At 36.5% G+C, this 72,089-nt stretch overlaps 1 protein-coding gene and 4 non-coding genes across 5 annotated transcripts; 1 reads left to right on the top strand and 4 right to left on the bottom strand.

The window, feature by feature from the left end:
- The first annotated feature begins 26,155 nt into the window (after window positions 1-26,155).
- On the top strand, window positions 26,156-32,291 carry LOC145134487 (uncharacterized). Its single transcript, XM_079069324.1, has 14 exons — window positions 26,156-26,329; window positions 26,609-26,751; window positions 26,868-26,953; window positions 27,230-27,268; window positions 27,471-27,563; window positions 27,663-27,779; window positions 28,643-28,738; window positions 29,177-29,290; window positions 29,381-29,434; window positions 29,542-29,589; window positions 30,313-30,463; window positions 31,429-31,594; window positions 31,704-31,773; window positions 31,864-32,291. Exons 2-14 carry the CDS (start codon window positions 26,670-26,672, stop codon window positions 32,116-32,118), a joined length of 1,371 nt encoding a protein of 456 aa, XP_078925450.1. The 5' UTR covers window positions 26,156-26,329; window positions 26,609-26,669; the 3' UTR covers window positions 32,119-32,291.
- A 1,796-nt stretch (window positions 32,292-34,087) lies between these two features.
- Window positions 34,088-34,212, bottom strand: LOC145135149 (small nucleolar RNA snoR80). The gene has a single exon (XR_013719628.1). It is a non-coding gene; the product is annotated as a small nucleolar RNA snoR80 (small nucleolar RNA).
- Window positions 34,213-34,392: 180 nt separating this feature from the next.
- On the bottom strand, window positions 34,393-34,504 carry LOC145135140 (small nucleolar RNA Z152/R70/R12). Its single transcript, XR_013719619.1, has one exon. It is a non-coding gene; the product is annotated as a small nucleolar RNA Z152/R70/R12 (small nucleolar RNA).
- A 64-nt stretch (window positions 34,505-34,568) lies between these two features.
- LOC145135137 (small nucleolar RNA R11/Z151) lies at window positions 34,569-34,652 on the bottom strand. The gene has a single exon (XR_013719615.1). It is a non-coding gene; the product is annotated as a small nucleolar RNA R11/Z151 (small nucleolar RNA).
- A 40-nt stretch (window positions 34,653-34,692) lies between these two features.
- On the bottom strand, window positions 34,693-34,793 carry LOC145135129 (small nucleolar RNA Z157/R69/R10). The gene has a single exon (XR_013719608.1). It is a non-coding gene; the product is annotated as a small nucleolar RNA Z157/R69/R10 (small nucleolar RNA).
- Between the last annotated feature and the right edge of the window lie 37,296 nt (window positions 34,794-72,089).

Raw genomic sequence — 72,089 nt, 5'->3', positions numbered from 1 at the left:
CGAAGATGAGGAATCTGATATGTCAGAGTGTGATCTATCCAGCAAAAAGTATGCTATGATGGTCACAAACCCAAAGAAGTTTGCTCGAAGAAAGTTTCCAGTCAACAAGAACTGAAACTGGCAGGGAAGCTATAGTTCTGAAAAGGTGAATGAAGAACCGAAGAACACCACTCAAAAGGATGATGAAAAGAAGGAAAGCAAGCTTGTGGGGGACTCTGGGTATGATTGCAACTACTGTCATGGCAAGAATCACTTTGCCAAGGATTGCATGCTGAGGAAGATGGCTGAGAAAAGGGATGGTGAAGATGACGAAGCGTACTACATGAGAAAGTTGGAAGAGATAAAGCAGAAGAAAGCAACTAACGTTTCTACAAATGCTTTGATTGTGCAGGAACATGATGTTGATAATGAGTTTGGTGGAATAGAAGTCTGGTCTACAGACTCTGAAGACGAAGAGCTTCGCAGACCCTAGCATGGAAGAGCTTATGTGGCGAGAGGAGGAGTTGCTGAGTTGGCTGGGAGATGCTTAATGGTAACAACCGAAAGTAAGCATGAGGAAGCGAAAGAAGATAAATGCTTCGTTGCCAAGCCTGTGAGTGAAAAGATCAGCGATTGCAATCAGCTGATCAAGAAGGTACAATCTATCCTTGAATCACTCAAAATACCAGTAACAAACTACGAAAAAGAATTAAATGAATTAAAATTCAAATTTTCTAACTTAAGTGGTAGTCTTATGCAAACTCGCTTAGCAAATTCTAACCTAACTGACCAACTCAGCAGGGAGTCTTCCAAGAGTGAAGAAAGAAGGATGTGGATACAGCAGAAGAAGTTAGAGTTAGTTAGGGCCAGGGATGAACTCATTTATGTACAGCGAGACAATTTGAAAATTTTAAAACAAAGAAATGTTTTCTGTTTGATTCCTAAACGCTTGTATACTAACATCACTCAGTTACATCTAGATTGTGATATAGGTAAAAAGATTCATAAAATGATTTTGCCCTTCCTTGAATTTAAGGAAGACGAAATCGTTGCTGAATATGAATCTATAATGTTATCAGATGAGATTTCAGTAACCTACAAATATGGACTGGACAAAATTGAATCATTCATTGAGTCCAAAGAACATAAGTGCATGCTTAAGGATTTAATGGACGAAAACGATAAGTTAAAAATCAAGACCGAGACTATACAAAAGTTTGACTCATCAAACGCCAAATTAAGTCCAGAAAATAAAATTAATTTAGAAACATCTTCTGAATTTGATGAGGATAGTAAGATGAGCGAAATCTCTGTAGAAGACGTGGTCGATTGTTCAGAATTTCTGAAGAGCGAACCTGAAGCAACAAAACCACTCATATCTGAAAATTCGGTTGAGCACGCTCGGGTATCAAAGGATAAGTCCAAGAAACTCAAGGAAAAGGCTGTTGTTTATCAGAAGGTACAGACTACACCAAACCAGGTGTATGCAGTCACAGGTGTAACTAAGAAACAAACGGCAGAGTTAACATCCATGGTTGACCAAGATAATGTTGAAGGCTGCGATAACTACTTCTGGTCTGCTCCTATCGACAATGCAGACGAAACAGTGGGACTGTCAGAGCAAACCTCATGGAGAGTTAAGGGACGATACATACCCGAACCCCTCAATAAGCCCTCAAGCTTTGATAAACCCAGTACAAGTGGTACTAAAGAAATACCAAGCGAACCACTGAAATATTCAATATCAACCGAAGCTCATGAGAAGAAAATGAAACCGAAGGCCAACGTTCACTTGACTCAAGAGCAAATTGTTGAACAGAAACGCCAGAGGAACAAAAGATACATGAAGAACCTCAACGAGAGAAAACAGTTTTGGCAATCCCAAAACTCCTTTTATGTTCGCTCTGACAAAGCTTCTAATCTCAAAAAGGAAGCACAGGCCAAGTCTCCATCTTGCAAGAACTGCCAGTCATGCAGCAAGGTAAACCGAACTTCCAGTTTCAGTTCCAAAACTAGTAGTAACAACAACCGAAAGTCAGGTTTCAGTTCCAAATCTTTCTACACCAAGAACCGAAAGTCCTGTTTCGGTCCCAACACAAGTGTTCAGAACCAAAAGTCAGGTTTCAGTCCGAAATCTCATCATCCTCACCCTCAACCAAAGTCCAACTCCATGAAGGACATCAAAGGAAAGGGAAAGCTCGTCTCAGATTCTGAAGCCCAAAATACCAAAAAGGCAGCTAACCCTAGGACTCAAGAAAAACTCAACTAACAATCACCCACCCCAATTGAAGAAAAATAAAAATAAAATCAAAGTTTACACCATTAAACGAAAAGATGAAACCACATTAATAAAAAGAACATATTTGGTTGATCTTTCGGTTGCAATTCCCTACTTTGTAAAAGACTCACAAGGACCCAAGAAACTTTGGGTTCCTAAATCCACTTAATTTTGCAGGTAATCAGTGACGAGCAGTTTGACGAAGAATGGTTTATTGACAGTGGCTGCTCGCGTCACATGACAGGGAGGAAGGAAGAGCTACGAGAGTTTCGGTCCCTTAAAGATGGTGGATGTGTTAAATATGGAAACAACTCATACGACACGATCAAAGGGTATGGGATGATCACCAACGGAGATTTCTCAATAAGAAAAGTAACCTACGTGGAAGGACTACAACACAACCTCATCAGTGTCTCTCAACTAGTCGTGGGAACTGGCTTGAAAGTCTCGTTCGATGATGAGGGCTCAGAGATTATTGAGAAGCGAACGAAGAAAGTTCTGTTGAAATCTGAGCGAAAAGGGGAAATGTATCCTCTAAATCTCAACCCGATAAAAGGAAAGCCATCAATATGCTTACTATCGAAGGCAAACTCAGATGAAAGTTGGTTGTGGGATCGACGACTATCGCATCTGAACTTCAAAGACATTAATAAATTGGTGCTTGGGGATCACGTTCGTGGACTTCCCGTTTTTAAATTCGACAAAGAACACCTGTGCGCATCATGCGAGTTGGGCAAACAAAGCCGAAAGAGTCACCCTTCTCGTATCAATACAAAGATCATCGAACCACTTGAACTACTGCACATCGATTTATGTGGTCCTTCGGCTATTGAAAGCTTCGGTGGTAGTAAGTTTATACTTGTAATAGTAGATGATTGTTCTCGCTTCACCTGGGTTTTCTTTCTTAAACAGAAATCAGAAGCCACTCCTAAGATGAAGATATTTATCAAGCAAGTGGAACTGCAGCTGCGAAAGGTGGTAAGGAACATAAGAAGCGACAATGGTCTAGAGTTCAAAAACAAAGACTTTGAAGATTTTCTGGCTGAAAAGGGAGTAACTCACAACTTCTCTGCTCCCTATACTCCACAATAGAATGGGATCGTTGAAAGACGAAACCGTTCTTTGTGTGAAGCAGCCCGAACCATGCTAAGCTTCGCTTCTCTTCCACTATACTTCTAGGCTGATGCAACTGCTGCTGCATGTTACACACAGAACCGATCCTTCCTAAACAAACGGTTTTCCATCACTCCATACGAGATCTTGAATGATCGTAAGCCCAATGTAAAGTTTTTCCATGTGTTCGGTTCACGATGTTTATTTTCAATTCCAAAGAGAACCGAAACAAATCTGATGTTAAGGCGGACGAAGGGATCTTTCTTGGTTATTCGCTTACTTCAAAAGCATATAGGGTTCTGAATAAACGCTCGAAAAAGATTGAAGAAACCTATTATGTTACTTTTGATGACAATTACGTAAAGAAAATTCAAGCAACCGAAAGTCCAACGCAGGAAATCTTTCCACAATCAGGTCAGGTCTCGGTTCCCATTTCCAATCTGTTTGAAGAGTACATGTTGCTCTTTGATGAAACAGAGAAGGCGATCCACTCAGAAGCGAAAGCAGCTGATAACAAAATCGACAACTTGAAGAAGATTATCGATGAAGCTGCAAAAGAACTAAGTAGCGAGCCTCAACAGCCATTCGAGAAGCAACCTTCCATAGAACCTCAATAGACATCACTTAACTCCCACACATATTTTGCTTTATTTATTTTTCATTGGCACACTCTTGCACGAAGATCTTTATGATTTTCCAAATTCTAGTTCGTGGTACTAATGGCTCTATTCCAGCCTTGTGTTTTCGGCTTTAACAGAAATGATGGTTCACCTTAATCTGGAACGAAGGTTTCTTTATGGGAAGCGAAAGGAGGATTCTTGTTTGTTGTGGTATGCACTGGCATATGAAGAGGCGTTAATGGATAAGATCTGAATTGGGCGCGTGAATTTGAAACGGTTCCTCCATCCACGCGTGCTGACGTATATCTGGGGAAACCAAGCTGTCACATCGCGCTTTTTCAGGCGACGTTTCAGAGATCGTATCATCATCACAGCGGATATTTTCTCTCTCTTAGCAACGGTATAAAAAGGGGTTTCTCACACATACTGTACCTTCTTACTTTCTACAACCCCTCTCTCGAACGCAACCGGCGATAAACCACTGTTCATCTTCTTCATCACTGCAACAATGACGAAAGCTTCCTCTCATCAAAATCAAATTGCTTCGTCAACTTTGCTTAAGTTAAAGCCCAATCAAAATCTTATCATTCAACTGGACCCTTTTCTGTATGATTCGTATATGCTTCACGCTGTAGAGTGTCTCAAGTATTCCTCATTGGTGATAGCTCTTACACAGGTCAAATCTGTTCTCATGTCCCTTCTTTCACAGGTCTATTTTACTGCTTCCTATGACAAACGAATGGAACATATCTACTTCGACATATTTGATCAAAGAACCTCTATATCCAAAGCACGTTTTTGTTCATTACTAGGGCTTGCCGTCGATACTTCTGTAATCTCACCGGATTTCATCACAACAACACAGTTGTTTTCAATGTTCTACGACATGGGATACACGGATGTTCTAACTACAATAACCAAATTCAAAAAGTCCTGTTTGCCACCTCAGTGGAATGGTCTGCTTACACTTCTTTACAAGGGTTTAGCAGAAAGGTTTGCAGGGTCCGATGGGGCGAGTAAATGTTTCATGACAATCCTGTATGGTATCTACAATGGCATGAATCTGGATTATGGTTCTCTAATTTGGTCCCAACTAGTGCAGAGTCTCAACTCCTCGTCTAGAGATTCTGAGATTTCGTGTGCTCGTTTCTGGACTTTAGTCACACGAATAGCCATTCAGACCTTTAACATTCAAGTCATGGCGGATGCTTTGTCGTCTTCTATTGCTACTTTTCACACAGTCAAAATAATTGTGGCTGACCCTACCAAGTACCCATATATCGGTTCAATTCCTGAAACAATGAGCCGATGTGTCACGAGTGAAAGTAGAGTAATGGCTGAATATAGGAAATTACCTCCTTCGGGTCCCCGCCAACTCACTTCGGAGATGCAGAGTGCTTTGGAGGTCGCTGACAAACCTGCCAAGAGAGGGAAGAAACAGGAAACTAAGAAAACTGAGACCGAAGGTCCCTCCTCTCCCAAAAAGCGTAAAGCTGATAAAGCTGCACCTTCGGCTCCCAAAAAGAAGAAGATCAAGCAAATGGCGAAGCGACCGAAGGCACAGACACCTTCTGATTCCAATGAAGAGGAACAACCAGATAATGACGAAGAGGAAGTTCAACGCAAAGGCATACCAAGGGGAAATACTCCTCCCAGATCTCCAACTCCTGAGGTTCAGGTTCGTGTTCCTACTCCTCCTCTTTCTCCAAAACCAACTACAGTACCAATCTCGGTTGATCCCATTTCACCACCTGTCACTTTTCAATCCACTACCACTGCTCCACTACCACCACCAATTTTTTTCTCAAGCTACAACAACGACAACCACTGGTCCTTCGGTAAGTGTCAACGTATCCAATACGGGGGCACATACCGTTACCATTGATCATCCTGTTACCACCAAACCTCTTTCACCCTCACAATCAACTGACTCTGACCCTATTCTGGGAGGTGAAGACTTTGAGTTTGACTCAACTTACTACAGTCTGTATCGACTACCAAGCGAGGATGAGGATGCTGCTCCAGTGATAAAACAACATTTGTAGGCTCTTCATACTAAGCTTGACAAGTTAATTGGTTCCTCTACCGCTTATTCTGAAGTCGTTTTGAAAGCTTTTCTTGATACTGCTCTTCAGCAATATACAGAATCGATTGACAAATCCACAAAGGCTGTGGATGCTTCCACCTCTACCTGCAAGCAAGCAACAACAGAAGTCACAAATCTTGTTCATGAGTCAAAGATCTTTTTGGAATCACTAAAAGCCCATGCCGATTCCAATGCTGCCACAGTTAACGCTTCTGTTGCTTCTCTTTCCAAGTCCCTTCAGGAAGAGAAAGCAAAGTTTGATTCTATTCAAACTGACTTCCAAGTCGATCATTCTTCTCTTCTCACTCAGGTCAACTCTCGCCTTAAGAAGCTTCAGGCTGACCTGGCCACCGACCAGACGGTTAAGGATGAACTTGCTTAAACGACTACCCAACTTGAAGTCCAATCTGCTCAACTTGCTCATGCTTAGAAGGAAGTTGCCTCTCTCAAGGCTGAGCGGGCTGTTCTTAAAAGTTGTGCTGGGGATGTTCTATCCATTCTCAGTAACATTGTTAATGCTCATGATCCGGTTCTTACTCTTATAATCCGGAATCACTTGACTGCAAGACTTCTTCCTGCCATTCAGATGTTAAGTCAGATTCGGGGTGTTCCGGAGTCGGTGGTCCCTCCGCAACAAGGGGGAGAAGGTGCTGAAATTCCTCCAATTCCACCAAAAGTCATTATTGAAACCGAACCGAAGGTTAATGTAGCTTCGGGTTCTGGTGGAAAAGAAATATTGAAGGAAGTTGTGGAAAATAGTGATGATGATGTAGAAGAAACAATTGCCGAGGCTTTAAAGAAAATGAAAAGGGATAAAGAGATCAACGAGAATATGAAAATAGTCACAGACGAAGAAGAGAAAGAGCGAAAGGAAAAAGAAGCTCAAGACGCTTTGGTTTGCAAGCAGGCTCTCTTTCCTATTTGGACACGAGAAAGATTGATCAAGGAAGCGATTGAGTCTCCTAGCACTCACTGGTTGGAGCATGTTGCCTCGTTCGATTGTGACAACACGAGGGATTCTCAATTCGATATGCCTATTACCTGTAGGGAGTTCGTTTTCCACTATTTTGATTCGACGGTTGAAGTCCCTTCACCTCATCCACAGGTTGATCTAGATTTGATTGATTATTATCTTGAATTTGCTCAACCTCAATACTTGACATGGAGTGCTCAGAAAATAACCTCTGTCAAGGTATTGAAACCTGCTGGTGCCAGAAAATTCATTAATGTTAAGTTCAGAGTGACCCGAGGTTCTGATAACTCGGTCCATATGATTTCCTTGGCTGATCTTCCAAATCTGAACCCACATGATTGGATTTTGCTGTTCAACATTCTTCTTACCAATAAACAACAGTATGAGCCGATCCTCGATCATATTAAGAGAATGTTGGCCTCCTACATCCATGAAGTTGCTAAGATGGATCAGGAGATTGCAAATGTCTTGAGGAAGAAGCCCATTGTGAAGCCAATCGGGAAGCCAAGTGATTTAAACAAGATGAAGATGGGCAAGATTGATCCGGTGCATCACACTGTGATGTTCACTAGAGGCGAAGGTGAAAATTTTCTTTTCGCTCTAGTTGACAAACACCTGTTCTCCACAACTTGTTTGGAGCATGTGCTTGATATAACTCACAGGTGTAAACTAAACAGTGATTCGGATAGAAAGAACTTCTCTGACATGCTTCGGTGGTATATAGCATTTCGTCACACTCTTTTGGCCATCATACCGAATGTGTTCAAGATAATCAATAAGTCAACACTCACTCAGCCGAAGTAGTCTCTCGCCTCTAATTGACGCAAAGGGGGAGATTGTTGGGTCTAAGTGTTGCGTCTTTGGGCTCGGTTAATTAGTCTATTTTGTTTACCCGGTTTGGGCCTATCCAACCGAGGTTTATTATTAGGGTTAGCGTGTGTATATATTGCATGCATGTATAGCGTTAAAGGTGTCGCTCTCATTAATTGTTTTTGTAACCCTAACACACCTCTACAGTCGAAGTTCTTCATCGAGCTCTTCTGAGGTGTGAGATATTAATCATTCGACACTATTTGATCCATTCTTGTGTTCTTCTCTTGATTGATATTGTTTTTCTTCTTAGAATCTGTCGATCTATAGAATAATATTCTCATCACAATACCTTTCCGGAGTGGAATTTCGGGATGCCATCATGAAGTATATTCCGAGATGAAAATTCGAGCACTATGACTATGTGGACTTTGAACAACAAATAATCAGGATGAACTGTACAGCTTAAAACTTAAGTGATGGTTAGAAATAAAGACAAGTAAAATGATCCTATGTATTCCGAGAGAAAGTAGTTCCGAGATGAATTTTTTTTAAGATCGGAACTAATTTTCTTTCGAATACTTCTATCAAAGAGAACAAGTCTCTTGAAAGAACTGAGGATCTGACATCATCATACCCATCTTGTTCAGAAAACCATTGAATTTGGTTTCGTCTAATGCCTTAGTAAAGACATCAGCAATCTCATCATCACATGGAACAAAAATGAGTTCAGTGTTACCATTTAGAACATGATCTTTTATGAATGGTACCTTATATCAATGTGCTTAGTCATTGAGTGCTGAATTGGATTGTGAGAAATCGTAATGGCACATTGAGAATCACAATAGATAGGAATGCGTTGAAAGCGGTAACCATAATCCAAGAGTTGAGATTTCATCCACAGAACCTGAGATGTACAGCTGGCAGTAGCGATGTATTCGGCTTCGGCTGTAGAGGGCGCAATGCAGTTCTGTTTCTTGGATGACCAACTGACCAAATGACCACCTAAGAACTGACAGCCACCTGAAGTGCTTTTTCTATCAAGTTGAAGACCACCATAGTTTGAATCTGAACAGGCTTGAAGTAGGAAGCTCTCATTTGCTGGGTACCAGATTCCGAGACTCATTGTACCTTTGAGGTATCAGAAAATTTGTTTCACAGCCAGGAGATGAGGCATCTTTGGGTTGACTTGAAATCTGGCACACAAACATGTGGAAAACATGATATCCCGACGACTTGCTGTGAGATAGAGCAAAGATCCAATCATTCCTCAGTACTTCTTTTCATCAACTGAAACACCTGAAGGGTCGGCAAAGATCCTGTGTCCGAAGCCCATTGGTACCTTGGATGAGGCACATGTGTCCATTGAGTATTTATTGAGGAGTTCTGAAATGTACTTCTCTTGATGAATGAAGATTCCTCTGTTAGTCTGTTTGACTTGGAGGCCAAGAAAGAAGCTTAACTCCCTATTCATGCTCATTTGGAACCAATTGATCATTAGTTTAGCAAAGTCAGCAACCATAGATGAATCCGTAGATCCAAAAATGATGTCATCTACATAAATTTGAACCAGCATGAGATGTTGTCACACCCCGCTAAAGCGGAAACACGAGGCGTGGCAGTACGAAGGGTCTCATAGCAAAAGTTTAAAGACAACACCAACCATAGTATTAAAAGTCATTACAAATTTACAATGAGTTTGAACAACTTTTTAAAAGAAATTACAACGTATTTAAAAGTCAACACATGCAAATGCTCCTACAAGTTTTGTGTCTCTACGTGCCTCTTACTAGATGATTCCTGAAAAAGCATGTAAAACGAGCGTCAACTATAAAAATAGTTGGTGAGTACTCACAGATTAAAAATAATATTGGTTTCAAGAATCGAAATAAAAGTTTTGATAAAAGTTTCCATAAATAAAAGTATATTGCTAAAATGAGTTTTCAAGAATCGAAATAATATTCGTTGTTACAAGGAGCAAACAATTTCATTGCTAAAACAAGTATATAAGTTTTCAGTAATAAAAGTTCGTTGCTAAAATGAGTATACAAGTTTCGTTGCTAAAATAAGTATAAAAGTTTCGTTGCTAAAATGAGTATATAAGTTTTGTTGCTAAAATGAGTATACAGGTTTCGTCGCTAAAATGAGATGTAAGATTCATATGTGCATCAAGTTTCCATTCATGAGTTCACAACCCAAGCCTAATGACCGAATCGTGCCCTATTGACTACTATGTGTATCGCAAACATAGTGTATAAAATGGTAAAATGCACTCAAGCGAATCGTGCGAGTGGGGAGTTGTCTACCTCCTGATAGCGCTATCCATAATAACCATAGGCTCAAAAGAGTTAATGAGTTGTGTCTAGAGATTCCAGGGACTTAACCGCGATACAATCCTCATGAATTAAAGTAACATACACATACATACGAAATATAGCAACCAAGTTTCATACGAGTCAAAATAAATACAACGAACATAAAAAGTTTAGGACATGCTTTTCCACCCCAAAACATTTAAAAACTGAAAATAGGGGAGTGGTGAATACTCACAATATGCAAAATATAGTTATCAAGTTTATACGAGTCAACTAAATATAATGAACATAAATAGTTTAGGACATGCTTTTCCACCCCAAAACATAAAAACCGAAAATAGGGGAGTGCGTGAATACTCACAATATGCAAAATATAGCAACCAAGTTTATACGAGTCAAATAAATACAACGAATATAAATATATTAGGACATGCTTTTCCAACCCAAAACATTTAAAAATCGAAAACAGGGGAATGGTGAATACTCACAATGCATTGAGATGATGCAAATGGTGCCTTGACTACGCTCCACTCGTACCACTATCGATTCCTACAATAATGGTATTCGCTAGTGAGTCTTCAATCGAAATCTAACACTAGTATACTTACTACTACTATAGAATTATGCCAATATTGTGTCAAAATTTAATATTGATAAGTTACAAACATTTTTCTGAAATGGTGAAATTTTATAACTCATGTGATTAAGGTAATTTTGGATATTATTTTCCATAATTTTGTAATATTAATTGAGGGTATTTCAATACATTTAAAGGTGTTTTAAACTCCTAAAAATCCAAAAATATTATCAAACAGTTTCCAAAATTCATCAAAATTTACATTTTTGTTCCAAATACAATAGATGTCTTCTAGAAATTTTCTCTTGAATTTTTTATATGATTAACTATTTTTCCAATTTTTTGTACTTTCATAACAATATAAATTCGTGAAAAATAGAATCCAGATGATAAAAATTCCCAAACTTTGCATTTTAGTTTTAATTGAAGTCAAAGACCTCAAGATAAATTTTCTTGAAGTTTTGATTTGTCTAACTATTTTTCACTATTTTAGTTTCTTGAATAACCATAAAATCATGAAAAATACTAAACAGTTAATAAAAATTACCAAACTTTAGATTTTTGTTCTAACTACATTAAAAGACATTCAGATAAATTTTCATGGTTTATAGATATGTATAACTATTTTTCTAATATTTAATTCTCTAAATAGATAAAAATTCATGAAAAATAGCAATCAGTTAAGAAAATTCCCCAAACTTTTTATATTACTGCCATTACACATACTTAAGCTGAGAAAAATATAAAAATGGATTTATAAACTGTTTAACCCAATTTTATGATTTTTGTGCATTTATTCTAATAAAAAATGGATTTAAGTGTATTTAATCTTGGGAAAATAGAAGAAAAATAGCATACAGAAGAGAAAAATCATCAAACATTTTATGTAGCATCCTAATATATTATAAGGTGTTCTGGTAATTTTCATGAATTTTGGATGAGTACAAATATTTTTCCCATTATTAGTCCATTATAAATACAAAAATCGGGGAAAAATAGGAATGCATTATGAAAAATTCTGAAAATATTTTTATAAGTCTTACACATAGGTTATGAGCTGCGAAAATTATTATATAGCCTTTTCAAATTGTCTAAAGTGGTTTTATGATTTATTGGTGCTAAACAAAAAGAACATTTCAAAACCATACTAAACAGTAACAAAAATCGATGAAACTTAGTGAGAAGTCATTATTTAGCATAGGGGGCATCCACGAATTTACCTAGGATTTATAGAGCTCATAAAGTATTTTATATGATTTATTGCCCTACATTATTGCAATAATTATAATAATTCGAGAAAAATGAATTATTTTCTGAAAATTTTTAGAACATCTCATTTTGTTGGTGGGAATCTGGGAAAAATCGGATTTGGTCAGAAAAGGAGTTTTAGATATTTATTTGGAAATAAATCCTTCATGAACATATTTGAAAGCTTTTAACAACATACTTTGATGATCTAGCTTCTAAGCTTGAAGATAATCACATGCATGTTTGTTTGAAGACCATTCATGAGTTTGAATTGTTCAAAATTCGTGTTTTAAAGAAAACTTTGGATGCATGTGGTGTTTTTCCACCAAAACATGTAGAAAAGTGCACTTCCTTGATTTTGACTTAGGTTTAGGTCATGAGACTTCACCATCTACAACATGCATGTTGTTTTTGGATGAAATCCTACCACCATCATCATCAAAACCGTGAGTAGGTGCAAGTGTTCAAAATTTTACAATAGAATGGAGTAGAAGATGGAGAAAATCCATGAAAAACAAGTAAAACTTGAAGGAATGGTGAAGTAGAAATCGATTTTACCTTCAAGAACACCACATGATGATGAAGATTTTGAGTTTAAGGTGTGTTCTTGGACTCATTTTATGGAATAAAATTCGTGAGTTTGAGAGAGAGGAAGAATAGAGAGAAGATGAAGTGAAGGAGTGTGAGAGAGAAAGTGAAGTATGGAGAAATGGAGAGGAATTGATTGAGTGTGTTGGGAAGAGGAGAGAGAGGAGAGAGAGAGAGAGAGGAATCCGACTTTTCAATGGAGAGAGGGTCTCCCTCATTTAAATTTTATAAAATATAACTTTATTTTATAAAAATATCAAGTTTTTTTATAAAATATGCACCTTATCCTAATTTTCATTCACAAAACCTTGATTTTTGGCTTAGAAAATAAAGTTAAATACTAATGACTTAAATTTTATTTCTCCTTGGTTATATTTTACTAAGTTGAGTTATTTTAAATTGATATTATAAAGTCCATACCAAATTTTATGGATTTTTAGGTGTTAGAGTTTATAAATTTGAGTTTTTGGGGTTTTTAGGGTCTTGAGATTTAATAAATATTTGGATATCAAAATGAGTTGAATTATTTGAGATTTCAATTTATGTTAGAGTTTCATAACTCTTTTCTAGTTAAAAATAATGTTTGTAATTTATTTTTATCGATTTATTGGCATTCTATGTAGTGGTTTCGAGATTCAAGCGAAATTGAGGAATCAAGTATACTAGTCCTAGTCTTCAACTTTGACTTAAGTTTCTATAAGACTTTGACCTAATTTCTACTTTTAAGTCAAGTGCATGATGTGTGTATATGATTCATGAAAATGTGTTCGAGTCAAAGAGTGACCCGAATATGGTTAGTCTCTACAGTTAAGTAGTTGTAGAATTCACATATCAATATGAACTCTAAGTACACTATCCTTCGATTCTATTTGTTTCCAAGTTTCTAGTAGGTTATAACTTAGCTTCTAGTTACTAAGTCTAGTATGTGTTGTGCCTATATGTGAAACTAAGTTTAGTCAAATATAGAACCGACTCGAATTTTGACGGTTGTCACAGATGCTTTCCATTAGATCTTCGGAACAGGGTAGGATCTAGAATTCCTCTTTGGAAACCGGAGCGCTTGAGAAAATCAGTAAGAGTCTCGTACCATGCCCGAGGAGCCTACTTGAGACCGTAGACTGCCTTCCGGAGTTTGTAACAGTAGTTTGGAAAGGAGAGATTAACAAAACCGGGGGGCTGTTGAAGGTATACTTCAGTGTCAAGTTCACCATTAAGAAAAGCACTCTTAACATCTATTTGGTAAACTTTGAATCCTTTGTGAGCAGCATAAGCAAGAAAGATTTTGATGGCTTCAAGACGTGCAACAGGAGCAAAGGTCTCATCGTAGTCGAGCCCTTCAATCTGTGTAAATCCTTTTGCCACCAATCTTGCTTTATTTCGAATAATAACTCCCGCGTCATCTAGCTTGTTGCGAAATACCCATCTCGTACCGACAATGGGATGATTCGGAGGAGGAGGCACGAGAGTCCATACTTCATTTCGGTCAAATTCTGCCAATTCTTCTTGCATGGCTGTAATCCAGTCATCATGCTCTAATGCTTCCTTGATGGATTTGGGTTCTACCATGGATATAAATGCTGAGAAATGACATTCATTTTGGATACTTGTAGTAGAACGAGTCTGTACACCAGCATTAGGGTTTCCGATTACTTGGTTCGGAGGATGATCCTTTTGTCCAGACGTGTAACCTTTGGAGTTCTTGTGCAACAGTCGATCTGATATCAACAGTGGGATTGATTTGCTCCCCCTGAATGGTTTGAATATGAGGATGATGCTCCCCCTGAACTTCTGAACCAGAGAGGTTGACATCATCATCAGAAGGGAACTCAAAGAAATTTTCATTTCCATCAATGTTGATAGGATTGGAGTCATCGAAATCAGCAGCTGCATCTTGGAAGCCATCCACATTTGATTCAAGAGAGGGATGAACATTCTCCCCTTCAACCTGAGAAGGTTGAAACGGTTCGGAATCAAATGGAGGGAGGCTTGGGATCGGACCGGAGACGTTTTGCGAGACAGGGGCTTCCGAAGGAGAGATAGGATTGGGGATTGGCCTTGTTCGAGATTCCGAATCAAGGGCTGTTTTGGAAGGTCCAAAGAGAGTTTCAAAGTCAACTTCAATAATCGTTTGCGGGTTCGGACATCCTGGCGGTGGAGCATCGGACTCCATAATGTGAGTTGTAATATGGGTTGGGCCAAAATTCCGAACGAAGTTGTCATCGAAAGTAACATCAAAGCTTTCTTCCAGAACACGAGTTCTCCGGTTAAGAACTCTGTAAGCTTTTGATTTTGAGGAGTACCCGAGGAAGATGGCTTCATCAGCTTTAGGTTGGAACTTGGTAAGCTGATCACGGTTGTTCTTGATGAAGCATCTGCATCCGAAAACATGCAAAAACGAGATTGTTGGCTACCGACCATTCATTGCTTCGTACGGTGTCATGTTGAGGCATCGATTGATGATACTCCGATTTTGAGTGAAATAGGCAGTTGATACGGCTTCAGCCCAAAGGTAGAGTGGTAGATTTGCAAAGTTCAGCATGGATCGAACAGCTTCAACGAGAGTTCTATTGCGTCTTTCGACTACACCGTTCTGTTGTGGAGTATAAGGAGCTGAGAAGTTGTGGTCAATTCCTTTTTCTGTGAAGAATTTCTCAATGGTGGAATTAGTGAATTCCGATCCATTGTCACTTCGGATTCTCCTAACTGGGAGCTTGATGAGAACTTCTATTCCTTTGATAAAATTGATGAGCTCCGAGGCTGTTTCGGATTTCAGCCGTAGGAAGAAGACCCAAGTGAACCTTGTAAAGTCATCAACAATCACAAGAATGTATTTCTTATGATGAAGACTTTCTACAGTGGATGGTCCACAAAGATCTATGTGTAGAAGCTCCAACGGTTCCGAAATGGATTTTTCGATGATAACAGGATGACCCTTCTTCGATTTCTTACCACACTCACAAGCAGCACACAAATGATCATTTTCGAATTTGAGAAGAGGTAAACCTCTCACCATTTCGTCGGATACGAGATCATTCATGTACCGAAAGTTCAGATGAGCGAGGCTTCAGTGCCATAACCAACTGACGTCAGGAACAACTTTGGTGAGAAGGCAGAGTTGCGGTTTGCCAATAATCATGTTGATGTCGAGCGGTTACATGTTCTTGTTTCGAAGCGACTTGATTAAACACTCTTTTCGGTCTTCAGTCATTACATAGCTGTACTTTTTGCAAAATTCCACACGTCGATTTGAATCAGTGAGCTGAGCAACACTTATCAAATTATGTTTTAGATCAGCTACATACGCCACATTTGAGATAGAGAAGTTTCCATTGGTGAGAATTCCATAACCACGAATTTGGGAGTTGGAGTTGTTGCCATATGTCACGTAACCAACGTTTGGAGAAAGCTTTAGATCTCGCAGAAAGTCTTTTCTGCCCCGTCATGTGCATGGAGCAAGCACTATCAATATATCATATTGTTTCTTGCTCCGAAGCACAAAGTGCCTGCAAAATTAGTGAGTAATGGAGTTTTTAGGCTCCGGATTAGATTTTGGGACATAGGCACGGGCTTTGGACTTTGATTGTGACTTAGGAACAACTTTGTGTTTCTTGGTGGTACATTTTGAGTTCTTTGGAAACAGACAGAAGACTAATGTCTTTTCATCTATGCATTAGTCATATTCAATGACTTGAGGGTTGCGAACAGTCTTCTTCGGACCTTTGACTTCCGGAGCGTTGGAAACAGTTGTAACCTCCGGAATTGTTGTTTCATCAATGATAGATTTGACTTTCCACACAAGATTTTTCTTTGAAGATTTTGAAAATTTTGTTTTCTTTGCATTTGTGGATTTGCTTGATGACACATTGGTTTTTGAAAGATTGGGTTTAAAAATCGTGCCATCAGATTTTGTAATAAAAACAGATGAAACAGTCCGAGGAGAAGTGTTTTGGACAGTCATGGCATTTACACGAGATTTAGGCTGAGTAGAGTTGACTACTTTCTAGGGTTCTACATGACCGAGAGATTCAGAAGGTCTTTTGAGAATCTTAGTGGGAGTAAAGGAGTTTTGACTATGGGTTGATGCATGAGAATTCCGGGATACACACTTTTTGGAGTTTTCAATGAACCTGGAATTTTGTCTAGTATTAACTTCCTTCTTATGTGCATTTCGAGCTTCTACTTTGGGATCTACAATATCTTTCCTATTCAGCATTGGTTTTCTCTTAGGGTGAGATGAGGACTTTGAAGTTTGTCCTACGGATGGATTACTAAACTCAGGATTAATGGGAACCAATTTCGTTTTTGAGACGACTAAGGAATCCGATTCGCAAGAATCAGAGGAGACACAACTTGAATTTCAACTTTATCATCTAAGGATGCCCATGCAAACTCAAAGGTAACAGTTTCAGTTGTCACCGGAATGATTTCTTCAACAACACAGTTGTTCGGATGATTATGCCTAGGAACGTAATCTATACAATTTGAAACACTGTGATGAAATTTCGTGGTCCGATTCAGGTCCAGGTTTATTAGAGGCGGAAAAGGCATGGAATCGGGACATTTGACAACAATTGGTTGGAACTCAAGAATTAAGGACTCAAAATGGTATGTGGTATCTTGAAGCGGTGACAAGGGAGAAACAGGGGTGTCCGAATGTTTGATGTTCGGAACCTCTCCCATGAATGTCAAATTTTGCAATTCCTTCAAGGGACGAGCAATTGGTTTCGGAAACTCGCTTCCGAGACCAGGTGCTTTAGACCATGGATGACGAAAATTATGAGTCATTCGATCGTTTGCTTCAAGCATGTCTATAGAATTATGCAAAGCATCTATCTTAGCATTGAGACGTTTGTTATCAGAAATCAAAACATTTTGTTCGGAATAGGCGATTTCACATTTGTCCTTTAAAATGATACATTCATCGTTTGACATTACAAGTTCACGCTCTAAAGACTCGATTTTCAATTTTTTATCCTCGAAACGTAACCTAAGACGATTTAACTCACACTCATTCTTCTCACTCGCTTCTATGGCAGACTCATAGGCTTTATAGATGGTGCTCATATATGTTTGAATCTGGGTTAGATAAGGTTCACAGAGAGACAAATCAAAATTATTATCAGAGATCATAGATTTTACCTGCTGAACGATGCTTCAACCAGGTGGATTGTTGGTGGCCATGTAGCAATAGTGTGGTTCAGCAACATCATCTTCATCTTCTGACCCAGATGACCAATACCCTTCATCACATTCAACAGTTTGTCTTTCCATCAAACACATATGTCTTCCAGTTACCATGTCATCATCATCCCCGGATGACCAATATCCTTCAACATCTCTTGAAACCGTTGTTACAAAGGCTTTTTCGCTTTCAGCAATCTCTTGAGCTTTTCGGACGTAGTAAGCAAAATCCTTGATTTTTGGTTTCTGCGGAGCATCAGCCATGCAATCTTTAGCAAAATGGTTTGCATGTCCACACTTATGGCACACAATTTTTGGTTTGTCCGATTTGGAACTCTGAGAAGGTTCCGGAGTAGAGTTTGGCTTAGTGATGTTTGGTTTGTAAGCGGGAGGATTTTCCGAAGTTGGTTTAAGTTCCGGAGCTGAGTATGGTTGAGGATTGTTATGGTGAGGAGCATGGAATCGGTTTTGGTATGGTTTGTAAGAGGGATTGAAAGGACGTTTGTATTTCATGGAGAGTATAGCAAACTCCTGTTGGAAACGGAGTTCAGAGTCCATGGCTTTGGAATCATCAACATGATAGTTTTGTGTGGGTAAGATGGGTGCGGAGGTTTGAACAGATGCAACACGCAGCTCCCTAACTCGTTGTCCGTGATCTGTTGGGTCATCATTGGGAGGGCTCTGTCAGCCAGTCCCCCATGGTTGAGGTCATTGCAACCTCGTTGGTCTCCAAATGGCGATCGTTGTCGCTGATGGCAACTCCGCCCCTCGATCAATGTTGCCCAACGGGGTACATGTCCGATGTATTCGAAACGGTTTGCGAGAACCCTGGCTATGTACGGAGAGTTGATAACCTCTGGCTCCACTTCCGACTCTTTTCCTAATCATCCACTATTTCCCCGGGTTCGGATAGTAGGGGTCTCCTGGTAAGTAGAATCTGGCTATGATGTCCGTGCGAGAATAGGGGTGGGGTAAGAGGTATATAATAATCATATTCCTAGAAATACTTATGGGGGTTTGATCCTCCTTAGTTATTTCTATAATGACACGGTGCATACCAGTTACATATAACAAAAGATATGATAGACCTTCGAATAAGTGATCATACTCTAAAACCACAACCAAACAAGGAACAAGAAGTAAAGCAATGATCACATATTCTAAGTCTATGATATCTAAGTTATATATAACTTTAGCTTATCCACTTAGTGATTGTAGACCTACTAGCAAGGATCTGTTTAGTTTTCACATAAGTTATAGTACCACAAGATACTCCTATAGTATTTTAAATGTTATGTTTGGTTCTTAGCGATTTTATGGTATGAGAAGTTTTTAGGCTTGTTGCTCTCTACGACCATTCCCCGACATACATTTGTGGGATATAAGTGATGTGTCACCACCTTTTGGTATTTCTTTTTCTCTTTTTTTTTTGTATTGACTCCCAACCGAAACCTCACAAGGTTTTCGGCCATAGTGGCTACCCAAGGGGGGTTTTCGGTTTTAGGGTGGCCGAAAACATCCTATCTCCATAATGGGTTTGCGGTTTTGATGTGTGTATGGGCTTTTGGGCTTAATTTGGCCCAACAGAAGGGTTTTCGGTCCAGTAAGGCCCAAAGAAAAGGGTTTTCGGCCTAGGGTTAAATTGGGCCGAGAGTTCTAAGTACAAGCCCAACATTCGTTTTTTGTTTAGCTATTGGATCAAGTTCGAGCTTACATGAGTTTATTACTACTTGATTCTTAGTGTATGCACATATGTATTCATATAACATTGTTGTTTTGAACTTCAATAGCTTAGTGAAATAAGGTTACATAGAGGGATTGTTTGAACAAGAGTCACAATCTCAACCCTAAATTTGCTAGTTGTGACAGAAACTAACAAGCAAGATTGCATTTTTATGCTTCTAAACACCCCAAAACATCTAAAGGGACAACTTATATGAATCAGAGTAACCCATAATTATAATACTAAGCTTATGGGACCAAAATGAACATAAAACCATGGCTAACCAAGATCTAGGTATAACTTCATCAAGTTCAAAGCTTTTTACCTCCAAAAGATGCCAAATGATGATGAGATTCTGGATCCAAGGTGCTTCACTCCTTTAATATGGTCTCCTCTAATTTCCTCCTATTTTAAGATCACTAAAACACGCTTTAAAGGCTTAATACTGGACTAGGGTTTGCTTGGTGACGAAAGTAGGTAGGAGGCTGATGAGAGAAATAAGTATTAGGGTTAAGGATGAATAAATAGTTTCCAAAACCTAAAAATTAGGATTTTGAGTCCATGCCGAGAACGCATAGCGTCCCTCAGAATACGCGTTTTCTCCAAAACGCTACAAGGGACCCATTTTGAGAGCATTTCCCATATCGAGGGTATAAATGAAATAACTAGAAATCAAGATGTTACAACTCTCCCCCACTTGAATTAGACTTCACCCTCGAAGTCCGCTGCCGTGAATAAATCTGGGTAGTGCTCTCGCATGTCACACCCCCAAACCAAGGATGGCGGAAACGTTCGGGGGTGGCGGACTTCATGTATAGTATCATAACAACGAGTATAATAGTGCTCAAAGTAAATACAACCATCATAAATATGATTGAAAAAGTTACACCATAGTATGATTTTACATGTTTCAATATCAATTACACCATGATGACAAAATGAAATGTTTGACGATTTAACGTCCCATCCTCAAAAGCTATTGATTTTCTGTTTCACTGATTTCCTGAGAATACAAGTAATTTCGAAAAAGTGTCAACAATTAAGTTGGTGAGTTCATAAGCTTTTGGATGTAGAATTTGAAAACCCTGGTTACTACCAGTATGTATAGTAGTTTCTGTTTGAAATAAAACCGAGTATTGTATCCCGAGTTTGAAAACCTTTGTTTGTAAATGTAATGTATACTTCAAGAAAATCCAATGTTTTCCTTATAAAATGTTATGTAGTCTTAAATCCCAAGACTGAATGTATGTGTGTGAGTTGTACTTGTAACGTGTTTGTAATTTTAATGAATACCCAAGAAAATCCAATATTTTCCTTATAAAATGTTATGTAGTCTTAAATCCCAAGACCGAGTGTAAGAGTGTGTTTTGTACTTGTAACGTGTTTGTATGCAGTTTCAAAATAGATAAAACCCTTTTTTAAAGTAAAAATTCCCGTAAACTATATGTGTCATTATCTCCCTATGTGAGTCGCTATAACCATACTATAACAGAGATGTCTGCTGCGACGTTCGTCAGGCGTCGGAATCGAAATGACATTTGTCACCCCCGATCGGCCGATCGGGCTTTTGCAAGCAGCATGGGTGTGGGTTGTCAATCCCAATATAGATCTATACACAATTATCACGCTCTCCCTACAAGAGACTCTGGTTATAACTATTCAGGAATTTTAACCCGTACTCTAAGAGTACAATGAAGACGAGTCTCACAATTTACGATAACTAGTTTACGTGTAGTATGCGAGTAAAACCTTTTCTGTGGTGAAATTGAAACCCCTTTTCGTGCGGTATGTTTGAAATGTGAAATCCCTAAACTATACCCTTTACATTTTATTGTATAGTAAATGAAAAACCCATTTGTATTGAGAGTAAAACCCTTTTCATGTAGTATGCTTGTATTGTAAAACCCATAAACTATACTTATTATAGTTTATTGTACTTATTAGAAGAGTTTGAAATCCTTATCATGAATGACAAATTTTCTGTTTATGATGTTAAACTAACAAGAAATACATTCATCATTTGGAAACTTATTGTTATACACTTTGCTCAACATGTTACAAAGTGTAGTAAATATTGTAAGCTGTTTAACTAGTTTTTAACTTTTGTGCACTGTTTTAGAAAAATCACAGAAAAATCATACGAAGTCGAAAATTGAATCCGTAAACTCTGGGAGTTTAGAAAATGTATCTAGTTTGTTCATAATTATTATTATTATTTTTAGAAGTCCATAACTTGTGTGAAAATGTTCATTTTCACAGACTGGTCCGCATTCGTTTCTGAAATGATAGGCAGTTTTGTAAAAATCGCCATAAATTGTAAAAAAATCGTATGGAGATGTGCAAGTAGTCATTAGAAAGGTATAAACTTGAGATATTTGCATATTAAACAGTTTTGAAAGATATTAAGTTTAAGATGTTCAAAACAGTATGTGAATGGAACTAAACTTTCCTGTTGAAAGCTGATGTTTGAGTTTAGTTTAGTTTTTGGTGTTTTAACTTGTATTCTCCTCCTAAAACTTGAAGAAAACATGAAAATGTGGGGGTATGAACTCACCTTGAGTGATTTCTTGGGATGGATGTTGAAGAAAAGAAGTTTCCAAGTCAAGAACACTTGAAAGATGCTTGAAGATTTGAAGATCCTAAGCACAAATATGACGATATTTGTGTAAGAGATTCATGATTTGAGTGAAGGAGCGTAGAGTATTCAAGTGTAGTATGAAGATACTTACCAAAACTGGAGGAGAATGCTCAAGAACAACCTTGAAATTTCGAGTTTAGAGAGAGAAAGTGAGAGAGAAATGGGTTTGATTTCTTTGGTGAGAAGAATGAATATTTTGGGAGGAGAGATAAGGATTTGTCCAGCCTTTGATCAAGATAACTTGCTGGAGAAGAGTGTGAGAGGACAAATAGTTGACTAGCTAGAGGTGAATAGTGACTGGAGGTTGTCTTAGAGTGGGTATGGGAGGTAGCTTGTGTCATTACTTTATGGGAAAGTCAACACTCCAAATAAATATTTTGCACAAAAGATATTATTCTTAGATAAAGGTTTCCCTCAAAATGTGATTAAAATATGAATATATAGGGTCTTATATGTCAAAATATAAGTTTGGGTGAAAATCCCAATCGAAAATCATGAAAAACGAGCTTAAAACGCGAAACTACTCGAAAACCGGGATCAAGAGGCGAACCTGCGAGGTCTGAGGTGAGGGTTCGGTCCTTGTAGCTTAGAACCGAAGGTAGGTTCGGTCTATGGGCTGGGAACCTAAAGTAGTTTCGGTCCGAGAAGAATCGTGTGCGAGATTGCTCGAGTGGGAACCGAAGGCGGATTGGAAGCGAAATGGACCGAGAGCAGGCGGAGCTTCGGTCCGAAGGGAATTGATCCGAACCGAAAGTGAGTTCGTTCCTAAAAGGGGTGTTCGGTTCTAAGAGGTTTCGGGTCTAGGAGGCTTCGGTTCTTTAAGGGAGGTTCGGTTCTATTAGGGTTTCGATCCTTAAAGCTAGTTTCGGTTCTATATGGCTGATTTTCAAATAAACTTCTCGTTTCAAGTGATTTTTGACTAAGTTAAGGGTCGGGATGCCCCGTGTGATTATAAAAAGTTGAAAAAGATTTTGAGAGAAATTTGGGAGAGAGAGAGATATAGCGAGAGAGATTGAGAGAGACTTTGTTTGTGACCTTTGCGAGTGTTTAGCTTTGAAATGTATGGTTTGTAAACCCCGTTTTGCCTTGTTATGAGTGTTATACGCTCCCGTAAGGTATGTATTAATGTTTTATCGAGTAGTTCCATCACTTACCCTGATTAGGGTTTAGATTTTCTGAACACGTGAAAACTCTAAGTGATACTTTGCATTAGGGTGGTGTGTTGTACAATAGTAAACATAATGAAAACCCTAATATACAAGGGTTAATTGAGTTGGCCGGTTTGACTTATTGACTTTCTTTGACTTTGACTTGACCAGAAAGTGACGGTTGTCACATCGCATCTCCGCCTCGGGCTCCCACGTCCATTAGGAACCCCTCTGGTGCTGCAACTAGACCTTGATCAAAGACACTTCTTTGTTGTGCATAGACTTCGTCTTCCTATCCAAGATCTCCACTGGTCTCTCCACATAATTCAGACAATCATCAACTTAAATATCGTATAGAGGGACAACCGCGGAATCATCGGCCACACACTTCCCAAGCTGAGAAACATGAAAAGTGTTGTGGATTTGGCTGAGCTCGTCAGGAAAATCCATCTGGTATGCACCCTTGCCCACCCAGGCGTAAATCCTAAAGGAACCAATAAATCTGGAGCCCAGCTTGCCCCGCTTCCGAAATCGGATGACTCCTTTCCAAGGTGATACCTTCAGAAGCACCAGTTCCCCACCTGAAACTTAAGGTCCGAACATCATCGATCTGCATAACTCTTATGCCGACTTTGCGCGACTCACAACCTGTCACGCACCTGCTAAATCAACTCGAGATAGTGGATGTAAGGCTGTTGAAGCTTAGTTAGGATACCGAGTGTAATAAGGAGACGTGTCTTCTATAGTATTTCAGGACCTTTTATATATTTACGTTGTAATGTATGTTTCGATATAAAAGATGACCTCCTGGAGTTTTAATATAAATGAAAAAAAGTTTTAACTGGTTCTGAAAAATGGGGGATGTCACACCGACCAAGATTGAGGCAGTGATGCACTGACATGTCCCGACAACTCCCTTTGAGATTCAAAGTTTTTTAGGATTGGCGAGATAATTACAGGAGATTTATTCATGGGAGCACACTTTTATCAATATACATTGGTGGACAATGATGTAGAATATGAAAGAACCCAAGCTGACTTAAAAAATATAAACTTTAATCTATATTGCTAGGGTTTTTCATGTAAAGATTGAGAAGTATCACCACTTTAAACTAGCATACTTCAAATTTTTTGAGTTTTTGAAGTCACTTGTTCTAGAATTCACTTTTATAGATGCTGAGTTACATGAAATCCTCTTTAATCATGTGGAGCTATCCACTTGAACCAATTGAACATCATACTAAAAGGATTCAAGAATTGAAGTGCGGTGCTAACAACTATCCGAACCTCGGTCTAATCTTCCGGGAGAGCAAGCCTACATTGAAGAAATTTCTTCCTACACCCAATGTTCATAGATGCACGAATGCTCAACTGGAAGGGGTTCTAAATGCTATCAGTCGATCCAGCTACACAACTGATGAAGTAAAAAATATTGTGCGCGAAAGATTCGAATGGGTACTGGGAGTTAGGAAGTTGTTGTTGAGGTTCTTTAGTTTGCTGAAGTGAGAAGATAACTGCGAGGTTACTTAGGGGAAATTGTTAGCGCATGAAGTGGCCCTCAACAACTAATGTGATCGAGATATGTTTTTGTTGACGCGAAGATCTTAAGTGTTTATCTGAAGATAATGAAGAATTATGTAAAGAAGCTCTTGACTGCAGTTGAAGTGAAGACTGGTCTCCGATGTCCTCTATACCGCAAAAATATACTTGAATTTACTTTTTAGATCAAATCTTCTGTCAAGATTGTGTCAGTTAGGCATGATAAGTACGACCTTCTGTCCACTATACTTAAGCACGATCTGATCTGTTTACTGTACCTCTCGAGTATATAAATAAAGAGGTTAAGAGTTATCCCAAAGTGCATCTTGTACCTTGAACTTCATCATAAATACAAAGTTGCTTTTGTTCATCCATACTTATGTTGTTCATCATTTATTAACTTCAAGTCTTACAAGCAAGCGTGGTTAAGATTCAACTAAGTTATTTATTTACTTGCTTTATATTTATATTGTAACTGTTGGTATTATAATCTCCGTAAAACAAACTTAGATTCTGCTTTTTATTTATTATTGAGCTATAAAAAATATCCATTAGAGATAACTTATATTCTGCATCAATCATAATCTTTAAACAAGTTTTTCTCTCAACACATTCAAGAAATGGGGAAAGAGAAAAATCGCTATCCAGTCCCTTTAGTTTCAATAAAAAATTACATGATGCAATCGATTTTTTTTTCTTCTATGAATTCCTCCAAAATCTCGTTGATAATGACTTACTCCCGAAAGTCATAATGACTACTATAGTATTGCGAGGTTTATTGAAAACAAGAGATTTCAAAACCGAGAGAGCAATTAACACGTGTAGAAATCCTAAATCGGCTATAAAGGTATTTGACGAATATCATATTGGATGATTATGAATTTGAAGAACTTGAAGATTACACCAATTGTAATGTGGGTTGGACTTTATAACATTGATCATAAAAAAATCAACAATGCTTTAGGTGGTGTGGTGATGGGGTTAACCGAAGGGAGAGTGGATTACATGAGTAAGTGAAAGGCCAGAAGAAGAGAATATTGATGGAACAATTGGCCGACGATTATGTGGGTACGGAAAAGAAAGAAGAATGGGATGGGATAAGATGGGTCAATTTCTTTCTTTTCATCACAAATTAATTAAAGAAAAAGTAAAAAAGAAGTATGAAATGATATTTTAGTAAGTTCAAACCACAAGGATTGACAAATCTCATATCTAAGGGCTCAAAAGTTAAAGTTTTTTTCAAATACCAAAAGTGCATTATTTTACAACAAAAGGACCATTTCTATAATTTATCTAACTTTTATGATGTTTGCAAATCTTTTACTCAACGACCCCTCCTTTTTTTCCCCTTAATGGCTTAATTCCTACATTTCCCCAAAGCCCTCCTCTCTCTCATCCCCTCCACACGAGATCCAGAGGGAGATCCCGCAAACCAAGAATTGGGGTTCGCATCTAATACTGTATCTATTATTAACATCAAATCGCGTAAACGAAACCCTAAACTTCAATATCTGTAAGTTGATCTCACGGCATTGCGATCTCATTTTATGTCAACTGTTTCCCTAATTTCTACTATTGTTGCAATATCATCTGGTATATGCTCCATCAGTAGGTGTGTAAATCTGCTCCGTTATTGATAGTATTTCTGCAATCTAAACATCTATATGTCAAAAAACTCGTCGATTTTAGTTTAAAAGAGCAGTAAGCTGTGGTGATCTATGTTTGGAGGTGTAGTCTATCAATGTCGATGTCGATCGATTACTGTTAATTCCCGCATGTATTCTAAATGCAGATTTCGATTTTTGGGACGAGATTGGTAATCAAATAGTTTCTTGCTCCTGCTGTTGTCATCTATGTTTGGAGGTCATGTGACTGCTCCTGTTAACAGTCCTCATCTACGGAAGTCTGGAAGTAGACAACTGTTTTCGGACCTTGGTGAGAGGAGTTAGAGTTGATCTGAGCATACCAAATTGATTTCCATCTAAGCTTCTTGTCTTTTTATCAAATCATGTTGCTCTGTTTTCTAAATTTTGTATTATTTCATTCGACAGAGTCAAGTGAAATGAAGGGTGCAAGCAGCACACCATTGACAACTGCTGCTATGTTACCATCTCCTGTTTTGCTCTGGAGGCTTAAGGTAGTTCTTTCATCTTTTTTTGTTGTTTTTTGTGTGTGATCTATATCTAATCAGGCAAATCATAAGCAAATTCTGATAGTTTAAGGAAGCAATAGATCACATAAGGGTATATAAGTAGTTTTACTTTTACCTTACTCTTTGATGATCTGTTTTGTTGCAGCTAAGTATGAAACAAATCATGACCCCTTAATTATCAGACAAATCATAACTAAAAGTAGGTTACAAGGTTGCATTTCTTTAATGATGATGAAATTTGAATCAATGTGCTATTTTCAGGTGATGCTGTTCTTTTTATGGGGATTCAGCTGTTGCAAGGTTAGTTCCACTTCCACCCTCATTTCTAAATACAAAGCAATCTTCAGTACTATAAATTGGGTCGATTTTTCTAAGTGCAATGCTTTAACTGGTTATATTTTCCATAATACATAGGAAAAGAAGTTACAATTGCTTTAATAGAAAGAAATATATGTTCTTTAAAAAGCCTACATTGCTGTTTTTAATGTTTATGACATGTTAGATTGGATGGGATTCTGTGATGAGGATGAGTTTGGACCTTCGAGATCTTTTTCTTTATGAGGCATTTCTGTATTATAATCCTCTTCTTCTTGTGGTGAGTCAAACTTCTGTGTTGACTTTGTTTCTAAGGGATAATTATTCAGTCAATAATATTAATATATCATTTGTTGTATTTGTATATAAACATTTGCAGACAGCTGCTGTTTGGTTTTGGGGTGCAAACTTATGGGTTTTTGCTCAATCTAATGTTAATTATTCCAAGATTTTTGACCTTGATCAGAATCATCTCACTTATAAAGAAATATGGAAGGTAAATTAGTTTATTATTATTATTATTATAGTTGTTTTATTATGTCATTATATGTATGTCATCACTATATTAAATGGACAATTCTTGATTCTTGAAGTAATGTGTTTTCTTCTGACTTGTTAATTTTCATAGCTTATTCAAGGGTTGTTTTTTATTTCATTATTGAATGGAATGAATTAATGAAAGTTTTCTATACAGCCCATTTTTTTGTTTATGTACTTTCTAGTTACACGAGTATTTTTTACAAGTTTCACGATTTTAATTACATTACAATTCTATTTTCCAAAAATATATTTTATTAAATCTTATTTGGGTCTTATTAGTGTCTATTTTGTTTTATTTGTTATATTTGTAAAAAAAAGAAATCCATTACTTATAATTAAATAATTGGGTTAATCTCAAAAAAGACCTTATATTTTGTGTTTTTTCCAGATTAAACCTCAAATTTATTTTTTACCTTGTATTTTTTTCCGAAAAAGCCCTCTAGCTTTGTATTTTTTTTTCCAAAAAAACCCCTCAACCTTTTAAATGCTTCCAAATAAACCCTCAACCTTTTTACTTTTTCTCGAAAAAACCCTCACATTTTACAATTTTTTTGAAAAAAAATGACTAAAAGGACCAGACCGGAAAAAATGAAAAAATACAAGGTCTTTTTCAGGCAAAAAATAGAAAAAACACAAAATATAAGGCCTTTTTTTTTAGATCAACCCTAAATAATTTATAGAATAAAGTTAAAACCATGCATTGTATCCACATATATTATAAAAAGTTGATATGAAAATTCTTTTCCTTTCTTTAAAGTAATTATCTAATACTTATTTGGTTATTCTCTATATTTAAATTTAAAATTTCAATATTTACAGTGTGCCACATGGATGACAATCATTGTTCCAACAAGCATGACTTCATATCTTTATTTATATTCTCATGGAGAAGTCTCATGGGCTGCATCTCAACCAGTGTAATAGATGCTTCCTTTCACTTTCTTTCTATTTTTCCATTATATAAATATAATATAATAAATAAATTAGTATACACTATAAGGTATAACAACATAATACTAATAAGCTCAAGAAATGACCTTTATACATGTGGAAAACATATATATTTTAAGTATTTTTCTGGGAAATTGTCAAAAAAGTCCTAATATTTTTGGAAAAGTTTCACTTTAGTCCCATTTTTTTTTTGAACAGAAAAGTCCCGATTATTTGATTTTAAAAGAAAAAAAAGGACTTTTTTGTTAATTTGAGCCAAAATGAAATAATTGGGACTTTTATGTTCAAATTTTTTTTGGGTCTAAAGTGAAAGTTTTCGGAAAATATTGGTACTTTTCTGACAATTTTCCTATTTTTCTCCATAAATTAACTTCAATAATATTTACACATGATCTGTTTCAGGTACTTTTGTATACAGCTGTTGCAATTATCCTGATATTCCCTTTCGATATATTTTATTTGTCATCACGTTTCTTTTTATTAAAGACACTTTGGAGAATAGTCTTCCCATATCAGGTAAGTCCATATCAAACAAGGGCAAATTTGGAAAAAAAAATGTAATTTATGCATACACATGAAGTGTTGTTTTATTTTTGATGAATACAGGCAATAGCATTTGCTGATTTTTTCGTGGCTGATATATTGACATCTATGTCAAAGGTATGTATCTAAAGAATTTTTTTTAATATAGTAAATGTGTCAGATTGTTTAAAGTGATTTATTAAATTTAACTATTTAGTAAATAAGATTAATTTTTTGATGTTCAGGTTGCTTCAGATTTGGAACGTTCTGTTTGTAGAATGGTTCACAAGCAGGTTAGTTTTTACTTTTCTTTCCATTTTTAGACATGAATTTGATAGTTGGATCTTGTAAAAAATAATAATTTAAAAAAGGTTATGTTTTTTTAGAATCTTTAGTGAAGAATACAAAAAAAAGCATAACTTACTTTCACCATGTTGTCAAATTTAGCCACTTAATCATATTCTTTATTGATTAAAAATTTAAAGCAACATACTTTTTTTAGCCATTTAAGATTACCATTTTTCCTAACTTGTTTTGAAAAAAAGTATAATGGTTTGATCAGTAAATTTATTGTTTCCCTGAAAAAGGCCTTGTATCTTTTCATTTTTTTTCCCAAAAAGCCCTCAACTTTGTATTTTTTTCCGAAAAAAATCCTCAACCTTCTAAATGCTTCCAAATAAACCCTCAATTTTTTTAGTTTTTCTTGAAAAAACCCTCCACATTTTACATTTTTTTTTTCCAAAAAAAAAAATGAAAAATAAAGTTGAGGGTTTTTTTTTCCGGAAAAAATACAAGATCTTTTTCAGGCGAAAAATAAAAGTTGAGGTTTAATCCGGAAAAAACACAAAATATAAGGTCTTTTACTCTTTTATGAGATTAACCCCTTTTTTTAAACAAAAATAAAATTACTAATTCCCTTTGAAAAGAATTATGTGATAAAAAGAAATTTAAAAATATTGATAGAAATTAGAATTACATTTAAAAATATTATTATTTTTGGTTGGGGGGTTTTGAAGGTTGCAACAATTGCATGGTTTGAAGCTGATTCAGTTTGTGGGAGTCATGCTATTGCTATCCCAATTGTTCTTGTATTGCCTTACATTTTTCGTCTCTTTCAATGCTTACGCCAATACAAGGATAACAGAGAAAAAACTTCTCTACTAAATGGTATGCTTCCTAAAATCTTTATCTTTATAATTCATAATAATCTATCTAATTCTGTGTATTTAACTAAATCCATGGTTATATTATTACCTTTAAGTGTGAAGAGATTTAAGCACATTGCTAATATGTAACAAATAAATGGCATTGTTCTTATTGGTATAGAAATGTAAGTTTGTTCCTATTATGGGTTTTACATACATATCGGTATATTATGGGTGAAGAAATTGAAGTATATTGCTTATATGGAAAAGGGTTATATTATATTTTTTTTCCGGATTAAACCTCAAATTTATTTTTTGCCTGAAAAAGACCTTGTATTTCTTTATTATTATTATTATTTTTTTCCGATTTTTGGCCATTTTAGTCATTTTTTTTTTCAAAAAAAATTGTGAAATGAGAGGGTTTTTTTCGTAAAAAATAAAGTTGAGGTTTAATCCGGAAAAAACATATAAGGTCTTTTATGAGATTAACCCCCAAAAAAATTGTAAAATGTGAGTTTTTTCGAGAAAAACTTGAGGGTTTATTTGGAAACATTTAGAAGGTTGAGGGTTTTTTCGGGAAAAAACACAAAGTTGAGGGCTTTTTCGTAAAAAATAGTACAAGTTTTTTTTTTTTTTTTTTTTTGCTAGCAAAAATAAATTTGAGGTTTAATCCGAAAAAAACACAAAATATAAGGTCTTTTTTGAGCTTAACCCCATGGAAAAAAAAACTATAGAACATTGCTATTATGGGTAAAGGATTGTAACTTGTAAGTACATTGCTATTATATGTTACATATTTCTATGTTTGGTAAAAAAAATGTAATGGGTAAAGAAAATACAAGTACATTGCTATTATAGTATGGGTAAATAAATACGAGTATGTTGCTATTATGGATAAAAAAAATTAAAAAGTAAAGTACATTTCCGATATTGGTAAACAGAGTAAAATATGTCGTTTTTTTTTTTTTTTTTTTTGTATGATTTCAGCATTGAAGTATTCGACAGCTGTCCCCGTGATTTTTCTTTCTGCCTTGAAATATCACGTGTTTCCTGACAGCTGGACCAATTTCTACCGCCCTCTCTGGCTACTCTCTGGGGTTGTGAATTCCTTGTACTCTTTTTACTGGGACGTAACTCGCGATTGGGATCTAAGGTCCGTAAAAAAGTTTCAATGCAAGAAATAAGAATAATAAGCATTTTCTTATTTTTACTTGAATTATAGCTCTTATAATAATAATAAGCATTTTCTTATTTTCTACTAGCTGCTTTACTCGGATCTTCAAGTTCACCAAACCTCATATTGTCTCACAAATTATTTATGGACAAAAATGGGTAAGAATTAAGAAATAAGAATCGTCTAATTTTACTTCCTTTTTCAATGACGACATGGTAAATGACTATTTTACCCTTCTCTTTGTGAAGGTGTATTTTTGGGTAATTGGAAGCAATTTGATCCTACGGTGTACGTGGACTTACAAGTTATCCGCTCATCTTCGCCATAATCACCTCACGGTTTTTGCAATCACAACATTGGAGATTTTCAGAAGATTCCAATGGGCTTTTTTTCGTGTAGAAAATGAATGGAATAAAATGAATTCTTCCAAACAAAACATTCAAATGGGTGATGTTTCGGGTGAAGAAGAAAAACTACTTAGCTTAAACAATCACAATGTATAGACATATTTGCCATCATATGATCCCACATTCGAGTTGTCTTTTTTCTTTATTTTTACACTAATTGGTAAACTTTCGTTTGTATTTTTGATTTTGTTGTGTTGTTAGCAAGGGTAGATCACTTGATATAGTCTTAATGATTTTTATAGCTCTTATAGTGAAAGTTGTTTTGAATATTCTTGTTTTCGTTTCCTATTGTATTCCAGTTTGTCTCTAGTAGGCAACTTATTCAACAACATTCGCCAAATAAGGACATTTAGCTTAATGGAACCAGTCTGCACCATCTTGAAAGAGAAGGACCTTCATTTAAGACAACACTATCAATATGGCGTCTAGGGTTACTAACCGTAAATGTACCATCCGTGCCAATACCCACTCCCATTTATCTTGTTGATCAACAATGGGAACATGGCTAGGCATCTGTGTACGCCTTGAGTTGTATATCGCCCACCCTCACAAAAATCTCGAAACCACTCCCAAACCCAACCATCAACTCTCCATCTATCAGACATCAGCGACCAAACACTCCTTATGATTCTCCAACGCATCCTTAAGGCGGGGGAAACGATCCTTAAGACTCTCATCGCCCAACCAAATATCCATCCAAAACCGAGTATCACCTCCATTGCTAATTTTTGTACGTAACAAAGAATGTGGAATAATTTGGAGAACATTCAATTTATTAAATAATTTCACCATATTGGCCCACACCCCTCCACCCTTCGGATTGGGCATATCCGATCCAAGGCCCCCATTCACCCCGTGGATACTCCTAATCACCTTGACCCAAATGGAGTCTACATCGGTATAAAAACGTCATCTCCATTTAAGAAGTAACGCCATATTAAACATCTTCAAACTACCAATGCCCAACCCACCTTTATCCTTGGAATCTCATCAATTCTAGGTAATCATTCTTAGCTTGGGTACTTTAACAAAGTTGTTAAAAAGCGGTTCCAAGTAGATAGGGTCGTATAGTGGCTCTAAGGCTAGACGGAGTGAAGCGGGAAAGGTGTGCGGGAGCCATTTCCGCTTGGAGGAACACCGCACCGGCAGTGCGGGATAGGAGGTGCGGGGAGGGGTTGCCGCACTCTCTCTTTTCTTGTGATTGACTGGAATTTGTTTGTTTTGTTTTTTTTTTGTTTTTTTTTTTTTTTTTGGAGGTTCTAATTAAGGAAGAAGGAAGACAGATAAGAAGTTTCTAGAAATGACATATTTGGCCCCTATGTTTTGGTCTTATGGCAGAATACACCACAACTTTGAATTCTCTTCACAAAAATAGTTTTTGAAAATTACAAAATAGACACTATACTTTTATATTCCAATTATCATTAAAATCAATTAATTTTATTTTAAAAAAAATAAAAAAAAGTGAGGGGAGTTTCTCGTACATTCCTTCTTTTGGTGAGGGAAATGGTATTGTGGCCCGTAAAAAATAAGGAAAGTTTTCCACCCACACCCTCCGGTCTAAGGCTACCTATTTCGACATCACTATGAACATGGTTTGTATGTAGTAAATTAATGTGTACTTCTATTTCTCCCATGTACACCATTTCCCCGAAGGTGAAACAATGTTTTCCTTTTACAATTGTTTTATCGTTTTATATGTTTGCCCGCATTATTTGACATTGTTATTATATTTTCCATTCTAGTTTGTTATCAAATTCGTTATTAGGTTTTACACTTGTTTTCAAGACCAAGTATTTTGATATTTTTTCAAGTATGTTTTGCACAAGTTGCGATGTATTTGGAATTCTTTGGTAATTGTTTGTCTCTGCCCGGGGATCACAAGTGGTGTCATAACATCCATCTTTTCGTTGGTGTGCATTTGGAAATTTCCTTGTTTCTAGGTTTTTCTAATTTGCATTGCACTTTTAGTGCTTAATAAAATGGATTGAATGACCATTTATCAATCTAACTATGAAGTTATAAAGTAAAAAAAATGGTAATTTCTACAAAATTATAACTAGAAGAATGTATGAGGCGTTTCCAAGATACAATGGCATTGAATGACCATTTATCAGGATCACCCCAATATTGATTTGGCGTCCGAGCCATTACACCGTGAGGAACCATAAACAATCCTCCAGAATTGGTAAATGGACGCAATTGGATCAAAAGATGTCGACAATTTCAATACAAAAAAAATCAATAACTAAACAATTTGTCAGAAGTTTACAGCAACTAATCTCTAGAATAAAGATTTCAATTCCGAAATGTGGTATTTACATTGAAACAAAAACTGTAGTTATATAAATCTAAAACTGGGTGGAAGGAAAAGCTCAGTGGAAGGAGAAGTCGTTAAAAATTGGGATCACGGCAAGACAACGTTAATCGCCTTGTCCACTGCCCTAATTACACCGATGGTGTTTTGCCTCATCATCGCCATTAACATTCCACCAAAAAAAAAACATATTAAATAGAAAAAACAATGAGTTTTCAATTACAATAATGAGCCTCAGTGTGTGTAACAATCAGATCATTGATTCAATCTCACTGAAATCCGCTAAGATAATTAAAGGTATCATCATAAGCTCCGAGTAAAAACTTGTTAAATTGAAACAAAACAATGTGTTTTTGTGTGCTCAGACAGCCAAGGGTTTGTCGTCAAACTGAATGGGAAGAAGAGCCCAAGATCAGAAACTCTAGTCCACAAATTGCTTCATCAACGCACAAAACACAGATCATACATACAAACCGCGTAGATTAAACGAAAATCAAACATGGTTAAGCAATCAAAGGTTCATATGAAAGCACAGTGATTAATTAGAGATGAAGTAAGAACTTATTGACGAAGGGACGATAGCGGTGCTGATTTATAGGGTTGAGTTTGTGACCGATAGAATCTGATTTAGGGTTTGGAAACTAGGGTTTTAGAAGGCGCTATATGGTCCATCTCCACCGTTGCTAGTTTCACCCACCGAAACCAATCAAATTAACTTAGGTGTTGTTTGTTTTTTTATAAAAACATCTTCAAACCATTTATTGCTGTGCGGCGCAGCACTTTTCCTCTCGCAGCAGTTTGTTTTTTGGAAGACTTCAGACTACAAAACCTCTGCGCGTGTGCTGCGTGGCGCAGCACTTGACTTGCCTCTTCTAACCTCTTCAGCTTTCATTTTTTCCAAGTGTTTTTTTAAGAATTTTTGTATAACTTTTTTTTAAACTTTGATTTTCTTAAATTTTTATTTACGGATGTGATACAATTTATTTTTATAGTTTCCACGATTTTTTTTTAACTTGATTTTTTTAATTTTTTTACCGTTTTATTAATAATATTTTCAATTTCAGTTGCATCTTTTTTAACGTGTGTAATTTTTTACGAACTTTGTAGATATCGTTTGCAATACTTTCTTAGTTTTTTTATTATTTTCTTTTTTAATGTTTTTTAAAATTAGTTTTTTTTCTAGAATAAAACTATTAGCTTATTTTACATTTTTTTAAGTTTTTTTTTTAAAAAAAAGTTTTATATTTTTGCTTTTTTACATGTTCTTTTTATTATTATTTCAATGTTTTAAGACTATAATTATTAAATTTCGGTGTTGAGAACTATTTTCAGTTTATAAAATTAGTTTATTTAAATTTCAGTTTACTGCAGCAGTCTGCAGATGTTAAAAAACAAACATGCTTCTTATTATAGGCTGCAGCCGTTTGTTCCACCTCTTCTGCTACAGAGGATTGTAGAGATGGTCCGCAGACTTCATGAATTTTCGCTTCGAAAAAACAAACAGCACCTTAGGTTCTGCTTCATAGTTTTTGTGTGGAAAAGTGCTAGGAAAGTTTTCTGACTGGGAAAGAAATCATATTGTTTGATTGTACATCTGATTAACTGTGCTGAATGATGAAAAAAAGTAATAGTTCAATAAAAAATAAATTTTAAAAAAGTTATTTAAAAAAATTAATAATCCAAGAAAAAAAGAAAGAAAGAAAGATGCGTGGTTTGGTGCATAATTGTCTTTCCAGTCCATTCAGCCAAAAAAATATGATTTTGGGGCTTTCTGGGAAAGACATATCTTACCGGGAAAGACCCATTTTTTGTGCAAATCAAACAGTCTTTCCGGTCCATTCAGCCAGAAAGATCTGTTTGTATTAGACAGTTTGTAATATAGCTAAGTAGTAGAAGGGTATAAAGTGTAAATATCTACTCTCTCTCTCTCTCTCTCTCTCTATATATATATATATATATATATATATATATATATATATTAATCGTTTTTTCATAATGCAATATATACACAATATTACAATCTGTTTATCTTGGTATCAGAGCACAATTGTCGCTAAACCTAGTTGCCGCCAAACCTTCTCTGATCTTCATCTTCTTTCTTTCTTGCTAACAATGGCGTTAATTGTTGCTTTCACAACGGAGAAAACCTCTCATAATTCCCATAAGTTCGGTTTTACTCTCTCTCTAACTTTTTTTCTCCACTTGGCATCATTCATCGTCGCTCATGTCCACACACAAGTGAGCAAAATGGTTTTGTGGAACGCCGCCATAGACATGTGGTGGAAACAGGGCTCACTTTACTCGCTCAATCTGGCGTGCCATCTCGTTTCTGGCATTTTGCTTATGACACGACTGTTTATCTAATCAATCGCATGCTGTCTCGTACTTCGTCAAATGTTTCTCTTATTGAGCACGCTTTTTCTCACAAACCAGATTTCTCCTTTTTACGTGTTTTTGGCTGTGTGTGTTATCCTCACCTTCGTCCATACAATAAACACAAAATGGATTTTCAGTCTCTTTCATGTGTTTTTCTTGGGTACGGTCCTACTCATCATGGTTACAGGTGCCTTGACCCACAAACCGATCGCATCTACATAGCCCGTCATGTTCGGTTTGATGAGCAACAATTTCCCTTCTTACAAACCTCACCCATTCCACCTTCCCCTTCTCCTTCAAATTTGTATGTCTCTAGTTACCCTACACCCGTTCCATCACCTGATACTACTATACCTACCACCATTCCATCTGATACACCCGTTACATCACTCGACTCTACCATACCTACTACCACTCCTACTAACAACCCTCATACTGAAGACTCTCCTTCCAGCCCCTCTTCCCCCTCACCGAACCGGCCTACTACTCCCATTAGCGAGCCGACTGCTACTGTGCGCACCGATCAACCCCAAACTCGTGCACGACCACCCAATCTTCGTCAGATGCCCAAACCACGGGTTCCCTTTAACCCTTACACATATACTACCAACACCCACTCCTCTGATAGTGAGCCCACAACCTTTGCCAGTGCCAACAAATCCCCTTAATGGCGGGCTGCTATGGCCGAAGAATGCGCAACCCTAATGTGCAATGCCACATGGTCTCTTGTTCCACCTATTCCTAATGCAAATGTGGTTGACTGTAAATGGGTGTACAAACTTAAACGAGATCAAACAGGCAAAGTCACTCGTTACAAAGCATGACTTGTCGCAAAGGGGTTTAAGCAACAACAGGGCATTGATTATTTTGAAACATTCAGCCCCGTTGTGAAAGCTACTACTATTCGTATAGTTCTTTCTCTTGCCATTACACAAAGATGGACACTTAGACAGTTGGATGTTCAAAATGCATTCTTGCATGGAGAACTCAATAAGACAATGTACTTACGCCAGCCACCAGGGTTCATTGATTCAACGAAACCTGATCACCTCTGTTTACTTCACAAATCCTTATATGGGCTAAAGCAGGCACCCCGTGCATGATTTCATCGGTTAAACAAGGCTTTGCATAACCTTGGGTTTCAAGGATCCAAAACCGACCCTTCACTCTTTATTTATTCCTCTAAGGGCACACTTTTATATATGCTGGTATATGTTGATGATATCATTCTTACAGGTAACAATTCTATTGCCATTGATAAGATCATTAACAATTTGAGTCAAAATTTTGCCATTCAAGATTTGGGTTCGCTTTCATATTTTTTGGGCATTGAGGTAGTTCGCAAGAACTCGGACGTGATTTTATCTCAAAAAAAATATATCCTGGATCTACTTCACCGGGCAAATCTCTCACATGCAAAACCGGTACCATCTCCGATTACTACAATTGCAAATTTATATCTTGGAGACAGTCCCTTGTTTGACAATCCGGTTCAATATCGCCAAGTTGTTGGTGCCCTTCAATATGTCACCTTATCACGTCCAGACATTACCTATGCTGTAAATAAAGTTTGCCAATTCATGCATTCACCGACTGAAAATCAATGGTCCGCTGTGAAAAGAATTCTACGATATCTTCATGGGACATCTGATGATGGGCTTCTCATCAAACATGACTCAGGGTCTATTCTTCATGCCTATATTGACGCCTATGCCTCATCTTTGCGTGCTTTCTCGGATGCAGACTGGGTTGGTAGTCTCGATGACCGTCGATCCACCGGGGGATATGCCATTTATCTTGGAAACAATCTTATCTCGTGGTCAGCTCGAAAACAACGAACTGTCTCTCGGTCATCAACGGAATCCGAGTACAAAGCTATAGCTGACACTGTTGCTGAACTCACATGGCTTGAAGCTCTTCTTAGAGAGCTAAAGGTTCCAATGGCATCAGTCCCGATTTTATGGTGTGACAACTTGGGTGCCACATACTTATCAGCTAATCCTGTCTTTCATGCCCGTACAAAACATGTTGAGGTTGATTTCCACTTTATCAGAGAAAAAGTTGCTGGAGGGAAACTCTCTGTTCAGTTTATTTCCACTCATGATCAGATTGCAGACATTTTTACAAAGCCTTTATCTTCTCAACGATTTGCTGATTTACGGTCCAAGTTGCAGGTCGTTACCCAGCCTTAGCCTGCGGGGGAATATTAGACAGTTTGTAATATAGCTAAGTAGTAGAAGGGTATAAAGTGTAAATATCTACTATATATATATATATATATATATATATATATATTGTAATCGTGTTTTCATAATATAATATACACACAATATTACAATTTGTTTATCTGTTTGGACCTGGAAAAATGCGTATCAAACGGGGCCTTAACCTTTTTTTTACTCTTAATTTTAGAAGGCGCTATATGGTACATTGTACTCCCATTTATTGCTTGTAGCATCTAAACCCGATAATTTGGTATACCACACAAGTTTTTTGTGTTTGGATTTTGCAAATTTATTTTTTGGGTTTAATCATATAGATTTGAATTTGTAATTTGTGTTTTCTGTATTAGACACAAATTTGCCTGTATAAACATATATAAGAGAAGGATAATTCTCACGTGACATCTTGATAGGAACGAGACAAAATTGCCAAAATGGTTCCCGTGGTATGCATTTTTTTGGGGTTTTAGTCCAAACCATGACTTTTTTGGATTGGTGGTCCTTTTGAGGTAGTTTCGTTGTGTTTTTTGTCCTTCGGTAAATTGAATTGACTGTAATGCCCTTGGGGTATTTATTTTTTATTTTTCTTTAATTTTTCTAAAATCTTATATTCATTTATTTATTTAAAAAATTAAAAAATAAGTGGGTCCTCTCTCTCTCTCTCTCTCTCTCCAAACTCCCCCCTCCTCCTTCTTCATTTACGACCAAGAACTCCCCACCGGAGGTGGAGCCGTTTTTCCGGCCACCAAGACATTTTGGGTTACCTAGTGCCACCGCCCGACACCGCCTATTATGACCATCCTCACAGTCTCACTCCACCACCATCCATCGTTGTTCTTGTTCCTCTTCCTTCTCGTCAATCCGAGCCGGACTCCAAAAACGGACGTAGCAAAACCGCCGGAGGCAGCTCGCCACCCCACTACACCGACTGCTTTCCCTTTTTACTCTCGTTGTGTACTGTCGGACGGGAATCCAATTCCCTTTTCTATTCAGACGATCTGGAACCCAACGAACAGGAATCCAACTCCCTTTTCTATTCAAATCACTTCAAAAAGCCCTAAATCACATTCATATATTTTGATTTTTGAGTTCTTTGTTGTTCTTAGAAATCTGCAGCTTCTTATTATTCAGATCAATGGAAGATTATAACTGATCATTCATCTGTAGATTGAGCATAATATCATCTCTTGTTAAACAAAACACCTTGATTGACATGTATGCTAAATGCGAATCTTTAAAAGAGGCACACAAGGTGTTCGATGAAATGCCAACAAGAGATTTCGTCTCCTGGACTTCCATGATCTCTGCTTATGGCATGACTGGAGATGGTGAAACTGCTATTACGCTACTACAGCCTTTTCAAATATGCAAAATTCCTCAATCGCCCCCGATTCCATTTCCTTCGTTCCAGTTCTATCAACCTACAACAATGGGGAATTACTAAACCAAAGAAAACATTCCTTCGAACATTGAGTGTATGTGTGTGTTGTGTTTTGATGAACACGACCATTGCGTGAAATGAATGTATGTTTTTTTGCAGACAAATAATTGTGTGGGTTTGAGAGAGAGAGAGAGAGAGGTGGGCCCTCTCATTTTTTTAATAATTAAAATGAATAAATAATTATTAAATTAAAAAAATGAATTTAAAAATGGAAAATAAATACCCCAAGGGTATTACAGTCATTTCACTATTCAGAGGGACCAAAAACGCAACGAAACTAGCTGAAAAGGACCATTAATCCAAAAAAGTCGTGGTTTGGACTAACACCCCAAAAAAATGCATACCACAGGGACCATATTTGCAATTTTGTCAAAATTTAATTAGAGAGTAAAAGAAAAGTTTTATATAAATGATGACAAAACCAATCTAGCAAAGATTACCCTCTCTATTTAACTAACTCTCTTATATATATACTACGTGAGAAAGAGTCGGTTAAGCTCTGACTTATGAGGTCAGGATACCTAAGCTAACAATAGCTTGTCACTTAACTAACAAATAATGAAGCCTAAGTAAACAAAAAATACGAACACAAACAAGTCGTTCGCATATACAAGTGAAGACCTATAACATATCGTTACGAACACTTTTCCGCATCATAACTCAAACACATTAAATCTGCCCGCATCATAACTCAAACACATTAAATCTGCGAACTCCAACAATCTCCTCCTTTATGTTGAGTTGCGAAAACGATCTTCACTTGGCTCCATAAAAAACTTCATGTATCATTCAAAGAATTACAATACGAAATGTTTGTTAGATTAAAATGTTTAAGCTCATAACTAAATTGGTTTATACTTGTAATTGGAAGCAAAATCCTTTTTGGATTGCCCTCATAACTAGAACTTGGTTAGAATGACATTTGTACAGAGAGGATAACTAATTAGATTATTATATTATTAATAAACTAATTGGGAATTATGAGGAAATGGTTTGTTAATATAGTATATGATTAATATATTAAATGGAAATAGAGAGTTGATTTGTTAATTTATTATGTGATTAATAAATTAATATGAGATCAATTGTTAAATAATTGATTTGATAATTTATATGAATAATAAATTAATAATTGATTAATTATTAATCATAATTAATCTGAAATTAATTACGGATTAGTTGGAATTAATTAAAGGTGTAATGAGTGAATTGTAATTGTTCATAGTTGAGCAAGGAAAAAACAATTTTAGAACCTAACATCATATGGACAATTTTGTGGGCTCTTTTAGGGTTTCTAGAAGCCTCTTAGTAGTAGATAAGAAAAAAGAATTTGAACTGATATTAAATCTATTATTTAATAATTCAAATATTGTTTTGTCCCTTAGTTATCTAAACTATAAATAGAACCCCTGAGACACTTAATAGGGGTGAGCATAATAACCGAAAAACCGAACCAAAACCAAATTAACCGATATAACTGAACCATAATAACCGAACCATTTTAAAAACCGTTGGTTCGGTTTCTAATTTTTGTTAACCGATAACTAACGGTTCGGTTATGGTTTTATAGGTTAACCGAACCATTATTAACCGAACCGCTAACTTTATATTTTAATATATAAAAATTATAGATTATATATAAAATAATATAGTCAAACTTATTTAAGACCCATTAAAATTTCAAAATATAATTCATTAATCCTCACTTATCAGGAGACGAACAATCAATCAAATCATCAAAGGTTGATCATGCAGACACACACAATCTTCCAATCATGCCAATAGTTAGATTATTCATTAATATTGTAATTCCTAATCGGCTAATTCTACAATTTGTAAACATATTCACAATTAGTTTAATCTCCACACTTATAATCCTAAATGGATGTTTCTCACACCGTTAATCCTAATCAAAGATTGTTTTGACTTTATAGACCTATTCAGAGGATTTTTTGACTTGATCACATTGAATGTATATGAGTGATTGAATTTTTTTTTATCCAGATAACACATAATATAAATGTTTGTCAATTTTATTTTATATTTTTTTTATTTAATCGCATTGAACGTGTATGAATGTTTGACTTTATTTTAATGTTAATATCAATTATCAATATATGAAATTATTAATGTCAATGTTTTTTTTAAAGTTTTATATTTTTATTGAATGTTTTTTATTTTGAATGTGATTATGTGTTATCTCACTCTGAGTATCAAATGTACATATTTTATTCTATTACTATATGCTAGGTTACAAACATTGGCGTCGAGGACTTTTTTGTATTCCATTTTCATTTTTATGTCAATATACTTTCGCCACTTATATTTTTTTTAACATTATGGTCAACCAATATTAACCATTAACCAAAATCGTTAACCAACAAAAACCATTAACCATAACCAATATTAACCATACCCAATGGCTACCAAAATGTATTAACCAATCATAATGGTTATGGTTCGGTTTTGACCAATAACCGAACCAAACCGCCCCATACACACCCCTAACACTTAAGTCCGTGGTTCTCACTTCCTGAAAGGTTGTGAACGAAAATTATACCTTCGTCTTCTCTCCTCTCTTGTCTTCTAATAATAGGGTTTGGGTGTGAGCCATTAGAGACATCATCCTTTTGGTGCTAAGCTTTCCAAGATCAACAACTACAAATGATTGAATTGATTTGTTACTACAACAAATCGAAGGTATGTACCCTAACTTGATGATTTTGATTATATTAGGGTTTATCTAGTTTTGTAATTAATATATGTTGCCTTCAAAGTGTAAGACATAGATCCTTATAGGTTGCATGTTCCCTTCTTAAACGTTAAGTGATTTTTCGCATTGTACATATGTTATAACCTATAAAACTCAGCAATGGTATCAGAGCGTCGGTGTGTCTCACATTGAAAGTACATGAGATGATTTGAACAAATCTTAAATTTTTCGAAAATTTGTTCTCACGGCGTGACAGAGTCTATGTCACACGACGTGAGTTTAGCTCAAAACCGAAAATTCGGGATTTTCAGCCTAATTTGATTTGTGTGGTTAATTTTTGGTAATTATCTTATTTGAATTCGATTTTTTTTGCATATCTTAGATAATTAAAATAAAACCCTAAATATTAGAAGATAATCTTGAATAAGATAATATTTAATTATAAGACTAATTAAAAGATAATTATAAATCCATTATAGGTTTAAATTGATTAATTAATTATATGATTAATTTAGATAATTAATATTTAAACCTTGTGTTTTAAAATGTTTTAAAATACACACACACACACACACACACACACATATATATATATATATATATATATATATATATATATATATATATATATATAATGTTTATTACTATATGTATAACTAAACGTTAGTCGAATCAATAATATGTCTCATTCACGAAGACATGCTATATGAGTGGTATAAGGAAACGACTTATAAAATGACCGTTAAATGGATGTCCTTTTCACTCACCACTCCTTTGTGTGGTGGAGAGTCGTTAGTTGAACCTGTTTGATAGGACATAAAAGATTAAAAGTATAATTCATAAAGTACTAGAACATTTTTTAAATCATACTCTAGTTACTTTAGGAAAAAAAATGTGAAATGTATGCTAATCCATGAAAACACACATCATTTCTTTATGAGTCGTTAGTGGAGTGTGCGTGGTTAACCGACACACTAATGCATGACTATACATATGAAATGATGAAATAAATCGTGTTTATAATTGTCGATGGAGCGTGTGTGGTTAACCGACACATTAATAAGAGATTATAAATCGATCAGGGGGTGTTTGAGCAGGTTTGCATGATTATTCACATCTTAATTGTGATCCTCGGCATCCCTGTCACAATTGGTAAGAGCATAAATTGAGATTAAACATGCTACTAATGTTTCAATGAAAATTTCAAAAGATCTAGGAGTTTCATGTGATTGAAATTGGTGAAATGTTTCTACCTACCTAGAGTAGTTTTGTGATATGACTACGATATCCCTCTTCATATTACGAAATGAAAATATGGATCCTAGCCTTAATTTAATTTATAGATTAATAATTAAGGATTAAAATCAACTAACTTGAATTCTCTCTTTTCCTACTTTAGATGTCTTATGAAGATAAAAATGGTCTTCGTCATTCTTATGGAAATGATTTTACTCAATCATATAGAGATGGTCTTCCACATTCAAGTCAAAGTGAAATTGTCTTCCCTTCCTTAGGAAATGGTGGAACTGGTCCTCTTCTCTTTACAACTCTTCCACCTCCTCCTCTTGTGACTCTCTCATCATCACGTTTTCCTCAAGTTGAAAGATATGAGACTATTCAAGCCATACTGGCATGTAAACATCAAGATGTAAATTCTATTTGTGCATATGTTTTGAAAATGAAATCATACATTGACAAGTTGGAAAGGATGAGTGTCGTATTCTCGAAGGAGCAAGCTAATGATTTGGCTCTTCTTTCGCTTCCAAAGTCATACGGTCAGTTCGGCAAGAACTTTCATATGAGGAATCTCAATGTGATCCTAATTGATCTGACCCATATGATGATGGTTGCTGAAACAGAAATGCTTAAGAACACAACTGAAGCAAAAATGCTTAAAAGGTCTAATCCGAAGGTTTCCATGGACATTGAAAATTGTAACATTGGTGATCAATAATAGATTTCTCTCCCCAATCATAAGGGAACGACCAGGGTCAAACGGTTTGATCATATGATAAAGAGAAAAGCTCGTTATGAGATTGTTCCACATGTTGAACCGAATGAGTCCATTTGTTTCTAATGCCAATTGAAGGGACATTGGAAGCGAAGCTGCCCAAAATACCTGAATGATCTTAAAGATGGTAAAGTCAATTCGTGTGAGTCTACTTCAGGTACATCCAATATCTAACTCCATAAGTTCTTATTCTTAGACTCTTAATACATAATGTGATGATCACATTTTGATGGTATTGCAAGATCTAAAAGAAATAAGGAAACTTAAATAAAGTGAGCTAAATCTGATTGTGAGAAATGAAGTTTTATCGCATGGTTGGATGGTCAGATATTGGAGGTACTACTAAGGAGTTAGGATAATTTAATAGATTGCTATTACTCTTCGGAGATGTCTAGAAACATAGTTTTTCATTTTATGCAATGTAAGGACAAGTTCCAATTTTCTTTTTATCAATAAAATGAAGTTTTGTTACCCTTATTTTGTATTTCCTTGCAATGACATTTATGAAAGTGTTGGTTATGTTTCAAATAATAGCAATATTAATGACGGATTTTGATTCTTTTAGAAAGTGCTTGTGGCATTATGATTTTTGACCAATGAAAAGAAATCTCATCACCAAGTTTCAATTGGATAGAAACTTGGAGTCATACAATTCAAATTTCATGATGCACGAGAATCTTGTTCATTGGAAAATTATGACTGGTTCATTGTTCACATGCTTATGTGAGGCAAGTGAACGACTATTGGATCTAGTACATGTTGATATGGACTTTTCAGATCCACCACAAGGGACAATGAATCTATTTGTCATGATTTACTGATGCTTTAGTAAATATGGTTGTGTTTATAAGATTAAGCATGATTCTAATACTTCTGAAAATGTTCAAAGAGTAGCAGAGCGAATAGAAGAATATATTAGGCATAAAGATAAAAGATTCTCCAATCTGGAAAGAAAGGAGAGTACTTTAGTATCATGTTCTATGATCATCTTAGCAATTGTGAAATTATATCACAATTAATCCTCCAAGAACATCATAGTGAAATTGTATGAATAAGAAGAGGAATCGAACCTTGTTGGAAATGTTTCGATCAAAAGATGAGTCATGCTTTGTTCCAATCAAGTTTTAGACTTATGCTCTAGTAACTATGAATCGTATCTTGAAACTAATTTCTGTCACAACTAGCAATTTAGCTAGGAAATTCTGTACTCCTTTAAACACCATCCGTTGTGATACATGTAATTTTTATTGATATCAAACTCGATGCTCAATCAATGTCAACAAATTCAATCAAGGTTCATCCAGTAAAGTTCAAAGCTCTATACAAAACGTTTCAAATAGTCAATTGGGAGTTGAAAAACCCTAAAAATCCCAGTTCAAGCCCATTACAGACTAGGATTTTCTTATTGAGCCTAATGGACCAATAAGCACTCAAATTGACTATCTTGGGCTTAGAACCCTTGATGGGCTCTAAATGGACCCACATTCATAAAACTTAGCATTTTGGGCCATGTGGGCCTAAAATGGATTGTTTTACCTATGTTGGGACCAATGGGCCGAAAAGCAATAATTTGGGCTTTGTAATTTCAAACTAAAACAATTAATGGCCCAAAACTATTCAACTCTTTCTTCTAGCCCAAACTCTCGGCCCAACATCACTTAACAAAAAAAAGAGAAATTTGCATGGGAAAGAGGTTGACACCTCATTTTTACATATGGGATTTCCATACTAATTATACCTCATGTATATGGATTATGATCCTAATCCATCATGCAATAACCCACTTGGAAATCCTCCCTCTCTCTCTTTATCTCTCTCGGCCGAGAGTAACAAACACATACACATCTTCAAACTTTTCCTTCAAACTCTCTCTAATATCTCAAGAACACCTTCCTTCCTCCACCAAAATCTCGTGACTTGGGTTGTGCTTCAAGGATCTTCATCAAGTTTTCAACCTTTGAACACCTCTAAGTTCGAAAATCCCCTCAAGAAGCTTGCTAGGGCCGAAAATCACATCATCTTCTTCCATTCTTCTTCAAAAACCAAAACATCAAGCAAATGTGAGTTCATACCCCCTATTTTCGAGTTTTAATTTGTTTTGGGGGAGAATACAAGTTGTCTTGTGTAGATCTATGTGTATATGCATGGCTATGTGTGTTTTTCATGAATTATTTGGTGATTATGTGTTGTTTACTTCCTAAATCTAAAAATATGTTAAGAATATTAAGTTTACCACTTGGATCTTCATAAAAACCTTGAGAAAAATATGTGTTATCACATCTAATACATGTAAACTAGTAGATCTGGGATTTATACACTTAAAATAGCAAAAACAAGTGTTGTGTACAAACATGGATAACTTAAACTCAAAAATCAGCATTTGACAGAAAAGTTTTGGCCCAATCTCGGACTATTTTGATCATCTTAATGATAATATTTTTCAAAACTGTTATACATGCAAAACGTTCAGGTTTATACCTTTAAAATGACTACTCTCACGTTTTCATACGATTTTTCTACAATTTTTGGCGAATTTTACAAAACTGCCTATCATATTTGAAATAATTTCGGACCAGCCTGTGAAGGTGAGCAATTTCACACTTGTTTGAGGCCATTAAAAATTATGATAAAAATTGTGAACATAGTACACAAAATTTCCAAACTTCCAGAGTTTACGGATCCAAATTTCGACTTACGATGATTTTTCTACAAATCTTCCAACAACCGGGTCAGAAAAGTCAAAAACCAGAAAAATGTGTATTTTCACAAAAATCAAGCCAAAAATGATGTTTTTGACAAAAATGGGTTAAAAATGTTATTTTTACCAAAAACTAGCCATAAATACAAGTTTTGAACAAAATGGGGACTAAAGTATTATTTTTACTAAGATTGGGCCTTAATTATAAATTTTTGGCTTATTGGGCCAAGAATGTCATTTTTACAAAAAAAATGGGCTTTTTATGCTATTTTGATAAATAATTTGGCTAAAACTAGCAATACAATAATAAACGAGCTAATTTTGCCATTTTCATGTTATTGGGCCTTAGTGGCCCATTTATATGTTTGATGAGTCCTGAATAGTATTTGTATGTTTATTGGGCCTCATTGACCCATTAACATGTCCGACGGACATTGGATACTATTTTCGTACTATTTGGGCCTGTAAATGCCTTACATGTGAAATGCGCCTTAGTTGTCCTTTTACATATATTTCGGGCCCATGTTATATAATCTCATTGCTATTGGGCCTTGAAATGACTTACATGTTTAGCGATGCCTTAGTGGTTCACTTACATGGTTCATTGGGCCTGGAATGGGTTTATACTTTTTCTTCGCGTAAATTCGATTAAGGATCTAGTGAGTTTTGTTGGTTGACACCTATTGAGTGTACGACCGTAGCCTGTAGTTATAACCAGAGTCTCTTGGAGGGAGAGCGTGAGTTTGTGTATAGATCTATACGGGGGTGACGCCCCACACCTAAGCTGTTCGCTACAGTTAGACTAGTCCAGTCTAGGGTGACAAACCATACCTTAAACAAGTCGGCGTCTTCCAAACGTCAAGACATGCAGAATTGTCTTTATCAAGTATGGTTGTAACGACTCACTTAGAGGAATTAACGTTGTAAATTTACGGGAGACCTTTCTCTTTTCTCTTTGGATTACTCGGGAACATACTCGTACTGGTACTCAACCTCGGGGGTTGGTATGGCAGCATTTTCTTTTACGGACAACATCGGGTTATCTAGAGGCATTCTCTTTACATTCTCCTTTCTCTTGGATTACTCAGAAACACACTAGTACTGGTACTCAACCTCGGGGGTTGGTATGGCAGCATTCTCGTTTACGGACAACATCGGGTTGTCTGGAGACATTCTCTTTACATTCTCCTTATAATTTCAGTAATATCTTGATACATTCTCATAAACCATAACACACATGCATTAATACAAGATCTGACACAAACATACTAAACTGTTTTCAGAAAATATAGAATTTTCTGGTGGTTTCAAAGTTATACAAATCATTTTCACAAACATGCTTATGAACTCACCAACATTTTTATGTTGACCTTTTTAAATTAACTTGTATTCTCAGGAAATCGTTGAAGAAGGTTGGGCTGAACAAACTAACGGATGTTTAGTTATATTTTGTTTCATCATACTTTAACTATTTGGCATGTAATATTCAATTACAATACTCAATGTAAACTATGAATGTTGTTATATTACATGTGTGATGATGATGATGTTATGTTTCAATTATATACTCTGTAATGATACTACAACAATGAAGTCACGCTCAAGCCCCCAGACGTTTCCGCCGTCTTGTTCGGGGGTGTGACAATTTCAAACTAAGAAGGTTGATAACACCTTGTAATATGTGGAGTAATAATGACTTATTACTCTAGCACATTTAGAATTGGATTTGTGATGTTTTCGTTGATTGAGAAACAAAACATAAACTGAGTCCTATTCTATGAAGTGTTTTCTTGTCGGGAATCCACACGAACTTTTGAATATTTGTTTTAGGTCGTCAAAGAATGTTCCTTGAGAAAGAAACTTATATGTCAAGAAGTCGGTGGGAGTCATATTGAACTTGAGAGTTATAAGAGTCCACCGACAATGATCATTTTAGTTATCACTAGCACGCGACCTTAGGTTGAAAACTTGTCGTGTTTCAACTGACATATTCTTATTTCTATGAATCTTCCAGTTGAGTTAACAATGTTTTTGATTTATATGTTTTTCATTTAAATGCAAAAGTAAAGCGCGTTGGTCAGTGAATGTACACCGATCAATATGGGTAGGTTGTTAACAACGTGGAGACATTGGTAGGCCCTTGAGTTGCAAGGAGGCAAGAAATTTAGAATAAAGAAGTTCAGTCCATGAAGGAAAGCTGAAATTGAATTTGGTTTGTCCTAAAGCTTGTCTTATGACTTATAGGTTGGAAATGATATATTCACATGGATATGAATGTATGCACCTTGAAATTTAAGTGACAAAAGGTTTCACTCTAATTCATGAATATGGTTATGAGGAAACACTTTGGCTGATGGATTTTAAAGATCTGATAAAGATCAATGTGGATATTGGTTGTGTTAATTGCACTCTGAAATTCACACCCCCTTGATATTTCGAATTGTGAGGAATGACAATGAATTGTTTGAATTTTGGAGAGATATATCTATCAAGTCTTGAAGGGTTTAAAAACACACACACATTATCCAACTAAGGTGTATAATCTTAAGAAGTCTAGTTGGAGACTTATCGAATCATCGCGTAACAGAAATCTGCACTTCTGTAAGAAAGTCAAAGAGTATTGATTTCTAGTAGTCCAGTTGATTTATGGGTTCATTTCAAAGATAGTGGGAGCATAATTGTTATGATGGTATTGCTAGTTTACAATATTGTTCGTAGGAAACAATGTCTTTGTTTTTTCAAATTGCAAAGTTTAACAAATATTTCGCTATAGTGGACTTAAGGGAGAGGGCACTCATAATTCATTTCGAATCTAAAGGTTTAGATCAAATGGTTTAATAGAACTTAGTCGAAGACATATATGAATATCATGTTGAAATGTTTTAATATATGAGATTCGATGTATAGAAATACTATAGCAAGAGAATGAACATATATTAAATCCTTATGTAGGACATAACGAGTTGAGTCCCATATGCTTCAGATATATGATCGATCACATATGCTATAATATTTTCTTATTCTAATTTTCAAATGCCTTTATCATTATGTAAAAAGGATTAGAATTTCATGTGACTAAAGTTGTTAAACAACTGTTAAGAACATTCTGAGGTTTACCGAAGACTGGTTGTTTGTGGAAAATTAGGAGTATGATATTGTTAGGACGGACCATAGTGACATGTTTTGGATTGAGATGATTCTTGGTCAGAATTGATGGTCATATGGAAATATGGAAATGTTTTAATAATGGGAGATGTTTTTTCAATCTACATGTGAGTTGGAAGCTTTAATGTAAGAGAAGTGTTTTTAACAACTGGCAAAAATAGGAACGATCTTACGATACTATGTTTTGATTTTTAAGCAATATGAATATTTTATCAAAAATGGTTGAAGGAATTTAACCTGTTTTATTTAGATAAGTTCTTGTGAAAAATAAAACAAGTGACAAATGATAAATTCCGTTACGACGTATGACTACGAACCATCACCGGTTTGTGAAAATTAGCATATAACGTCATTTGAACGCAAAAAATTTAATTACCGTATCAACATGTTTCCAGTTGATGAGTAAGTTAAATTATATATAAAACTTGTGCGTAATAGTTGTGAAGGATCTAAATTTGACAAATATAGGAACCAAAGTGACGAAACCTGTTTAACGATATGATTAACCGGTTAAATGTCACGAAATTATACCTTGGTCAATAAATTTTATATTTAACTAATAAAAATATAAAATGAATTATTATAAGGCACAATTAGAATGTATCTAAGTGTTTTTGAATAAAAAGAATAAAACATAAACATTTAAGTTCAAATACACAAAAACTACATTGTTATTTTATACTAAGAATACATGTATGTATTTGTACATATGTATTATTATCTAGTGGATAACTAGTTATGGGTCATGACTTAAAGTGATCATGTAAGGAATATTGTGTCTAAATCAATTAAGATAAGATAAATAATAAGTGTCAAGTTAACTAATAAGTGCTTAATCACTTAAGTCATTTTGCTAAGAATACTTCTTAATTCTTCTTATGATTTTCGAGAATTACCACCTTCCCTCTCCATAACTAGAGCATCTAACTAACTAACTAACTAACTAATAACTAGTTAGTTAACTAAATCCTATCCCTAACTAACTAACTAACCAAGTGGCTAGACAAGATCATATCTCATCATCATCACATCCCATCAAATCTAGCCTAATTGATTTCATCTTATCTTCTCTCTTCTCTCCTCTCCCCCCTCTCGCTCTCTCTATTTATTCTTTCATTATACAACAATTAATCCATAGAAAAGCTCTCAAAGTTCATCCCATTTTCAGCCACACAAACTTCCTTCCAACTCTTCAAAACCGTGAACCTTAAAGGGGCTGCTGTCCCTTGGTTTTTCAGCCACCATTTCACCTATATAAACATTCCTTTTGCTTGATATTTTCACCTCAAAATACCCTTGGAAGTTAGTTGTTATACTACTCTAAATTAGGGACTCAAAACAGTGGCTAAACTACTCTATTCTTACCTTCTTGCTAAGAAAATTTTGTGACAACAACATAGCGAAAACAGTGGTTGTTTTCGAGCATCAAACCAACACCCAAAAGTTCTTCATCTTGCTGCCCATTTTCAAAAATCAAAGTAGAACATATGTAGATACTTTCAAACACTTAAAACCCCTAAGAAAGTTACCCTTCACCTCCCAAAAAGCTTGTGTTTTCCACCACCTTTTGGCAACATACTTTAGATCCAAGTTAAAGCTAGGTATATTCTTGATTTCTACTCTTTCTTTTTATCATCAAGTCCACTGGTTTTAAATGATTTAAGACAATATAAAAGTCTAAAATCCATGTAAATATATGTCTTTATGTGTTAAGACATCCAAAAGAATACTCAAATCACGATCTTGAGTGGAACTGGAAACCGCACAAACCATTCTCAAACCGAATAACTCTATGCGACAAAAGTGAGTTTTCTACGACCCCTATTTTATGTTTTACAAGTTTTGGGGGAGAATACACACTAAAAAAATTCTAGTTTAATGATTTAAAGGCTTAGTTAATTGAAAATACAAGTTATGTCTCTAAACATATCTAAGCTTAAATTTCAGTTTTTTACAGAAAAGTTGTAGTCTGTTCACAGACTGTTTTTCCCTTCTTAAACTTTATGGATTTCAAAGCTATACAATATGAAAATATTTCAGGTCTATACATTTTCAAGGACTACTCGCACGCGTTCATACGATTTTTCTACAATTTATGATGATTTTTACAAAACTGCCTATCATTTCAGAACATTTTCGGACTAGTTTGTAAAAATAAACATTTTCACTCTGGTTAGGAACCACTTAAGGTCAGGGTAAAAATTATGGACAAAGTAGACTCATTTTCTAAGCTTTGAGAGTTTACGGACCCTAATTTCGACTTACGATGATTTTTCTATAATATTTCTAAAAACATGGACATAATTGCCCTTTTGATAAACCTTGTTGTTTGGTCTTTCATATATATACACAAAGATTTGTTGTAGATAAGAGAAACAAAACTCATGATATTGTTTAAATCACACACTATAAGGGTCACAAAAGTGTTAATTATAAAACAAGTGTTTCTAATATGATCATGTTGAAAACCTTATGACATAAGATAATTTGAAATATGTTGGTTTTGGTCACTCATAGCCGGGGTGCTGTATTAACTTTGTTTGGCCACTCACAGCCGGGGTGCTGTATAAACTTTGTTTGGTCACTTACAATCAAAGCACTGTCTAAACATTTGTTATGGACACTTACAGCCGACGTGCTGTTTAAACTCGTGTAAAGGCACTTACAGCGACATGCTGTTTAAACTCGTATAGGGACACATACGACCGTTGTCCTGTTAAAACTTTGGTAGCTTTACATTATTAAGCGTTACAACCAAAAGTTTTCGAACACAAATAATTGGGAATTATAACAGAATCCCGGATACAAATATACTAATACACACTAGGGCGAGGTTGTATGTAGTATAAATATTGTTTGTAAATTGTTAAACCGATTGTTAGTATCTATTTTTACAAATACTAAATATTTTGCTTCACAAAAATATGTTAATATTTACTTTGATCATAAGTATATTAACATGGATACTCGTATTGGATTTCAAGTATCGGGTCTCACACAAAGCACATCGGTAACATTATTGACCATGTTTTGCACAACTTATTTGTTAAACATTCAACGCTTTATAAAGATTTCTTGTTATAAAACTCACAGAAAACCTGTGGAACTCACCAACAATTTTTGTTGACGTATTTTAAAAATGTGTATTCTCAGGTAACTAAGGAGCCGGAGGTAGGACATCGGTTCTAAGGAAATTATAGTTCCTTTCTTTTGGAAATAAAGTTGAACTGCTTTTATTTACCGTTGTGTGTTTAATTATGATTATGTAATTCCAAATTCCGAAACTTAAAGGTTTTTAATATATTGATTTAAATATGTTAAGTGCTCGATATATGTGGTTGACTGTGATCCAATTGTATAACGTCACAACCCTGGCGATTTCCGTTGTTTTCGGGGTCTGACAGTGTTCAAAGAGTGTATGTAACACCGTAAATTCTCAAACAAAATTTTCATTTTCAAAATGACGTAATTCTCAATATCACATTTCAAAAACCCCAATTGTAAAATTGTCAAAAACACAAATTCATAAATTGTTTGATAAAATCCAGAATCCTCAAAACATAAACTCCATCTCCTGTGTACAATCAAGCTGGCGCCTTTCCACGATCCTGAGAAGTACCTGAAACACATATCACATAACACGGTAAGCAAAAAGCTTAGTGAGTTCCCCAAAATACCACACACATGTCATTAGCCTCTCATGGCTATATCTTGATAAAGACCCTTCGGTCAATGTGTCTCAGTGGAGACCCTCCAGTCCCACAACTTGGGTTGGACCCTCCGGTCCTAACTCAATAAAGCTTGGGATAATACACATCATAAACCACAAAGACATAATGCATGATATCACATAACTCAGAATAAACATACAAGACCCTCCGGTCACACAATGTTATCACCCAGGTAAGTATAGTGAGAAGACTCACCTCGTAAGTAAGCAAGTAAGCCTTGTACCCCTCAAACAGTCTAATCTCCACCTACATGCCATAATCATCTCTAATTAACACTTATAAGCACAACTCTAAATAAATTAAGCTAACCCCTCACTCTAACTCTTGGAATGGGTAAAAGACCATTTTACCCTTCCATGGTCTCCATAATCCATGTCTTGACCAACCCTAAAGTCAACAGAAGTCAACACTCGAGTCAACAGTCCATGTTGACCCAACTCGTCGAGTGCATCTATGCGATTCGTCGAGTTCCCTCGTTTCCTCAGACATGTCGTGAAAATCCAACTTAACTCGTCGAGTTGTCTCGTCAACTGGCCGAGTTACTACGCGTCCAGACTCATCGGGGAAAACCCTAACTGACTCGTCGAGTCGGCTCACCAACTCATCGAGTCCTTCAGTCCATTTTCTTATTCAGACGATTTCAGGCAGAAATAAGGTCTCATACTCTGGATCTAGCCTTCTAAGACTGAATCATCACGTAAAGCTGCAACTTTACGTTCATGCATGTCATCTAGGGCTCAAAATGCCAAAACAAGCTCCATAAAGGTTTTCATGCATGGAAACTTGCCCAAAGCTTTATAAAGCTTGGGTATTTGGGCTCATGGGACCTCATTTTGTCCAGATCTGGAGTCTCAACCCCATGGCAAGCTCCAACAACTCAAGAACCACAAGATAAGGGGGAAAAAGCCCTAAAACTCCCTAGCAAGCAATCTATCAAAGACATGATCAAGGTGGTAGCTTTTTACCTCCAAGTTGAAGCTAGCACAGAAAAACACTTGATCCACAAGCCTCTTCTCCTTCCAAGGCTTGATGCTCTTCACTCCTCTTCCAAATGTGCACTAAAACACCCAAAGTTAGCTCCTCTCTCTCTCTCTCACACACACACACACAAATGGATACACACGATTAGGATTTCCCACAGAGGGTTGGGATGATAAGGGAGGCGAAAATGAGGGATTAAGGTCCTTTAAATAGGACACAAACCCTGAAAATTAGTGTTTTCTCACCCAGCTCCTACTCGTCGAGTCGGGGTCCTCCGACTCGTCAAGTAGACTCTAAAATCCCGCGGCCATTACACTCTCTACTCGGCGAGTTGGTGCTCCCAACTCGTCGATTTGCCCTGCCAAAATGAATGAAATTAATTAAATAATATACCTGGGATGTGGGATGTTACAATTCTCCCCCACTAGAATCAGACTTCTCCCTCGAAGTCATCCTCCGAAAACAACTCGGGGTATTGCTCTTGCATCTCGGACTCCGGCTCCCAAGTCCACTCGGATCCCTTCCAATGCTACCACTGAACCTGAACCAATGACACCTCTTTGTTCCTTAAGACTTTCACTTTCCTATCCATGATCGCTATCGGTCTCTCTATGTAATTCGGACTTTCATCAACCTGAATGTCCTCTAAAGGAACCACTGCCATATCATCGGCTACACACTTCCTCAGCTGGGATACGTGGAAGGTGTTATGAATCTGGCTCAACTCTGCAGGCAGTTCTAACCGAAAAGCTACCTTCCCCACGTGAGCGATCACTTTGAATGGACCGATATATCTAGGACCCAGCTTTCCCCGTTTCCTGAATCGGATCACCCCTTTCCATGGGGATACCTTCAGGAGGACAAAATCTCCGACCTGGAACTCCAATTCGGATCGTTGTTGGTCTGCGTAACTCTTCTGACGACTCTGGACCGTCAGTAACCTCTGTCTGACCTGCTGAATCTGCTCTGTCGTCTTGAGCACTATCTTAGTGCTCCCCATCACCCTTTTCCCTACCTCTCCCTAAAAAATGGGAGTTCGACATCTCCTCCCGTACAAAAGCTCGAAAGGAGGCATACCGATACTGGAGTGATGGATGTTGTTGTATGAAAACTCAGCCAAGGGAAAATATATGTCCCAACTTCCACCGAAGTCCATAACACATGCACGCAACATGTCCTCGAGCGTCTGAATTGTCCGCTCACTCTGCCCGTCTGTCTGTGGGTGATAGGCTGTACTAAAGTGCAACCGGGTACCCAACTCCTCATGAAATTTCTTCCAGAACCTGGAAGTAAATCGCACATCCCGATCTGACACTATCGATGTTGGCACCCCATGTCATGCCACCACCTCCCGAACGTACATCTCGACCAATTTCTCAGCAGAAGAGCTCTCGCTAATCGCTAGAAAGTGAGCACTTTTCGTCAACCGGTCTACAATCACCCATATCGCATCAACGCCTCGTGCGGTCCTCGATAATTGGTGATAAAATCCATAGAAATCTGCTCCCACTTCCACTGGGGAACCTCTAAGGGCTGTAACTTTCCATGAGGACGCTGATGCTCCGCCTTGACCTGACGACAGGTCAAGCACCTCTCGAATACCCAAGTCACATCTCTCTTCATACAGGGCCGCCAATAATCCATTTTCAAGTCCTAATACATCTTGGTGGCCCCCGGATGGATCGAGAATCTCGATTGATGGGCCTCCTCCATCACAATACGTCGAGCTCCACCTGTATATGACACCCATATCCACCCACGGAAGGTCATAAGCCCTTGACTATCCGTCCCAAACTCAGAAACCTGCCTAATCGCCTGCTCTCTCTTATGGTTTTCTGGTCTCATGGCCTCCACCTGGGCCTCTCGAATGGTATCTGTCACACCCCCGAACCGGAACGGCGGAAATGTCCGAGGGCGGATGACGTCATTGTGAAATATCATAACAATTGAATATAAATGAAACATAGCAAATCCAAACATCATACATTGAGATAACAAACTTACATTGTTTACATATCGTATTTGTTCTCAAATTACATCAAGGAAACATTAGTAAGTAACTTCCAAACTACAGCAATATAGGCCAGATTCTGCGATCCATAACCTGCTTACTGATTTCCTGAGAATACAAGTCTTTTGAAAAGCGTCAACATAAAATATGTTGGTGAGTTCATAAGCATTTTTGTATAAAGATTTGTGATAGTTTAGAAATCCAGAAAATCCAATATTTTCTTGTCAAAATAGCTTTGAGTCTTGTTCCAATCAAGTATAGTTGTATGTATGTTTAGTATATCATTTTCGAAGTCGTATAAAATCGTTTTCTCCCCAGAAAATCCTATATTTTCTGATACACAAAAATAGTAGTCTTAAAACCCCAAGACTTGTGTGATGAAGATTCATTGAAGATTGTCAAAATCATAATTGATTATAACAAAAAAAGACAAAGTAATCCGTGTAAAATGGTGTAATTGTTTATGAGCTTAAGACCATAAAAACCAGAGTTGTGTGAGAAATTAACGGGTGTTTATGGACAATCCGCACGATGCATGTGGACAATCAACACAACGAACGCGGACAATGAATGTCATGCATGGGGACGATCAACACAATGTGCTACTGTTTGTAAGGTGTTCCCGTAATTCTCAAAATAATGTTGTTCGTAAGGTGTTCCCACGTAAATCTCAAAAATGTTATTGTTATATTCTAGTGAGTCGTTATAACCATACTAATAAGACAGAGTGCCTGTCTTAACGTTCTTCAGGCGTCAGTTTTGTTTAAGACATTTGTCACCCTAGACTGGCCGGTCTAGCTATAGCGAACAACAAAGGTGCGGGGTGTCAACCCCGTATAGATCTATACACAAATTCCCGCTCTCCCTCCAGTAGACTCTGGTTATAACTATTACAAGACTTAAAATGTACACTAATATATATATATATATATATATATATATATATATATATATATATATATATATATATATATATATATATATATATATATATAGGTATAGTGAAGATGCGTCTGACTAGAATACTAACAGATATTTGTGCAAATCGTTGAAATTCGTTATTTATTAAATAAATAACAATAGTTATACTAGTTGACTAGATGTCTCATTTTGTTTCATAGCTTTAGTTGTGCTCGTTGACAAGGTGTTTCGTTTCGTTTCAATACCCTAGTTGTGCTCGTTGACTAGGTGTTTCGTTTCGTTTCGTAACCTTGGTTGTATTCGTTGACTAGGTGTTTCGTTTCGTTTTGTAACCTCAGTTGTACTCGTTGACTAGGTGTTTCGTTTCATTTCGCTTATTGAAAATAACCCACTTTAAATCATATAAATCAAAAATTTGACTCAACACTATCGATGTTGGCAAAAGTGGCCCTTCTTTTTATAAATTCTCATTTGAGAAACATATTTGTCAAAAAGTATTATGAGTGATCCAAAAATACAAGTATTGTTGAAAATAGCCCATTCCTTCTAAAATACTCATTCTATGCTTGTATATAAGAAATGTCCAAAATGGTCCTTGTTTATTAAATAATTCCACTTTTGGTCCATTTTAATCAAAATGTTCGATAACAACTCAAATTTATCCAATATTTCAAAAATAGCTTTTATGTACATTTTTGGCTGAAAATAGTCCTAAATAGTATAATTTCCATAATTTATATTTTCCCAAAATTTTAAACCAACAACTTTGTTTAAGCAAATTTTTGAAGCAAAACCTTATGATTCTTAACATAACAATTTATGAATTATATTTCATAAACGTACTAGTTTTTATTTGTAACACATAATTTGTGATATATGGTTCAACTCTTGAGACTTGCTCAAAATCTTGAGTTTTTGGGCTATTCATATTGAGTTTCATAACTATGAACACACGTAAATCATAACATGCATGCATAAACAAGCAATTATACTAAGATTTCACAAGACCCTTGACTTGTATCCTCCCCCAAAAACAATGAAAAACTCAAAAGAGGGGTATGAAGCTCACCTTGAGTTCGTTGATGAGTTGATTGGAGTGATGGGATGAAGATCTCAAGCCTAAACTCTTGGATGCGAGGGTGAACTTCCTTGGAGGTGATTTTATCCTAAGGGTTTAACACATTTTATTGTGTGTAAATAGGATGACATGAATATGAAAAATGTATTAAACCACTAGGGATTTACGAAATACTCACCAAAGATTAGAGTGAGCTTGAAGAATTTAATTCCTTTTGAAGCTTGAAGTTACTCTTGAGAGAAAATGGGAATGGGCAGTAGGTAAAATGACAAGAGATGGTGGGGCTTTTTGGAAGGAAATCATCCAAATATAGGGAGTAGGAAATTTTGATGTGATATTTACTTGGGAATCTGTTGGTTAATTTCATGGATACATGTTGAATATTAAAATACATGGGGAAATGGGGAAAAGTGTCTAATCAACAAAGTCAACACTCTTATCATTATCTTATTCACATCTTATGTTTTAAAATAGAACCTTTAGAAATCTTAAATATTATTTTATGTGAATGTGTTTTAAATACTCAAATTTGGCATAAAATAGGGGTTTAAGGGGTCTGAGTCATAAAAAATACGAGTTTGGTGGGATTCCCGACGTCAAAATACCTTAAAATGAAGAAAAGGTCCGAAATGGACAAAAATCCGGAGTGGTGTCTTGAATCTGCGAGGGTCCGAAGAGGTCAAGAGATTCCGAAGTGCCTTCTTCCGAGATGCGAAGGGTCCAAGTGTGAGATGGCTCGGTGGCTGGTCCTTCCGGAGTGATGCGAGGCTTTCCGAAGTCAGCAGTTCCGGATCAGCAGGCGTCCGAAGCGAGATTGTCCGGGTGAAGGGATTCCAAAGCCAAATCAGAAGGTTCCGAAGTGGGAGGTGTTCCGGACCAAGAGGGTTCCGGACTAGGAAGAGAGGTTCCGAGCATGGATAGTGTATTCCAGAATGGGCTTGTTCTTTTGAGTTTTCTCCTTTCGTTTTGAGTTGGTTTTGACTAAGGGAGATACATAGAGAGATATGGGAGAGATTTGAGATACATAGAGAGATTTAGGAGAGATTTGAGATACATAGAGAGATTTGGGAGAGATTTGCGATACATAGAGAGATGTGGGAGAGATTTGAGATACATATATGCTTTGCATTATAACAATACATGGTTCATTAGGAACCATAATGTAAACCTTAACGTTTTAGAACAAGTCTTACAATAGTTGATGTTTACATGAGGACAGAAGTTCCTAGCCAAAAATGCTAGTTGTGACATCATCCCCCCGTTAGAGGGAATTTCGTCCCGAAATTCTAATTCTCAGGGGAACATTAAAGGTTGAGCAAAGTTGTGTGCACTTTCGTTTCTTTTGATCTTTACACGGCGTTCCAGCGGATTTTCGCTATTAGTGTTTGACCTTGTTCTTTTGATTTCTTGGTCTATGATACCCACATGCTCCTCTTCGGGGTGTGCGTTCTCGTTTACTTAATCTTGTCAAGTGGAGTTTGCTAGAGCTTCGGTGGTCAGACACTCATTAATGTTGAATATGCGGGATGTGAAATGTACGAAGCTTAGTTTCTTATGATAACCAAAGGCCGTAGGTTACTGGACCTATCCTGGCTAGGATCTTGAATGGTCTTCAAAGGATCGTGCTCCTGGTGTCCTAGAAGTAGAGTTCGTAGGCCTTATGGGTTGGCACTATTGTTACCAAGGTTGAGGTTGCGTGTGGTGTAGCTGACCTTATGAGTCTTAGGTTACCTTAAGAGTTTTCTTCCTATGGGGTCCCGAGCTAGAGGTAGGTTGTCCTCTGCCTGTTCTTTGATGTCGACCGAACAAGTCTCTGATTTGGGGTATGGAGTATCGATCCTTGAGGATGGGTTTGTTTGGCTCCTTAGTAGTTAGTGGTTCTATGGGCAGTTCACCATTCCCCCTTATGAGTCAGGTGGTTGCTTCCTGCAGTTAGAAGCTTGGTCTGATGTTTTCCTTACCCATTATATCGTTCTTTTGATCAGCCACTATCTATTTTCATGACGACGCTAATTGGTATCAGGGGTTTGGTCATTGGGATGGTTCAAAGAGTCGAGTCGATTCCAAACTCAACTTACCACATGGTTGATGTTTTCCAAAGGGATTTAGGGAATATCTGGTTGAAGTTATAAACCTCTGGGATTCTCTTGCATGCCTTCTTTTTCTTGTTTCCATCTTTATTGAGGCTAGAGAGGAGCGTGTTATTCTTACATAAGGGCTTATGTGTCTGGATGCTAGGGATTTGTCGTTATAGGTTGAAAGGGTTTCGTTATTCGACTGAGTAAGACGGAAAGTCTCTCCGTAGTGTTTGCAATTGGTATGGTGAGAATCAAGCCTGTCCGTGTCAATTGATGACGTTGGACTTCTTAGCATGGCAGATGTTAAGTCAATTTGGAAATGATGGTTGTTAAGAATGGTGGGGTGTTCTACGTTCATGTTCTTATCATAACCAGTTTCATGCTTGTTGTTACCACTGCGTCTATCTTGTTTCTGCCTTTTAAGTGTTCCAGTAATACGAGTGCTCTGATATAAAATGATGGAATTTGCATTCTGATTTCTACTAGGTATTTCAATGATAACTGGGTGTAATCTAACTATATATAATTAGGATCGAAAGGACAGTCGACTGAGTGGCTCTGCCCTATTCTAAAATCAGGCCAAGTCAGAAAATGAGGCGGGATCCATCACTCCTAGTTCATAGAATCTTAATTATATCTGAATCTAACGTTTATACGGAACCACCCTGGTTCACCTGCAAGGATCTCTAGTTTCTCTGTGATTGATATGATTCGCTTGGATGAGGAAATAGATTTTGATTATGTTTTTAATTGACAAAACCTTTTTTGTGAAAACAGTTTGATGCATAAAATTTATCATTTGGGAATGTACCAAAAATCTCGGTAGGATTCCTTGTTGCTTCTTCATGTCTAGTTGTCAAACTCCTTCGGAGCCTCCGTCATTCTTTTTCGTTGCACACTCCCTTTTGAAATGTCCTGTTTCACTGCATGTATAGGATACTGAGTTTACTTTAGCGTTTGGGGTTGGAGTGATGCATTGGGCCGGGGTTCTACAGAAACGGGCGATGTGTCCTTTCTTGTTGCACCTACTGCAGTGTAATTTCTGACAGTCTCCCTTATGATGGATGTTACACTTGTTGCATTTTGGGAGGTTTCCCATATAGGGTTTCCTTGGTGTTGAGGTAGTAGGATCAATGGGGGTGAGGGCTGGTAAAGCTTGTTGCATTTTGGTAGGTCCTTGAGTTGAACAGTTCCTTTCCTTTTTTTGGGACTTTCATTTCTTGTTCTTAGATTTATGGGTTGGGATATCCTTGTAGGCAGCCATTTGTTGGTGTCCTTGGTTACTACTATGGTTAGGATTGTTGCCACTGTTTCCATTTCCGTAAGGGTGGTTAGCGTTGAGTTGTGGCATGACGGCTGTCACGGCAGCTGTGACCGCGACTTGAAATGTAGCGGAGTCTATCTATAGAATCGGTGCTTCGCCGGGGTGCTGGTTATTCTCATGAGAGGACATGATTCTGATGCACGGTGAGAAACGAACTTGTAAGAAACCATAGTCATCCTTAGTCATTTACATTTACATACTTTCATGTGTCGTTGTACGATTCTCTTGGTTTCAACTTACATCCCTATGATGTACTTACGATAGAGAGTAGAATTAAGCATTGCACGAATGTTGTGTTTTATCGGGATAAGGTATAGCCACCTATACAATGATTGGATTTAAATTACAAGGGTTCTTGGAGGGCGTACCTCTCTTGGTTTATATTACTGGTTGCGGTTTAAGACATTATAAACCTAAGGCGAATAGTGTGGTGATTATCCTATGCCGAAATGGCACACAAAGTGCTTGGCCATTTCACTAATGTTATGAATGCCCTCTTTGTTCTTTATTCTGCTAAGGCTGTCCTAGCCTCGATTACCATGAGTTGTGGTCTCCAGATGACCACTTCTTCCTTCAAGGAGTGTAGATGGTCCGCATAGTTTCCTGGTCCTACTTGTGGGTTTCATCAGGATTTGGAATGGTGTTCTTGTTACTCGTGGGGGTCGGATTTACATTGTCGTATACCGGGCTTTGTCTATAGTCTCCATTACTCCGTGACGGAGAGTCGGAAACCGGGTTACTTGTGGCCCAAACGAAGGTGATGCTTGATTTGTGAGGGTGTTGGAGATCGGAACACGGTGCATGTCTATGGTGGATTGCCAGCTATCAGGCATATAGTTGGGTTTCCCCTGATGGCAACGCATTTTGAATTTGATAGGTGTTGGTCACGAAACTTGTACTTGCATGGTCAATATTTTATTACTAGGTATGTCTACTACAAGAGTATTTACATTGGGTGCTTACGTATCTTGGGAGGAAGGGGGGGGGGTGAAGGGTTTCTTTCCTACTTTTGATAGGGTAAGACTTGCTGAGAATTTCTCCAGCGTCTTCATCCTTGTTTGGTCCTTTATCATAATCCTCCCCCTTCTATTTCTTGGTGCTCTTTAAGATTCACTTCTAAGCTCTCCTCAATGCACCTGCCGGTTATCGCGGTAGGGTAGTAGAGATCTTGGTGAGGAACTTCAGCTATGTTGTTTATGGGATCATAGAGGTATGAGGGCTACATAGAGGATTTGAGTGTGGGAGGTTCTATGGGATCCTAAAATGCTCCTATAGCATTTTAATTGTTTCTGTTCGATTCTGGAGTTTCCTTTGGTATGTATTAGACTTGTTGTTCACCATGACTATTTCCCAGCATATGCTAGTCACACCTCAGATAAATGTAGTTGATCAGGCTACATTAATTCAAAGTCTAATTACATATCCCGGGGCCTACCCGTAGTGTTCAACTCATCACTACTTTTATAACGTACTTATTATGACACGGATCCTATCACGTACGCACGTAGGTATACTTTTATACTTAATTTTTGAAAAAGTATACTTTTAGTCAGAGTGTTTTAGTCCCGTTGTATTTATAGTTGTATATCTTGTATGGTTCGATATACTAGTTCACTATAAACAATGCTCTGATACCAATCTGTCACACCCCCGAACCGGAACGGCGGAAACGTCCGGGGGCGGATGACGTCATTGTGCAATATCATTACAATTGAATATAAATGAAACATAGCAAATCCAAACATAATACATTGAGATAACAAACTTACATTGTTTACATATCCTATTTGTTCTCAAATTACATCAAGGAGACATTAGTAACTAACTTCCAAACTACAGCAAGATAGGCCAGATTCTGCGATCCATAACCTGTTTACTGATTTCGTGAGAATACAAGTCGTTTGAAAAGCGTCAACATAAAATATGTTGGTGAGTTCATAAGCATTTTTGTATAAAGATTTGTGATAGTTTAGAAATCCATAAAATCCAATATTTTCTTGTCAAAATAGCTTTGAGTCTTGTTCCAATCAAGTATAGTTGTATGTATGTTTAGTATATCATTTTCGAAGTCGTATAAAATCGTTTTCTCCCCAGAAAATCCTATATTTTCTGATACACAAAAATAGTAGTCTTAAAACCCCAAGACTTGTGTGATGAAGATTCATTGAAGATTGTCAAAATCATAATTGATTATAACAAAAAAAAAGACAAAGTAATCAGTGTAAAATGGTGTAATTGTTTATGAGCTTAAGACCATAAAAACCAGAGTTGTGTGAGAAATTAACGGGTGTTTATGGACAATCCGCACGATGCATGTGGACAATCAACACAACGAATGCGGACAATGAATGTCATGCATGGGGACGATCAACACAATGTGCTACTGTTTGTAAGGTGTTCCCGTAATTCTCAAAATAATGTTGTTCGTAAGGTGTTCCCACGTAAATCTCAAAAATGTTATTGTTATATTCTAGTGAGTCGTTATAACCATACTAATAAGACAGAGTGCCTGTCTTAACGTTCTTCAGGCGTCAGTTTTGTTTAAGACATTTGTCACCCTAGACTGGCCGGTCTAGCTATAACGAACAACAAAGGTGCGGGGTGTCAACCCCGTATAGATCTATACACAAATTCCCGCTCTCCTTCCAGTAGACTCTGGTTATAACTATTACAAGACTTAAAATGTACACTAATATATATATATATATATATATATATATATATATATATATATAGGTATAGTGAAGATGCGTCTGACTAGAATACTAACAGATATTTGTGCAAATCGTTGAAATTCGTTATTTATTAAATAAATAACAATAGTTATACTAGTTGACTAGATGTCTCGTTTTGTTTCATAGCTTTAGTTGTGCTCGTTGACAAGGTGTTTCGTTTCGTTTCAATACCCTAGTTGTGCTCGTTGACTAGGTGTTTCGTTTCGTTTTGTAACCTTAGTTGTACTCGTTGACTAGGTGTTTCGTTTCATTTCGCTTATTGAAAATAACCCACTTTAAATCATATAAATAAAAAAGTTGACTCAACACTATCGATGTTGGCAAAAGTGGCCCTTCTTTTTATAAATTCTCATTTGAGAAACATATTTGTCAAAAAGTATTATGAGTGATCCAAAAATACAAGTATTGTTGAAAATAGCCCATTCCTTCTAAAATACTCATTCTATGCTTGTATATAAGAAATGTCCAAAATGGTCCTTGTTTATTAAATAATTCCACTTTTGGTCCATTTTAATCAAAATGTTCGATAACAACTCAAATTTATCCAATATTTCAAAAATAGCTTTTATGTACATTTTTGGCTGAAAATAGTCCTAAATAGTATAATTTCCATAATTTATATTTTCCCAAAATTTTAAACCAACAACTTTGTTTAAGCAAATTTTTGAAGCAAAACCTTATGATTCTTGACATAACAATTTATGAATTATATTTCATAAACATACTAGTTTTTATTTGTAACACATAATTTGTGATATATGGTTCAACTCTTGAGACTTGCTCAAAATTTTGAGTTTTTGGGCTATTCATATGGAGTTTCATAACTATGAACACACATAAATCATAACATGCATGCATAAACAAGCAATTATACTAAGATTTCACAAGACCCTTGACTTGTATCCTCCCCCAAAAACAATGAAAAACTCAAAAAAGGGGTATGAAGCTCACCTTGAGTTGGTTGATGAGTTGATTGGAGTGATGGGATGAAGATCTCAAGCCTAAACTCTTGGATGCGAGGGTGAACTTCCTTGGAGGTGATTTTATCCTAAGGGTTTAACACATTTTATTGTGTGTAAATAGGATGACATGAATATGAAAAATGTATTAAACCACTAGGGATTTACGAAATACTCACCAAAGATTAGAGTGAGCTTGAAGACTTTAACTCCTTTTGAAGCTTGAAGTTACTCTTGAGAGAAAATGGGAATGGGCAGCAGGTAAAATGACAAGAGATGGTGGGGCTTTTTGGAAGGAAATCATCCAAATATAAGGAGTAGGAAATTTTGATGTGATATTTACTTGGGAATCCGTTGGTTAATTTCATGGATACATGTTGAATATTAAAATACATGGGGAAATGGGGAAAAGTGTCTAATCAACAAAGTCAACACTCTTATCATTATCTTATTCACATCTTATGTTTTAAAATAGAACCTTTAGAAATCTTAAATATTATTTTATGTGAATGTGTTTTAAATACTCAAATTTGGCATAAAATAGGGGTTTAAGGGGTCTGAGTCATAAAAAATACGAGTTTGGTGGGATTCCCGACGTCAAAATACCTTAAAATGAAGAAAAGGTCCGAAATGGACAAAAATCCGGAGTGGTGTCTTGAATCTGCGAGGGTCCGAAGAGGTCAAGAGATTCCGAAGTGCCTTCTTCCGAGATGCGAAGGGTCCAAGTGCGAGATGGCTCGGTGGCTGGTCCTTCCGGAGTGATGCGAGGCTTTCCAAAGTCAGCAGTTCCGGATCAGCAGGCGTCCGGATCGAGATTGTCCGGGTGAAGGGATTCCGAAGTCAAATCAGAAGGTTCTGAAGTGGGAGGTATTCCAGACCAAGAGGGTTCCGGACTAGGAAGAGAGGTTCTGAGCGTGGATAGTGTATTCCGGAATGGGCTTGTTCTTTTGAGTTTTCTCCTTTCGTTTTGAGTTGGTTTTGACGAATGGAGATACATAGAGAGATTTGAGAGATTTTAGATACAAAGAGAGATTTGGGAGAGATTTGAGATACATAGAGAGATTTGGGAGAGATTTGGGAGAGATTTGAGATACATAGAGAGATTTGGGAGAAGTTTTAGATACATATAGAGATTTGGGAGAGATTTGCGATACATAGAGAGATTTGGGAGATATTTGAGATACATATATGCTTTTCATTATAACAATACATGGTTCATTAGGAACCATAATGTAAACCTTAACGTTTTAGCATAAGTCTTACAATAGTTGATGTTTACATGTGGAAGGAAGTTCCTAGCCAAAAATGCTAGTTGTGATAGTGTCTAAGACCGGATTCATCACCATCATCCTCATGCACACGTCTCGGATCGGAGCACTCACTGCTCTTCGACTCAGGGCATCGGCTACCACATTAGCCTTGCTAGGGTGATATAAAATCTCACAGTCGTACTCTTTCACCACATCCAACCACCTCCTCTGTCTCATATTCAGATTGGGCTAATCCATAAGGTACTTCAGGCTCTTATGGTCTGTATATATGGTACACCGGACACCATAAAGATAGTGGCGCCAAATCTTGAGGGCGAACACCACCACCCCCAACTCCAAATCGTGGGTGGGATACCTCGTATCGTGAGGCTTCAACTGGCTCGATGCATATGCTATCACGTGCCCCCTATGCATCAAAACGGCTCCCATTCCTGATATCAATGTGTCACAATAAATTACAAAGTCTTCCACTGCTTCGGGAAGGGATAACACTGGAGCTTCGCACAGTCTCTGGTGAAGAGTTTTGAATGATGCCTGCTGCTCAGGCCACCAAGCACCTAGTCAATCTGGTAAGAGGAACGACAATCTTGGAGAAATCCTTGATAAATCTCTGGTATTAGCCTGTCAGGCCAAGAAAACTCCTGATCTTGGATGGGACCTCGACTACTCCCATCGCAAAACTGCCTCAATCTTGGCCGGGTCGACCAAAATCCCATTCTGGTTAACGAGGTGTCCTAAGAACTGGACCTCTCGTAACCAAAAATCACACTTGGAGAATTTGGCATAAAGCCTCTCCATCCTCTATACCCCCATAATCTCCCGAAGATGCTCCTCGTGTTGCTTTCTGGACCTCGAGTACACCAAAATGTCGTCGATGAACGCGATCACCGACCTGTCCAACATGGGCCTGCACACCAGGTTCATGAGATCCATGAACGCTGTCGGTGCGTTGGTAAGCCCGAAAGGCTGTTGGATTTGGTGTCTAAGCCCATAACTATAACTCAGATGTACTTGACCCGATTGTAGCATGGTCCTTTTGGGTTGCCTTCATCAATGCAATTTGATATGATGGACTTTTGAGAATAAGGTTATTTATGACTTATTAATATATTACAAGTATAATATATTAATATGAAATCATATTATTTAATTAGTATTGATCAAGAATTAATTTGGAATTAATTTTGTGATCAAAAGAGACTAATTAAATATATGGTGATTGATTATGTAAATCAATGATTCTTATAGTGTGGGCTAATGATCCATGGTTATATAGGATGGGCTAAACCAATGATATAGTCCATGGAGGTTTAACCCATGGAGCCTAAGTAATATGAAAGGTCATCAGGGTTTGCAAGGTGTAACCCTAGCATTTGCTACACTATAAAAGGACTCCACTAGAGCCAAAATTGGCTACCCCATTCATTATAAGAGAGTGAAGTTGATTTTGTGCTAAGTAACTTATTCTCTCAAGCATCCTCTTGCATTTGGTGTTTGTAAACCATTAGAGGCATCACACTTGAGTTGCTCAAGCTTTTGAAGGCCAAGAACTACAAGTCCTACTAAGAGGTAAGTTATCTAACTAGTTGTATTGTTCAATTGTTCAATTGTATGCTAGTTAGGGAGAATGCTTTGGAAAATTGAAAATGCATGTATAATTAGAGAAAACATAGATCCAAAGCATTTAGGGTTGCATGTGCACCATAGGAGTGTAATAGTGCTCAAAACCCAACATAAACTTGTTCACATACAGAGGTGAGTTAAGTGAAGGACTAGGGGATCGGGTACACTTGGTTGTGCACTGGTCAGGTCCACCACAAAGAACGATAAGACTATTCGTCATGATTTACTAAAAGCTTAGTAAATATGGTTATGCTTTCAAGTTTTAGTGTAATTCTGAATCATTGAAAAAGTTTCAATGTATAGCAGAACGAATAAGAAGAATCAAAGTCGGCAGAAAGATAAACGTTTCTCCAATCTGAAAAGATGGGAGAGTACTTGAGTATCGTGTTTTATGATCATCTTAATGATTATGAAAACGATATCATAATTTGATCCTCTAAGGACGCCTTAGTGCATTTGTTTGGCTAAGAAGAGGAATCAGGAATTGTTGAAATGGTTAAATCAATTAAGATGAATCATACTTCGTTCCAAAATCAAATCTTAGAGTCATACTCCAAGATTGTATATTGAGTGATACATCAGCAAATGTAGAGTAAAATGTTTTCTACTCTTGTACATTTGAAATTGGTAGGCTGTAATGTTTTGGATGAAACAAAGATCAACTAAGACCGATTATCAAAAGTGTTTGTCTTGATAAGAAATCGCACTAACTCTTGAATATTTGTTTGTCAAGTAATGTTTCTTGACAAAGAGAATCTTATATGTCAAGTGGTTAGTGGGAGTCTTAAAGGTCTTGAAAAGTTTCAAGAACTAATCAAGAGTAAACTTATTGTTAATCACTAGCATACGACATGATGTTTGTAACCTATCGTGTTGACATATTCTTGTTTCCGTGGTCATTTCAGTTAAAGTTGACTATGCATGTGAGTTCTATGAGTTCTTAATTGTTTTCATAACAACTTGGAAGACATGGTAGGCCCTTGTGCTACCGAGTAGCAAGGAATTAAGATTAGATAGGTTCAGTCCATATGAGTTTGGATTTGTCACTAACCTTGTCTTGTGATTATGGTTATGACAAATTCACATGGATAGGAACACATACACCATAAAATCTAAGTGTCATAAGGTTTCTCTCCAATTCATGAAAATGATTGTGAGGAAACGCTTTCACTAAGTAGATTTTAAATAGTTAGCAATTGTGATATTTGCATTCTCAAATTCGATTATGACTACGACATCCCTCTTCATAGTTCGAATTGTGAGAAATGGCGAAAGGTCTAAACATTTGAGACTTATTGTTGTAAGTTCTAAAATTGTTTAGACACACATATGAGTTTTCTAATAAAAGGTATGTGAGCTTAGATAAAGGCTTATCGAAGCATCTCGTGTCAGAAATCTGAAATTTGGTAAGAAAGTCAATAAAGTATTGAGTTCTAGAAGTCCAGCTGAATTATGGATTTATGTCACAGCTAGTGGGAGCATAAATGTTATGCAAGTAACAAAATAATTGTTATGCTAGTGGGAGCATAATTATTATGGTAAGTGTCGCAAGTTAGCGATGTTAATTATAGAAAAACAAAGTTTTCAATTCGCAAAGTTGCAGGGTTGAAAAGTTGTTTTGCTATAATTAAGGGAGAGGAAGTTATACTTCATTTCAATTCTAAAAGTTTAGATTGAGATTTTGATCAAATTTAGTCAAGGATTTATATGAATACCATGTTGAAATGTTTCAACATTGGAAATCCTATATATGGAAATATTATAGCAAGAGACTGGTCAAGTTTCATGTCTTTATGTAAGACATTATGAATCGTATCCCATATGCTTCGAGTATAGGATCTATTGCATATGCTATAATATTCATGTGTTCTAATTTTCCAAATGCCTAGGGCATTAAGAGGGAAAAGGACTAGAACTGGATATGACTAAAGTTATTAAACAACTGTTAAGAACAATCCAAAGTTCGCCAAAGATTGGTTGCTTATGGATAGTTGGAAGTATAGTAATGGATGGACCATATTGACATTATTATGAATAGACATGATTCTATTAACAATAAGTTATCATATGGCAAATATGGAAATTTTTCCATAATGGGAGATGGATATCAAGAATCTATGAGAAAGTTAGAAACTTTTATGCAAGAAGGATGTTCAAAGGAATGTGCTTTGAATATGAGACTTCAGATCTATTGAATTGTCTTGTAACAATCTCCAATGGAAAGTTTTGTGATTGACAAAGTCTCTGTAACTTGTGTACATAGTCATTACAAAAGGATCACTGCATATAAGTTTAGAATCTAACAAATTAGAGTAAGTGGCAAGAACTTGGTATTCTTACACTTACAGTAAGGATTTGGAATTGTGAAAAGAGTATCATTGGAAATGTTTATAATTGATCTATTTCACAAAG

This window comes from Lactuca virosa, chromosome 8, assembly GCF_052849685.1.
Source record: "Lactuca virosa cultivar CGN04683 chromosome 8, Lactuca_virosa_CGN04683_v6, whole genome shotgun sequence".
NCBI lineage: Eukaryota > Viridiplantae > Streptophyta > Magnoliopsida > Asterales > Asteraceae > Lactuca > Lactuca virosa.
The sequence above is the reverse complement of the archived record's forward strand: the minus strand, read 5'-3'. Positions and strand labels throughout refer to the sequence as shown.

What these genes read in the sequence shown, in the direction of transcription:
- LOC145134487 (XM_079069324.1), top strand. Translation starts at nt 26,670, where the DNA reads ATGTTTGGAGGTCATGTGACTGCTCCTGTTAACAGTCCTCATCTACGG. An exon ending in GGGGATTCAGCTGTTGCAAG is followed by an intron (nt 27,269 to 27,470) that starts GTTAGTTCCACT and finishes ATGACATGTTAG; the next exon opens with ATTGGATGGGATTCTGTGAT. An exon ending in GTAGAATGGTTCACAAGCAG is followed by an intron (nt 29,590 to 30,312) that starts GTTAGTTTTTAC and finishes GGGGTTTTGAAG; the next exon opens with GTTGCAACAATTGCATGGTT.